This window comes from Humulus lupulus, chromosome 2 (assembly GCF_963169125.1).
Source record: "Humulus lupulus chromosome 2, drHumLupu1.1, whole genome shotgun sequence".
Lineage (NCBI taxonomy): Eukaryota > Viridiplantae > Streptophyta > Magnoliopsida > Rosales > Cannabaceae > Humulus > Humulus lupulus.
In genome coordinates this window covers 255,695,446-255,766,003 of record NC_084794.1, presented here as the reverse complement: position 1 = coordinate 255,766,003, position 70,558 = coordinate 255,695,446, and the positions used below count along the sequence as shown (strand labels likewise).

Genomic DNA, 70,558 nt, shown 5'->3' with positions numbered 1-70,558 from the left:
TTGCTTAATTTGATTAGTAATTATTAGAATATCATTTGGTAAAAATAGATCACTTTATTTTTACAACCAATTAAAAAACATAGGATGTTTTGAGAAAACACATTTTCTAAAATAGTGAGTGGGAGAGGGAGTTATGACAATAAGTCTCATGGTCTCCATTATTAGTTGGCACCGAGGTAGCATGGAGAGGGCCTCGTGGCACCATTGCTTGTGTCCCCCTAAGGAAGGCTTCCGACTGTGTTATTCTCAAGGAAAACTTCTTTTTCAAGAATAGGATTTAATGATGTATTTCAAGTTTGACTGACCCTAAGACACACTCTTAAGTTAAGTCATTGATCTAAAATAATGGGTTACACTCACAAGGTACATTAGGCTTTCGAGCGGACTAGTGTATTCTTGACCAAACAAGCGATTGTTTATAAGTCAAAAGAGAAATATTGATTTAAGTTTTCACTTATAAATTTGAGAACTTTTCTCAAAATTAATTTTGAATTAGTTTGACCTACCCTAAGGCTGGTCCATTAATGTTCAAATTAATTAATCATGGAATTAGTAATTATTTTGTATGTGTTCTTTAATTGTTGCATTCATGCATCACGTTTACTATTCCGAAAATTGCTGATATTTATTATATGCATAAATTCATTTAGTTTATTTATTTATTCCCAGCAAATATGTCTATTGGTGAATTACACACCGATGCCTTTCTCAAAACCTTGGGTTTTGAACCTAAAAACATGCAACACTGGTTTCGGGGCATGTTGACCATTTTTTCTTATAAAAAGATGATGTCAACTGTCTGTAGCAAACCTCCAACAGAACCACCTTTGGCTACTAGATATGAAGTAGAAGAAAAATATGCAAATTGGATGAAATCCGATCGGTTGGCATGTTATTGCATGCTTTCAACCATGCCTGACGAAACAAAGGAAAAATATATACACTTAACCTCAGCACATGAGATATGGCGAGCAATGACAAAGGATGTCTTTGCTGAGTGTCATCGTTTGTATCAAACGAAAAAGGTAAATAAGATTTACATATATTTTTTCAATTTTGAATAGTAGATTCAAATACTATGAATAGCATATTCAAAATTTTGGATAGTAAATTAAAAAATATATGTCACTAATCTATTTTTCTTTTGTTTTTCCTTTTGCAGAATCAGAACCCTAAAAAGGAGGAAGAGACTGATGAGGATTTTGATAGCGAGTAAAGCTGGAGGAGTTGGAGAGTAGTTTTATTTAGAAATTATATTGTTAGTTGAACAATTTAAATTTTTTATTTTGTTTTAGAAATTCTAGATTTCTTTGAACAAAGAAAACTACATTCTAGAAATTTAGTTTATTATTAGTAAGTTTGATTATTAATGATTGGAAACTTATTTATATTTTTTGCATAACATTTATTTCTTTTATTAATAAAGTAGTTATTATTTAAAGAAATTATTTACATGTTATGCAAATGCTTTGGGATAAACAAAATTTACATACTTATAATGAATGCCAAATTTTTTACATAATTCTGAATTATTTAAAACAGCTAATCCTAGATCTATTAAACGACAAAAGACTGATTCTGATAGTGAAATATATCTGTGGTACTTGAGATTGGGCCATATTGGTCTAGACAGAATTAATAGGCTTGTAAAGGATGGTCCTTTAAGAGAACTATCTATTGGATCTCTTCCTGTTTGTGAATCATGTCTAGAAGGCAAGATGACCAAGAGACCTTTCTCTACTAAAGGTTCAAGAGCCAGAGAACCACTTCAACTAGTACATACGGATGTTTGCGGTCCACTTAATGTACAATGTAGCATACTGAAATTTTACTTAGCTAGATAGTAGTAGTAGGAGTAGCTGTAGAATTTTAGTTTTCGTGGATATTGGTCAAAGCTGGGATTTAGTTGGAAACTCGTAGAAATAGTTATGAATTTTATAAGTTTAACCTATGGTTTAGAAATATTAATTTTATCATAAGGTTTGATTAATGAATATAGTCATAAGAATATTATTATTATAACCTAAGGTTTAGATAGAATTATTAAGAACGTGACACTTGTCACAAGCATGTTTATTAAGGATTTAAGTATTTTTGATGAATAGTTTAATTAAAAGAAAGATCTAGAAGCTCTAGAACCTTCAATTATCTGTTAGGATCACGTTTTACTCAGTCAAAGTAGTTTTTAATCAATTTCAAATTATCCTAAAATGTGCAAAAATGTGTTTGAAATATCAGCGTATGCTAATATATCGTAGCTACAGGGGCCGATATATCGCCTATGATTGGTACGGAAATCACGTCGACTTCGCACGAACGAAACCACAGACCCTCGGTATCATGGTAGGGGCGATATATCTCCTACCCTAGGCAATATATCAGCTCTAGTGGCTAGTTTTTGAATTTCGTAGAAATCTGAACTAGAAACAACCCTCAACAACCTTGACTCGTTCCTGAATGTTTTTGACCGAGTTCTGGGCATCTGTTGAATAGATAATTCAAATTTATTCATTGAAATGGGCAGTTTCACTCCTTGAACTCTTTAAATAGGACCCTTCACTCAGCCATTCTATTCATCTTCAAGCACAGTTCAGAGCCTCCAAGCTGCTAAGTTCATTCTAGAGAGAAACACTAGGGTTTTGGGGTTAAAGATTTCAAATCTAAAGGTTTTATAAACACTTGGGAAGTAAGTTTTTGTGTGATTTTTGGTGTTCGAGGTATAGATCAAGGTTCTAAGCTATCCAAGGTATCCATTGTCTTCAGGTTTAGTTCACTATAGTTTCTATTATTCTTTCATTTTCTTTAAGTCCTAACTTGTGATAGTGACTTTTGGTTAGGTGTTCCAATTTCTTTGAAACATAAAGTTTTTGGTAAGTTCTTATCTCGATGGTTTAGATCTTCTTTTCAACTTCATTTCTTTAGAAATTTATGGTTTTCTTATGTTTGGTTTTAGGAGTTCCCAATCCCCCTCTTGTCTCCAATATTCTGATTTTTGGTAAGGAAAATTAGGTAGTTTAGTATTATGACTTAGTTTATGTAGTTTATGATATAGTTTATGTTTGTATGACCTAACATTTCAGGTACAATAAAGGGGTAAGTGTGTCTGGACCTAAGGTGTCCAATGATGTATGACGGACTATGTCCAGTAGGCTCGGTTGCCAAAACTTTATGATAGACCTAAGTGATGTCCGGGGCTTAATTGCCACCCCTGTAGAAACACTTATCTTTTTATTATATCTTATTTGTTATTATAGTTATGATTATGATATATGACCTATAGTCATGATTTATGACCTATGACCTATAGTTATGATTATGACTTATGACCTATGACCAATGACATATGATTTATGATCTATGACGTATGATTTAAGATTTATGACTTAGATTATGATTTAGAGTTATGACTTAAGCTATGATATGACCTAGAGGTTTGTGTTTGTATGACTCTTGTGAATTTATGTTATGTTTCATTATATGACTAACTCTTGTTTGTATTTTCCTTACTGGGCTTAGAAGCTCCCTCATTATGATGTTGTTATTTCAGGAAATTAAGGATAGAAAGGCCGATGGCGAGGGGGACCTAAGAGCTTCGTGATGTACTAGTGGGGACCATATAGTCGAGGAAGATTAAGCAGGCCTATTTTTATTAAAGAATGATTCTTTTAAATTTTTATTTAAATGTTGCTCATATTTTTATTTAAAAGACAATTATTTTATTTTTGTAAAACCATGGATCCATGTATTTATTTATTTCAAGTTTTTATTCAATAAAAGAGAAATATTTATGAATTATGATCCAACGCTGTGTTATCGGTAATCTATGAGAAATTAGGGCGTTACATACAAGCAAGTGGAGGTTATGAATACTTCGTCACTTTTATTGACGATTATTCAAGATATGGTTACCTATACTTAATGCAAAGAAAATCTGAAACTTTTGGAAAATTCAAAGAATTTCAAGTAGAGGCTGAAAAGCAATTAGGTAAATCACTAAAAGCTCTTCGATCTGATCGAGGAGGATAGTACTTGGATTTTAAATTTGAGGACCATCTGCGTGAGCATGGTATTCAATCCCAACTCACAACACCTGGAACACCACAACAAAATGGTGTTTTAGAAAGACGAAACAGAACGTTATTAGATATGGTTAGATCAATGATGAGTTTTTCATCATTACCACTGTCATTCTGGGGCTATGCGATTCAATGTGCTCTATACATATTGAATGTTGTTCCATCTAAGTCTATCCAAAAGACACCCATGGAATTATGGAATGGTTGTAAACCTAGTTTACACCACTTTCGAATTTGGGGGTGTCCTATACACGTGCTTAAAGGAAAGACCGGGAAGTTGGAATCACGCTCTGAAGTGTGCATGTTTGTGGGATATTCCAAAGAGACTAGAGGTGGAATTTTCTATAGTCCAAAAGAAAATAAAACATTTGTATTGACAAATGCAACTTTTTTTGAACATGACTATGTTAATAGCCACAAACCTTGCAGTAAGGTTGTACTGGAGGAGATGGTCTCGAATGAAGTTGCAAAGTCACCAGCAACAGTCAATGAAAAATGACAAGAGGAAACTGCTAGTTCTAGTCAGAATAGTAGAGAGCCTCGTCGTAGTGGGAGGGTTAGTAAGCAACCCACACACTATGAACACGAAGTTCAAATGCTTATGTCTGACACAAACAAAGACGATCCATTGACATTTAAAGATGCAATGAATGATTCTGACAAGGACAAATGGCAAGAAGCCATGAACTAAGAAATGGAATCAATGTATTCCAATTCTGTCTGGGTTCTTGAAGATCCACCTGAGAATATCAAACTCATTGGTTGCAAGTGGATATTCAAGACGAAAAGAGTAGCGGATGGGAAAGTAGAGACTTTCAAAGCAAGGCTTGTAGCCAAAGGTTACACACAAAAAGAAGGGGTTGACTATGAAGAAACATTTTCTCCTGTAGTCATGCTAAAATCCATTCTTATACTCTTGTCCATTGCTGCGTGGATGGATTATGAGATTTGACAAATGGATGTTAAAACAACTTTTCTGAATGGCTACCTTGACGAAAATATTTACATGTCTCAACCAGAAGGGTTCGAATTGAAAGGTCAAGAGCAAAAAGTTTGCAAGCTTCTTAGGTCCATCTATGGACTCAAACAAGCTTCTAGATCTTGGAATCTTAGATTTGATGACACAATTAAAACGTTTGGTTTTGAACAAAACGATGACGAACCTTGTGTCTATAAACAAATTAAAGATGGTGTAGTAGTATTCCTCGTTCTTTATGTTGATGATATATTACTGATTGGAAATGACATAACATCATCATCAAAGGTAAAGAACTGGTTAGCTGAACAATTCCAAATGAAGGATTTGGGAGAAGCCAAGTATATTCTAGGCATTAAGATTCTTAGAGATAAATAGAACAAAACTCTGGCATTGTCTCAAGCAACTTATATTGATAAGGTGCTAGAATGCTTTAATATGCAAAACTCCAAAAAGGGTGATATGCCAACCCGTTCTGGAGTATTCATTTCCAAGGAGCAGTGTCCTAAAACACCTCAAGAAGAGGAAGACATGAGAGGGTATCCCTATTCCTCAGCGGTAGGCAGTCTAATGTACTCCATGTTGTGTACAAGACCTAACATTTGTTATGCAGTAGGGATAGTCAGTCGTTATCAATCCAATCCTGGATTGAGTCATTGGACTGCAGTGAAGAATATTCTCAAGTATCTTAGAAATACTAGAGATTATATGTTTGTATATTCAGGTGGAGACCTGAACTCCACAGGTTACACTGATTCTGATTTTCAATCAGACAGAGATAGTCGGAAATCGACTTCTAGATCAATGTTTACTCTTGGAGGAGGAGCAGTAGTCTGGAGAAGTATTAAACGAACCAGCATTGCAGACTCCAGTATGGAAGCCGAGTATATAGCAGCTTGTGAAGCAGCTAAGGAGGATGTGTGGCTCAAAAAGTTCTATTATGATCTAGAAGTAGTGCCAGATGTGGATAAGCCTCTAGTCCTATACTGTGATTATAGTGGGGCAGTAGCTAGCTCAAAGGAACCACGGAGTCACAAGAGGGGAAAGCACATCGAGAGGAAGTATCACTTGCTAAGAGAGATAGTTCATCGAGGAGATGTTGCAATTATGAAGATAGCTTCAGAGCATAATCTTCCAGATCCTTTCACAAAGACTTTATCCATAAAATCTTTTAAGGAGCATGTAAGAAACATGGGAATGAGAGAGATGCCTCATTTGCTTTAGGGCAAGTGGGAGATTGTTGAGAATTGTGCTCTGAAAGCATATGTAGTGGACATTGTTTTATGAAATAAATAAATAAATTGAATTTTTTATGCATATATTGTATGGACTATATTATTATGTGATACTATTATGTAAATATCAGAAAAATTCCTAAGTTCATATATGTGATCTCAAACACGTATTGGTACGGGAGGATTGTGTTTGAGATAAATGAACTTGAATAGTTCGCAATAAAATAAAGTTATGGAATCTTTAGATTAATTACTACAAGCACGGTCCACTAGTATTATGAATACATGTGATCTAAATCCGACTCACTAGAGTAGTATGACACTTTAGTGGATGTACTTTATATATTAGAGAATATATAGAACTGGACCAGATATGTTTATTAATACTTAGTTAAATACCGTTTCAAAGTATTAATTAAATATATCAACTGATGATCATATACAAATAGATCTTAATCCTGAAGTTACTATGAACTCCTGTTTATGTTATATGAGTTCTTGTATTCACTCGTTAGGGTCTGTCAGAATGATCAAGCTAGAAACTTTTGTTTTGGGAACTCATTAATGTAAATGGCTAGGGACATAGTATACAGTTATGGAATCTATGCCTTCTCGCAAGAGATTGAATAATGGTTCTCTTAAGGGTTGACTTTTGGGACTGAAAGGTTATTGAGCTCAAATTCATAATTCAGTTATGAATTAACCTTCACTAGTAAAGTCAATGGCACTTAAAGAAACAAGAGATAATCAAAAGGGTAAAACGGTAATTTTATTCCCGATTAATTATGAACCATTATTAGAGGGTTAATTTGTATGCAATGATTATATCAATGGACGCTTTATCATTATAAAGTACTCAGTAAATGAGATGTCTATAATTATAAGAGTGCAGTCTCATATTTATAGTGGAATAATCATGAGATTAATTAATTAAGATTATTTAATTAAATAGTTTAATTAATAATCTCAAATTTATTGGAGCTTGGAATTATAGGTCCATAGGTCTCCACAACAACTCTATCAACACTATTCAAGGTAAGAATTGATAGAAAGGGAAAAATAGTTGTAAGACATATTTAAGAAGAAATTTGTTCTTCGGGCCAAATATGCAATTATATGATAATAGTGATTAATTAATTAATTACAAATTAGTTGTGATTAATAAAATTAATTAATATTTAATTATAATATAATTTTTGAAATTATATTAAATAATTAAATTAATTTCGAAATTTAATTAAATAATTAATTAATTATAATTTTTGAAATTATAATAAATTAAATATTTATTTTCGAAATTATATTGGATTTAATTAATTGGTAGAATTAATTAAATATCTTTATTTGAGTAGGAGATAATAATCTGACAAGTTCAAATTGGATTTGAATTTAAAAGATTGATATTTATTCAAATAATTAATTATATTTGATAATTAGTTAAAAATATATTTAATTTAAATTTGAATTAGTTATCAGGTTGTTAGATTTTTATATGACAAAGTAGTTTGAATAAATAATTAAATAAAAATAGAAAAATCAAATATTCCTAGAAATTAGGGTGATACACGACCGGACTGTGTGTGGGGTACTGCATATTTCAGGGACATATTTTTTAATTTTATTTATTTAATTAATGGATAATTCAAAAAATAGTTTTTGGATATTTTCATTAATAAGATAATTAATTAATTAAAGGATAAATTGTAAGTTGGTTACAGATTTATTTTTTAAAATTAAATATTTTCTATTTAAGTAAGACTTATCAGAAAATAGAAGACAAGTCATTATTCGCTCTGTGAAAAATAGAACGATACTTTTCTCTCCTTGAAAAGATAAAGAACCAATTCTCAGATCTATTATCTTGATTTCATGTGTTGAGTACATCAAGTAGAGTCACAAATAAACTATCATTTATTCTCTAAGTGCCCACACACTTCTTGAGGTATAGAGAAAGATGTGGAAGATCTTGGTGTGAGTACTTGGGAGCAGCTTGGATAGAAAGATCGTTCTTATTACGAAAGATAGCAAGGACACTTGATAGGCTTCAAGAGGTATGATTTCTATTCCTATCTTGTGTATGATTAATGTATGTATATTAATGGATTCACATATTTAAAGGTAGTTTAAATATGTTACAAAATTTTTGTTGTACATTGGGCCAACCCACCACCATTTCGCTGCGTATTAGGAAACTCGTTCTTAACAAATTCCACCTATTTGGTAGAACTGTTGAGTCATCATTTTGTAATGCTTCTCCAAATCTCTCTTATCCATTGAACAACATTTTAGTTTGAAGAATTCAGCACGTAGTCTTTCAGTGACTTGAGCGTCATGTCCGTAGAATTCAATATACAGATAGGTCAGGGCATTGGTGACAGATGGAAGTTGTGAAAACGTCATCTGTCTATAATCGCCCAGATTTGTCCACCAGTCTTGTAGGGTGCCTGTAAAACGAGAGACAAAGTTGAGGAGAACCGTTCCTTTCTGTGCTTCTGTTCTTTGTGATTCTAGGCTGAGCCAAGCCTGAAACTCTTGGAACATTTTGCACCATTTTGATGGAGGGAGGTCATCTAAAGTAAAAGTTTGAAAGTTTGAACTTTTACTCTTTCATTTTTGGGGAACATGTGGTGTTGCTTATTCACTTCCACTTTCGTCTTCACTTGTGATAATTGGTTCGGTCTGTGAGTTGATTCAGTAGGTTGAACCATCAAATATGGAAATGCTCCATTTTCATCGCTGGATAAGTTTTCACTGGATAGGCTTTCGGGATCACTAGGTATAGTATCATTAGAAGTTGAACTCATTTCTTCAGACCAGTCATCTGAAGAATTTTCTGAACTAGCCGAAGAGCTTTGATCGTCTGAGTCCGTTTTTTTTTCTGCGATGTGGAGAGTGCTTGTATGTCGAATCATTTGTGACTGAGGATTTGTGGCTGGATGAACCATAAGTTGCTTAAGTTCGTTTGTCGGTTGGCTTGGTGATTCTTTCTTCTATCCCTTTTTTGTCTTATGTTGTTGGTTTTCATCAAGCATGTGTCTTAGTCTTAAAACAGAGTCCTCTTGCACAGATCCAGTAATAGGAAAAGGCTGGGAGGTTTTTGGTATTGTAGCAAACTGCCAAGGGACCGACGTCGTAGTTATCCCGAACGAGGACGAAGTTCCCAAATAGCTAGTTGAAAGTGCCTTTGTCGGTTCTTGCTAGCCGAACTGGTTCTTGAGGGATTCATACTAAGTTTTAAGGCTCTTCATTTTGGCTTCTTTCGCTAGGAATACTGACATTGGGACTGAGTTTGCTTTAATGATGGCTAGAAGCTCTTCATGTGTCTGTTGGATTTTTGTAGTAAGTTTATCGATGACAGTAGTCTGAGATTGTTTTATTGCTGTCTCTATTCTGGTATTTTGTAACTCAACTTGCTTTAAGACCTTGTTTTGGGCAATCATATTTTCTAATTGCCAGTGGAGAACTTCTTCGGCCGGAGAAACTTTTTTGAGAGACCCATCTGCGTTTTTGGTTGTGGGGTTTTGAACCTTTGGTTGGTGAGAAACCATACCTTGGTCATCTTATTTATCAAATTTCTTGAGAAGAGGAAAATCTGACTCATAATCAGTAGTAGTCATCATACATACTTGTGGAGTTTGTTGGAATTGATTTTGAGCAGGAAAAGCTTCTCCATGATGTCGCATCCATTTTGCTGCTTTTTTGTAGCATGGAAAAATATTCTATTGAGGAGCCGAAAGCGGAGGCTCTTGGGAGTCTGTTGTAGGAAGCTCAATGTCCCATCCAGTTGGTTTTGGAGGAGAGTCAGGTAAGTCTTTGGGAGCAGAATATTTGACTATATAGTCAAACTTTCGAGAGGGTTGGCCTAACAATTTTATTCATTTTTCCCTTTATCTAGTTGTTGCTTAAGTCGTTTTCCTGAGCTAGGACGTCGCTTTGGATTTGGGAGGTCTTCTTCTATTTTTAGGCATCTTTTGCAGTCGCAAACATCCCAATACTTATGTCCATCTGAAGATTCGAAAGCATAAATAGAGCTGCCTTGAGAATCAAAGGATTAGATTTCCACATCAATTGGTGTGACATAAGTCATCATGTACTGGATGGTAAAGCAACTGGGAGTCTTTGTAACGTCCCAAAATTACCTAATAAGGCTTAGGGCCTTGATTAGGGGGTCGGGATGGCAATATGTGAGAATATGTGTTTAATTGCTATGTTAATTTTAATTGTGTGAATTATGTGATAATATGATTAAATGCGTTTATTTAAGGATATTAAATATGCATGTGGGCCCGCTTCTTATTAGAAGTGCGACTTTGGTAATTTGGCCCGTTGCAGGCATAAATGTGTATTTATGTGCATATATGTGATATATGTGAGAGACCACATTATTACATGGGTTTATTTGGGTTACTCGGCACGAGGCGATCCTAGGGAGAAAGTTAGCGGAAAAGTCACAATAGGACCCAATACCTGACTTGGAGCGAGTCATGGGGTATTTTGGGTAATAGACATTTATTTGGGTTATTGGGTTATGGAAATAAATAATTGGAGATATATTTGAAGTTAGAGAGTTTATGAGGGAATATTGGGGAAATTTACCATTTTTCCCTCGGGGACGTTTTTGGTACCCCGAGTGTTGGGATTAACTTAAGTCACTTAAGTTAGATAAAACAAAACAAAATAAATACTTAGAAACTTTGCCTTGACCGACTCTTTCTCTCTCCTTTTTCTCTCAAGGCTTCCAAGCTAAAACCATAGAAGAATCAAGGGATTTTTTACTAGAAATCACAAAATTGGAGCTCTAGACTTGGAGATTAGCTTAGTGATAGTGTAACGCCCTACTTCCTTAGAGTCGTTACTAAGTGAGTTTAAAAACGTGCTTTCAACTCGCTAATCGAGGTTTTAAGTCAAACAGTGTAATTAAGCCATAAACAAAGGAAAGACTTGAGAAATAGTAATTTCCATAGAAAATTATAAAAAGTTTTACACTTGGGATCCCAAAATATAGTTTAGAAATATTTTCAACATATAAACTGAACCAAGTCGGCTAGACGACAAAATCTAGGTTTATTTACAAGCATCTCCCAAAATCCTCTGGCTGTGGCAGCCAGGCTGGCCAAACATGTACACGCCGCCTCATGCCTGCTGTACTCATGGTTGGTTGATCTTCTCTTTACCTTTACCTGCACCACGGAGCATCTGTGAGCCGAAGCCCAGAAAGAAAACCCGCAAACAGATAACATATGCAACACATATATCAAGCATATAAAGAGCCCACCAATGGCTAAACACATACGGCCTAGCCGTCCCAGGCGTTTACCAAGCCCTACGTTCGCGGACCACGCCGTGAGGATATCCTAGGTATCCTTCTAGGGACTCGCCCTGGCAACTCGCACTCCACGTGCTCAACGCTGCTCCCGGCCCCTTGCCGTTCTCGGCCTTGCACTCAACGTGCCCAATGCCGTTCCCGGCCCTTCGCCGTTCTCGGTCTACACCGTTCCCGGCTCAAGCCGACCATTCACATCATAATATACATAGCATAACAAACAAGTATAGAATTCTAGCATAATCAGATAAAGGGCTACGCCCCGCAGTTCTAACATATTGGGCTCGGCCCTGCATATCAATTCTATTCAAACACATTGGGCTCAGCCCTGCACACAAGCTCTATGGGAACAAGGGTTCTCTTACCTGAGTTCCGAGCTTTCTGAGCACCGATGCCCTGAGCACAGTCCTCTAGCATGAGCCTCACCGAAACCCTAGTCACAACACATTAACAATGTCCATTCATCAAATTCTAATCCAATAAATAACTTAGAGCCATAACCCTAACCTCCGGGTCCTTGAATTCTATCAATCCGGGTGATAAAATCCATCCCGAGCCTTACCCCTTGAATTCCCAAGCCCAAAATACCCTTAAAACTCAAACTGGCACAAAGGGTCGCGGCCCCACCCACAAGAGCCGCGGCTAGCCTCGAAATAGAGGCTAGCACCTCACTGACCCCCACACGGGCCGCGGCGAGCATAAGCTTCTCGGCCTCCCATGGCCGCGCGCGCACACGAGCTGCGACGCACCCCTCCTAGGGCTGCGGCTCTCACCTCCGAACCCAGAATTCCTCATCAGTTTTCTAGCTTTTCTTCAAGCCAATCCTCACCAAAACCAGATTAACAATCCTAGATAATTAACACCACCATTCCAGCTCAATAACAGCACTAAAACCCCATTGATTCCTACTCCAAAACTCAGCTAAGGCACCCAAAAGTAGACCAAACTTGACCAACATGCAATCCTCAAAACCAGCAGAAATTCAAGACCAAATCTTAATAATTAGAACTTACCTCTTACTGAATTAAGCTTCTGAACCAGTTCTCCCTATGCCTCAATCTTCAAACTTCAAGTTCCCTTAGATTTCCCCAGCTGAAAACCTTTAGCTTTAAGTTGATTTCCCTTAGGTTTCCCTTGACTTTTCCTTAGAGAGTGAAAGAGAGAGAGGGAAGTAAGAACTATCTTCAGTTGGGAGGAAATATGAGTCGGTTTCTAAAGTTTCTAAACTATTCTCCTATTTTGTTTTACTTGACTTAAGTCTAAAGGGTTACCTCAAGGCTCGGGGTACCAAAAAGTCCCCGAGGCAAAATGGTAAATTTCCCCAGTATTCCCGCCTAGACATTCTATCCTCAAATATATCTCCAAATATTTATTTTCATGTCCCGATAATCCCATAACACACCTAGTACCCAAATTACCCCTCGACTCACCCCGAGTCCGAATCTCAACCCCGTTGTGACTCTCTGGTTAAGCGCTCCCCAGGACTGTCTCGGATCGTGCTGCACAGACATATCACATATATAACGTTTATCACATTCATGCCCCTAATATCCAGACGGGGCCCACATGCACATTTAACTCACTAAACATGCACCACTATCATATATTCACATTAATTCACCCATTAACATATTAAAGCATATTAAATCATTTATTGCCCTCCAGGCACACTAATCAAGGCCCTACGCCCGATTAGCGAATTCGAGTCGTTACAGATAGCTTGTGGATTCAATAAAGAATTGAGGTAAGCTTTGAATTACAATTTTGGGTCATTAAATTCTGTGTTTTCTTGGTTGGTTTTTAGTATTCTTAAACACTTTAAGGTTATGAATTGAATTATAGTTTTGATGAGGTTTTGTGCTAGTTTTCTGTTGTGTTTTATTGTTGTGAACATATTAGGGTGATTGGGATAATTAAATTATGTTTTGGGGTGAAATTTGGTATGGTTAGGATTGATTATGACTGCTGGAAATGGAGGATTTTCTGGGTTCGTGGGGCTAAGTCACGACATTGTTCTTGATAAGTCGCGACTCAGCCTCAGCCATGCACCATGGGAGGCCTCTGCCTGGGGGGCACCGCGACTTGAGAGGCCAAGTCGCGGCCCGTGCCTCTGGATAGAGAGGGGGAAAGAGGTTAGCCAGGGGGCGCGCTGCAACCCACAGGGGCGCCGCAACACACACATAAAGCATATCAAACACCCATATTATGCATAAATTATCAAATTTCTTTATCACTAAATGCGTTCATACCTATTATGCCCTCCATGCAACCAAACAGGTATAGCATATAAGTTCAATTTAAACATATAATAACCCGCAATCCATATATCATCATTATCCATGTATTCATCCACATGCAAGAGCAATGCTAATCAGCATGCCTTAATATCATCACACAGCAGTCAAGGGCCAGGCCCTATCAGTATCTCATGCTCCCTATTAATCATGCCAATTAATATACTCATATTTTATTCAATCACTCAAGCATACAATTTCATGTATTCCACTACAAACCCTTGAGTCGAGCTTGTCTTTAGCGGCAAGTGTACATGTCCAGCTAATCTTCAGGAGCCCATAAACCCAGACGGCTCTGATACCAAGTTGTAACGCCCTAGATAACCAAGACCGTTACACTGTGTGTTTAAAATAGTGCAAGACTTGCTAACCAAGTCATTTAAACAAAGTGTGTATTCAATGTCATCAACAGATTAGGAATAAAAGATTTTGGTCACAAACAGGCTATTTTCATTAAAAATGACAGTTTAACACATGGAAACTCAAAACAGGGTTTAAACGTCTTAGTTACCACAAATTCCAAGAGTTACAAATAATTCAAGCCACTCTAATGGCAAAATATACATTTTAGGTTTCCGTCCCTATACAATTCATCGACCGTGGCGGCCGAGCAGCTGACAATGTACACCTCGCCCCCAGAGCTCTCCAACTCATGGTTAACTCAGCCTACCCTTGCCTTTACCTGCACCACGTAGCACCCGTGAGCCGAGGCCCAGCAAGAAAGCATGATAACATAGCAAGATCAACATCATTTATCAAATATCCCACAATGCACAACCAGGAATTCAACATTTCATAGCATTTATCAAATCAGTGATAACACACAATAGATTAACAGTTTATCATCTAGACAGCCAACAAATCATGTTCATAACACAATATTCATGATCATAATCAACAGTTTATCACATCCATCAAATATTATTCAGGGTCAGCGCCCTTAGTCGCACCCTCTATTTAACACACTGTCTTCAGCTCTCTTGGGCCGCCCCCAGTGTAATATTCACTGACTCCGGCCAGCGTAACTGAGCTCAGTGATAAATAAGCTGCCTCAACTACCAGTGGCCGAGCCGCGCCCTGTGCGCAAATATTGATTCCGGCACTCTTAGGCCGGTTATCGCATGTCCCATGGCATAATAATACCACCTCATGACATGATATACAAATGCAGGGAGCTCTTAGTCCCATCGTGTCCACATGGTTAATCACATTCACATAACAATGCATACAAACATAGGGAACACTTAGTCCCAACCTAGCCACATAATCAGGTGCAGCTTTCTTACCTTTCAATTCGCTAGCTTTGATCACTTGACTCCTTGAGCACGACCCCTCTCGAGCCCTAGCGCTCACCTAAACACAATCATAGGTCAAAGTCATCACCAAACCTCAAGTCCAAAACCTAGCCTCGGGACCAATCCCGAGCCCCCGGGAAGTCCTAGTTCCACCAAACAAGGTGGTGGAACCAAACCCCAAACCCTTGGTCAAAAACCCTTGCAAATAACCCTAAAATCCCTTTCTGGAAACAGGGCAGCGCTACAGCGCTCTTAGGAGGGCGCTACAGCGCTACAAGCAGAACCAAATTCCCCCAGAAAGCTTGGCTTAGCGCTGTAGCGTTAGTCACAAACAGGCAACACCCTAGTTTTCCTTCCTGCGATTTTCTCGAACCAAACTTAACCAAAACTTCTCCAAACCTTCACCAAACTCAAAAACAAGCTTATTAACACACTCCACTCATCCCAAATACTCAAAACCCAAGCACATGCATCCCTAATCTCAAAATTCACCATAGCCACTTCTAGACTTCAAAACTCAGCAGAAATCAATCAAAACATCAAAGTTAAAAGCTTAGAACTTGTACCTCTGATGGAAATTTGACCTCAAGTTGCCTCTAGACTTCCTTAGCCTGCTCCTCCTCAACTCTTGGCTCCAACTTCCCTAGAATTCCCCATCAACTCAGCTTAGATACCTTAGTTAAAAACCAAAACCAGAACTGAAGAAACTTCAAGGTCTTACCTCAAGTAGATGGCCTATCCTTGCTAAACCCTTGCCAAATCTTCAAGCTTAGCTCATAAACCTAATGGCTTAATTGACCTAGCTCTCCTCTGAATTTTGCTCCAAGAAGAATGAAGAGAAATGGTGAGAAAAACCACAAACTGACTCTAGGAAAACTACTTTGTTTTCCCCTCCTTTCTTTTCCTTTCTTTTTCCTTCTCTTCAGACTTCTGTTACATTATACCACCTCCACTAACATAAAGCCTCAATAGTATCTATCTTTAAAAAGCCAAATTACCAAAATACCCTCCCAACAGAGTATATAACCCCATGCATGCTTTTATCATCATATAATAATATGACCCACATAATCATGCATATAATCATATAATGGCACAATAAATCAATTATGGCCCTCCCAGCCTCCTAATCAAGGTCCTAAACCTTATTAGGAAATTTGGGTCATTACAGCCTGGGAGCCGCGGCGCTGGGGAAGAAGGGTCGCAGCGCTTGGTGCAGGTGCCTGAGGCTGGCGCCTCTGTCATGGCTGGGGGCCGCGGCTCAATGAGGTGGGGTCGCAGCGCTTGAGGGTTTTGTGACCAAAGTAGTGTTTTGATCATGGGAACTCAAACCTTAGGTCTTGGGATCGTTACTACCACCCAGTTTAGTAGGATTCGATGTCTCAGAGGCTAGTTCTTGGTTCGGGAACCTTTTATTATTAATTTTATTGATGGGAGTTTATATTGGTTATGGCTAGGTAACCGCTAAGGAATCAAAAGGTCGATCTTTCTCAAGGGTCGTTCTTTTACTATTTCTCGCTCTAACCAGAGGTAAGAAAACTACACCCCATATGTGACATGCATGGTTATTATTGAGGCATGTTGAGTGTTTAAATGTGGACATGGATTGCATATCAAATGCTTAGCAAATCTTGCTTACTTGTGAATGGCACTGACTTACTAGTCAGAATCCGCAATGGTGTCAGAACTAGTTGTGAAGTTATGACTTACTAGTCAAGTTCGACGGTAGTTTTGAGCGCTGGTCGTATGTTTCTGACCTATGAGTCAGGAGCGGCATAAGCGTCATGAACGCAGAGCCGATGAAAGATTAGATCTAATCAACATCTGCATTGAATGACTCATCATGAGCATTAATGCCGGACCGACCCCAAATTCGATGAAAACTAAAAGCGCTTGCCTAGTTCTATGACTAGTTACTCAGAGTTAGGGCCAGAAGGCCCAGGTGACCATATTGTCACATGGCTAAGGGTACGGAACCCACAGTAGTGACTCCATGGTCACTTCCTTGGTTTACATTGGTGACTCGCTCATCAGTCACATATCTTGTTTAAGCTAGTGACTTGATCACTTATTTGTAAAGGGTGCGGAATCCCATGTTAGTGACTTATACATCTGTCACTCATCAGTTTAGGACTTTAATTCCTGGATGATTATCATGATCATCACTTGATATTATATATGTGCAGTATTGAGTTTTCTTGCTGGGCTTTGGCTCATGGGTGCTATGTGGTGCAAGTAAAGGGAAAGAAAAGCTCACCCAGCCTTGAGTGGAGAGCTTAGGTGGGGATGTTTACATATGCGGCTGCTTGACCACCACGGCCAAGGAGTTCTCGGAGGAACTAGAGGGTTTACCCTACTTTTGCCGCATAGGTTGGCAGGTTGTAAATTTTAAACTGTAATGACCATTTTGGATTGTAAATAACTTGTAAACTCTTTTATGGGCCCATGAACAGTTTTATGTTTTAAATAAAATATATCCTTTCCTTTTGATTGGTATTACACCTTAACCTATTAATAACACCTAGATCCACGTTTATAAACAAAGAACTCGATTAGCGAGTTAAGCACGGTTCAAAGATCACAGTAACAGTCTTGGAGTAACCAGGGCGTTACAACTTGGTATCAGAGCATGCCAAGGTTTAGGGTTCCTGTAGACTGGCTGGGCATGTACACTCGTCACTGAAGTCAAGCTCGACTCATGGTTTGGTAACTATTTATGTGGTTATATATCAAACTGCTTAAATATAGTATAAATGCTTTACCTGTTTACAAAAGACACCATGATAAGGTTGTGCCTTGAATACTGCATCATCAGCAAGAACGTGGTTATTAGTACTGATATTGCCAGAGCATGCTTATTAGTATTGTTCATTGTGAACTATTATTTGATACATGTTAGATGCTAAATGCTATAATTATGTATCCATCTGTATATCTGTGTGACTGTGGAATATGATAATTATCTTGTTCTTGGACCGTAAGGCGGCAATAGGTTTAGTTATCATTGCCTGACTGGCCGTATTGACTATTGCAGCACAGTATAAGTTGATAAGAATGATTCCAGGACAGACAGATTCATCAGCTGGCCAGGGAGATCAAGGCCAGAATAATAATCAGGGTCAGGAGAATGACCAGGGTCAGATTCCACAGCCAGCTCTTGAGAACTAGCAGCAGTTATTTAATGATCTGCAGGCTACAGTTTTGAGGCAAGGAGAAGAACTACGCCTCCTGAGACAACAACAAGTTCTTGCAGTAGCCAATGTATCTGTGGCACCTCTTGTATCAGTGTCAGCAGCTGCTAGAGGTTGTTGACAAATGGGAGCCTCTCTATGAAAGGTTCAGAAAGCAGCAACCTCCAGTCTTTGAAGGCAGTGCAGATCCTGCTAAAGCAGCACAATGGATGAGCATGATTACCACCATCCTGGATTTCATGAGGGTGACTGGTAATGAGAGGGTGGCCTGTGCCACGTATATGTTTCGGGAGGATGCCCGAATTTGGTGGGAGGTTATATCCCAGACCAGAAACATCAATGCCCTGAGTTGGGAAGAGTTTTAGACTCTGTTCAACGATAAGTATTATAACGATGCCATCAGGGCGGTGAAAGCTGAGGAGTTTATCAAGTTACTTCAGAAGAGTTTATCAGTGACTAAGTATGCCCTGAAGTTTGATGGTTTGGCAAAGTTTTCCATGGAGCTGGTGCCCACTGATGGGACCAGGAGGGAGAGGTTTCTCTAGGGGCTACAGCCTAGATTAGCTCGGGATGTTTGCACTACCACTGTGGCAGGGGTTACTACCTATGCACAGGTAGTCAAGAAGGCACTCACATCTGAGAGTGCAGAGAACAAGATCTGGCAAGATAATGCAGCCAAAAGGGAGTTTAGGAGAACAGGTTCTCCATTTTTGGGTTCTGGTAGGGGTGGAGGCAGGAGTGATCAGAAGAGGAAGGTTCCTGACACCTTCCCAGCTCCAGGTTCTGACAGGCAACCTCGTGGTATTTCAATGGGTCGTTAGAGTGGTAGTGAGGCCTGGAAGACTTATCCCGAATGCCCTAGGTGCAAGAGGCGTCATTTGGGAGAGTATAGGGCAAGGACCTGCTTTTTGTGTGGAGTAGTGGGCCATCTCAAGAAAGATTGCCCTAAGGCAAGAAAAGAAGAACCTAGGAAAGCGGACAGCTCGGCCTCAGCTCGAGTGTTCGCATTGACACAAGCAGAAGCTGAGGCTTCTCCCTCAGTAGTTACAGGCCAGCTTCTTAGTGCTCGAACCCCTTATAATGTTTTGATTGACTCTGGTGCTACACATTCTTTTGTTGCTAGTAGAATTATTGATAGACTTTGTAGACCCTATGATTTTTATGCTGTGGGATTTGGAACTTTGTTACCCACTGGGGAGTTAGTAGTATCCAGGAGATGGGTCAGATCTTTGCCAGTGACAGTGGAGGGTAGAGAGTTGTCAGTGGATTTGATAGAGTTAGTCATGACTGACTTCGACATGATTCTGGGTATTGATTAGTTGGTGAATTATGGGGCAACCATTGATTGCAGAAGGAAGATGGTCACCTTTGTGCCTGAAGGTGAGGATCCTTTTGTGTTTGTTGGTACTGTGCATGGACCTCGCATACCTATGATTTCTGTATTGAGGGCTAGAGATCTATTGCAAGGAGGTTGCATTGGATTCTTAGCCAGTGTGGTTGACTCCACTCAGGTCATGCCAGTGAGACCAGAAGAGACTAGATTAGTTTGTGAATTCTTGGATGTGTTTCCAGAAGATTTTTCAGGGTTGCCACCACATAGAGAGATTGAGTTTGTGATAGAACTGACACCAGGGATGGAACCAGTGTCTAGAGCACTTTACAGAATGGCCCCAACTAAGTTGAAAGAATTGAAAGTACAGTTGCAAGAGTTGTTGGATTTGAGTTTTATCAGACCTAGTTTCTCACCTTGGGGAGCGCCAGTTCTGTTTGTGAAGAAGAAAGATGGTTATCTGAGGATGTGCATTGATTACACAGAACTGATAAGTTAACAATCAAGAACAAATATCCTTTGCCAATGATAGATGATCTGTTTGATTAGTTGCAAGGTAAAAATGTATTCTCAAAGATCGACCTTCGTTCTGGTTATCATCAGTTGAGGGTCAAGGAGGGAGATATACCGAAGACTGCTTTTTGCACCAGATATGGGCATTATGAGTTCTTAGTCATGTCTTTTGGATTGACTAATGCCCCAGCTGCTTTTATAGATCTGATGAACAGAGTGTTCAAGGATTATCTGGACCAGTTTGTGATCATCTTCATCGATGATATCCTGGTTTATTCTCAGTCAGAGTCAGAGCATGAACAGCATTTGAGATTGGCTCTACAGAGACTGAGGGAGCACAGACTGTTTGCGAAGTTCAAGAAATGTGAGTTCTGGTTATCTCAGGTGTCTTTTCTTGGGCATATTGTTAGTAAGGAGGGGATTAAGGTAGATCCAGTAAAGATCGAGTCAGTTAGAGATTGGCCAAGGCCAAAGAATGCTTATGAAGTTAGAAGTTTCCTTGGATTGGCAGGTTATTACAGGTGTTTTGTGGAAGAGTTCTCAAAGATTTCTACTTCGTTGACTGAGCTGACACGCAAGAATCAGAAATTTGTGTGGGCAGACAAGTGTGAGAACAGCTTCCAGGAACTGAAACAGAGATTGATTACAGCTCCAGTTCTGAGTCTTCCAACAGATCAGGAGAAGTTTGTGATTTACTACGATGCTTCACATCAAGGTTTAGGGTGTGTTCTGATGTAGTCATGGAAAGTAATTGCTTATGCCTCACGTCAGTTGAAGGAGTATGAGTGGAGATATCCCACTCATGATTTAGAGTTGGCGACAGTGATCTTTGCTTTAAAGGTATGGAGGCATTACCTTTATGGAGAAAAGTGTGAGATCTATATAGACCACAAGAGCCTGAAATACTTCTTCACGCATAAAGATTTGAATATGAGACAAAGGCGTTGGCTGGAGTTAGTAAAAGATTATGACTGTGAGATTTTGTATCATCCAGGAAAAGCCAACATGGTAGCTGATGCTTTAAGCCGGAAAGGTCCGGGACAGATTTATGGTGTGAGGCTGATAGCCAGAGAGTTAGCAGATGATATGACCAGAGCTGGTATAGAGTTGCTGGTGGGCCAGTTGGTCAATATTACGCTGCAGTCTACATTGTTGGAGAGAATCAATGAGGGTCAATTGGGTGATCCATAGCTGATCAAGATCAGAGAGGATGTTTTGGCTGGAGCATCCAAAGATTATAAAGTGTCTGAGATGGGCTTGCTGAGATACAAGGGTCGGATATCTGTTCCGTTAGACACTACTATGAGGCGAGAGATTTTGGATGAATCTCATACTACACCTTACTCTTTGCATCCAGGCACTACGAAGATGTATCAGGATGTGAGATCGTTGTATTGGTGGCCGGGGATGAAGATGGATGTAGTAGAGTATGTGGCTAAGTGCTTGACATGTCAACAGGTCAAGGCTGAGCATCAGAGGCCGGCAGGGTTATTCAGCCTTTGGATATCCCAGAGTGGAAATGGGAGGACATCACGATGGATTTCGTGGTGGGATTACCCAGGACTGTTGGTCAGCATGATTCTATTCGGGTTATAGTGGATCGCTATACCATGTCAGCTCACTTCTTTCCAGTGAGAACTACATATACAGTTGACCAGTATGCAGATCTCTATGTAAGAGAGATCGTGCGCCTTCATGGAGCACCGAGGTCGATCGTGTCAGATCGGGACCCCACTTTTACTTCCAAGTTCTGGGGGAGTTTACAGAAGGCCATGGGAACGCAATTGAAGTTCAGTACTTGTAGTGGACAAAATATGCCTACTTGATTAAAAAAAAAAGAAGAAGTCCAACAAGCAGTCAGATTAGCATCTTGGCCCAATAAGCCAGCCTGACTAGCCAATAAAGCCCAAACCCATGTGAATAGGTTCGCATATATAATGAACCATCCAAAATGCCCAAAATCATACCTGGACCCGGACCCGAATTCAGATACGCCCAGTTAGCCAAGGACCTTGAAACAGTCAAAGATCGCACCACATTTGCCAAGAATTTCGGAAAGAAACCACTTGGAGCGAGTCAGACGAATTAGGAAGACGGAGGAATAACGGTAGAGAGAAAGAATAATAAATAAGACCCTCAGGGGTTGAAGAGGGGACATCTGAGAACCATTTTACTCTACTTTGTTTTCTTACTGTAACGAAGTACTACTCTTTCTAGGCGATCCAATCAAACAAGTTGAATCAGTCAGCCTGGTTTGACTTAACCGGACTTAACCCGATCATTGAATTCCGACGTCGTCTCTGTCATCACTTTGACCATCCTACTACTCATCCATCCATCAATATATCATTATTTTCATTATAATTTTATTATTTTCAATTAGCTCTCATTACAACCCGACTAACTTGAGCGTCGGAGTCCTTTTGGCTGACACCCCACCGGTGCTCCCAATTGAACTCTCGTCTCTCTCTCTTTCTTTTTGACAGGTTGCTGGTGCCCATCTAATCAATTGTAGGAAATCACCTCTACAATTTGGCGCCCACCGTGGGGCCCTAACAATCAGACGATCGACAAAGAGATCAAGAATTTCACTTGAGAGCCATGTCAGACGTGACTAAGACACCCGATCTATCTGCTCAACTCGCTGCTCTTACTGCCCAGATGAATGAAGAACGCGAGAAAATGAGGAGGCTCAAAGCTGAGATTGCTAACCTGCTCGTACGAATGGAGGTCATGTCCTCTTAAGCCACCGAGGCTCAGCCATCCCGCTTCCGAGGCCCATTCATCCCTATGCAACCTCTGGGAGACCTCACTCCTATCTCTAACAGTGATGGACCGAATCAGACAGTTCCATCACCCTCGGTAAGGAATTATCAAACTCCACCCACCATGTCTAACATTCAAAATTATGTTGTCAATACAGGCGAACAGGTAACCATGACTGAACATGGACATTCATCTGCGCCCGGATCACAGCAGATTCTAGGAGTCAGCCGGTGCAGCTGGACAACAACAGATTCCAGGAGCCAGTCAGCCAGCCACTTGACCCGGACAACAGCAGGTCCCAAGTGGTAGTCAGCCTACCATTGGAGCCAGCCAGAAACCTACTTGGAACCTGCTGTTGTCCGGGTCCAGTGGCTGGCTGACTGGCTCCTGGAATCTGTTGATGTCCAGCTGCACCGGCTGACTCCTGGAATCTGCTGTGATCCGGGCGCAGATGAATGTCCATGTTCAGTCATGGTTACCTGTTCGCCTGTATTGACAACAGAATTTTGAATGTTAGACATGGTGGGTGGAGTTTGATAGTTCCTTACCGAGGGTGATGGAACTGTCTGATTCGGTCCATCACTGTTAGAGATAGGAGTGAGGTCTCCCAGAGGTTGCATAGGGCTGACTGGGCCTCAGAAGTGGGATGGCTGAGCCTCGATGGCTTGAGAGGATATGGCTTCCATTCGTACGAGCAGGTCAGCATTCTCAGCTTCGAGCCTCCTCATTTTTTCGCGTTCTTCATTCATCTGGGCAGTAAGAGCAACGAGTTGAGTAGACAGATCGGGTGTCTCAGTCACATCTGACATGGCTCTCAAGTGAATTTCTTGATCTCTTTGTCGATCGTCTGATTGCTAGGGCCCCACGGTGGGCGCCAAATTGTAGAGGTGATTTCTTACAATTGATTAGATGGGCACCAGCAACCTGTAAAAAACAAAGAGAGAGAGAGAGAGACGAGAGTTCAATTGGGAGCACCGGTGGGGTGTCAGCCAAAGGGACTCCGACGCTCAAGTTAGTCAGGTTGTAATGAGAGCTAATTGAAAATAATAAAATTATAATGAAAATAACGATATATTTATGGATGGATGAGTAGTAGGATGGTCAAAGTGACGATAGAGACGACGGCAGAATTCAATTATCGGGTTAAGTCCGGTTGAGTCAAACCAGGCTGACTGATTCAACTTGCTTGATTGGATCGCCTAGAAAGAGTAGTACTTCGTTGCAGTAAGAAAATAAAGTAGAGTAAAATTGTTATCAGATGTCCCCTCCTCAACCCCTGAGGGTCTTATTTATTATTCTTTCTCTCTACCGTTATTCCTCCATCTTCCTAATTCGTCTGACTCGCTCCAAGTGGTTTCTTTCCGAAATTCTTGGCAAATGTGGTGCGAGCTTTGACTGTTTCAAGGTCCTTGGCTGATTGGGCATATCCGAATTCGGGTCCGGGTCCAAGTATGGTTTTGGGCATTTTGGACAGTTCATTGTATATGCTAACCTATTCACATGGGTTTGGGCTTTATTGGCTAGTCAGGCTGGCTTATTGGGCCAAGATGCTAATCTGACTGCTTGTTGAACTTTTTTTTTTTAATCAAATAGACAGATTTTATCCACTACATTATATATATATATATGATATAAAAGAAATATAAAAGGGAAATAAGTCAACATTATTAATAAAACACTATAAATATAAGAAATATAAAGATAAAAAAAATAGCACAAGCGTAGTTAAAAAAAATGGCAATGGTGCGTATATATATGTGTAATATATATACATATATATTTAATATATAATAAAAGCAAAATAAGAAAAAAATGTGGCTAACCTTTTTAATTAATATATTTTTCGAAATTATTATATTTTATTATTTAATTAGCATTTTCAAAATTATATATTGGGTAAGTAAGTAGATTGTGTCTCTTTTTGTTAAGAATAAATTCTTTATTAAATGCATTTTGTATATAGTCAAGTTTCCTTATTTATTTATGACAATCTTGTCTATAATAAGTATGTATATTATAGAATTATTCTCTACATATTTTGATTGATTCTAGTCTATTTAAAAAGAGGAAAAGAGGAAACTGACTGAGTCTTGATGCCCAATAAAGGAAACTTTGAAATGAACATGGCTGAGTTTTAAGACCGGATTCGTCCATTTCCTGATGCTATAGAATGTTTGTCTGTCACATCTGGAAAATCCCGCAGTTAATAAAATGAGAAGTTATTTTGAGTAGCTTCCCGATTTGGTCTGATTTGGGCCATAAACGAGATTGGCTGACTTAGAGGTTTCTAAACTCTATAAATACCAGAAATAAGCAGCAACAATTCTCTTCTCTTCACCACTCTAACGTTTTATATTTTGAAGAGTTCTTTTATATGAAAAGAGTAGTCTTTGTTCAACTATCTATTTGCTCGTTTGTTTGTTTTGCTTTGTGTTGTTTATTATTAAACATGTCATAAAGTTTATGAACGTGATACATAATCTTCAAAAGAAGATTTCCATAAGACTCACTTCAGGAGGAAGCGGGTACTCATCAAGTTCAAAAGGGATTTCATGTTCTTGGTGTTTATTAAAATCAAATTATCAAAGTGGAGTACTTCAAGGTTGCGACAATAATTTGGAGGAGTCTAAACTTGTATAAGTCGATTGATTATTGTGTTCTTGAGACTTTACTAATTGATTTTATCTCTGGGCGTGACCCCATGAAATAGGTTTTTCGAACCACGTAAAAACTTTTTTGTGTCACGTTACTTTTAGTTTATTTACTTTCTGTTCGTATATTTTGATTCATCAACAATCTGTTTTGATACATCAGAATATCTGTCTGATCAAATAATTATTTAACTATACCGCATTAATTAAATTGTTTGTTAAGTTCAATTGGTAATCATAAAAAATGAAATTTCAAAATATATTATATATAATTACATGGGACATAATTATAATAAAATTAAAATATTATAATTATTTATTTTATAAAAATAGACGTTATTTAAAAGATGACTAAAAAGAATTTGATAGGGAATCTCCTTAGCAGTTGTGAGATGTAATTTTCTCAATCTTTTATGGGCCGAATGAAGCCCAATCAGACAATCTCTGTTTCTGTATTGTTCTCAAAGAAATTGGGAACAGAAGCACTTCTCGTCAGAAACTTTCAATCAACCGACTCAGCGAGTTCGAGTCACAGCCATGGCGTCAACGGTTCTGAAGCGAAGCTGTTACTCGGGAATGAGATCAATGGTGGGAGCTCTCTCAACAGGAGGTAGGTCCTACGCATCGGTTGCAGTTGGGACTGACATAGTCTCGGCAGCACCAGATGTTTCCCTCCAGAAAGCTCGCAGCTGGGACGAAGGTGTCTCCACCAAGTTCTCCACTACTCCTCTCAAAGATATCTTTAAGGTCTTTTCTTTTCTGGGTCCTTTTTTAGTTACTGTTTCATTTTTTTCTTTGTGAATTTTAATTTGTTTAATTTATATTACTCAAATTCTGATTTTTTTTGGGGTGCTTTGTTATTTGATTTAGGACAAGAAAGTCGTCATCTTTGGGCTCCCTGTAAGTTACTCTCACCACTCCTATTACTATTAGTGTGTCGATAGTTTCTTATTCCATAAATTTAGTCAATCTTTTTGGGTTTTTATGTAGTGCTATATTTGGATACCTAATTTGGTGATACTTTGTTGGTATTTTAATGCATTCTTCTTACTTTAGGAATATGATAAATCACCCCCACATGGGCATTTTCCATTTGATTACAGTGTTGCATACATTTACTTAATAGATTTATAGCACAAGTTTGAGAAGATCTCATTTAATGTTTATGGTTCAATTGCATTTACCAGACTTAGCATTTACCACATTCCAGGGTGCATATACTGGAGTTTGTTCTCAGCAACATGTGCCCAGTTACAAGAACAACATTGACAAGTTTAAGGCAAAAGGAATTGATTCTGTGATTTGTGTAGCTGTGAATGACCCGTTTGTTTTGAACGGCTGGGCAGAGAAACTTGAAGCCAAAGATGCTGTAAGTCATTTATGAAGTTAAATCCCATGCGACACAGATTTATCTACAATGCTTCTATGCTAAATTTATCATTCTTGTGATCCAATTTATGCACTTAAATAGCATTATATAGTCGACTAGTCGAGTATCTTAGCAGCTCAATTATCTGCCTTTGTAGATTGAGTTTTATGGGGATTTTGATGGAAAATTCCACAAGGCCTTGGAATTAGATAAAGATCTCTCTGTTGCTTTGCTTGGACCTCGCTCTCAAAGGTACATATTATCTATAGTTCCATTTGGCTTTCTTTGCTCAAAGCAAAAACGATTAAAATCTTTTAGTGGGATGTTTTTAGCAGTGTCTATAGACAGATAGACTTGATAGTTATTCGTTTCTTATTTTTGATGTAGATGGTCGGCATATGTGGTTGATGGGAAGGTTAAGTCTCTTAATGTAGAGGAAGCACCATCTGACTTCAAGGTTTCTGGTGGGGATGTTATTTTGGGACAAATCTAGACCTGCTCACCTTTTTACTTTTGTGTTTTTGAGGATTTCATGTATAAACAAATATATCAGAAGCAGGTTCAGGAGCTTCCTCTTTTGGTTTTCTTCAAAAAATAAAAATAAAATGGGCTCACTAACCTTCTGAATTAAGTTGAAAAGTTACTTTGTATCATGCCAATGTTATAAAATTCGTTCTTTTTATCAGAACAAACTTTGCCTCTTCAGGACAGAATATAGCTATTCTTGTATTAATTTAATCACTTTAGTAATGTAATTTTAAAAGCAATATATTTTGATGAACTTGAATGCACATGGAACTAATATTGGATTTTTTTTTATTTTTTAAATAATGATTCTAATAATACTTGTGTACTAAGAGCCAATTATGATACTAAATCTAAATCTAGCCTCCTTTTTTGCCTATTCTCTCTCTGCTTACCCACCACTAGAGGTAGATATCATCTTATCTGGTAGAATTCTTTGTTCTGTTCTTAGTGTTCTCAAAGTAAAGTCAGGATTTAGTTTTCGTAGATCTCTAATCTACAGAAATTTTTTCTCTGTTTTATGTAGTTTTTTTTTTTTTAAGATTTGTGATTTTTAAACCCAGATTAATTATTTTCATCACATGGCTTCCGTAAGAAAATAGAGTTTTGAATTGTAATTGATGTTGTATTAGTTTCTTATTTTTTTTAATCAATATTATTGGAAACCTGTTTGGATATTTTTTTTTCTTTTTGAAAGGATATTTGGAATCTGTTTTGGATATGTATATAATACCAGCGCTCTCATTTATGTTTTTGTATAAGAAAATTCCATTGATCACACTCATGCCCATTGAATATTGGAAGGGGGGATTCATTGATTCACGAGACAAAGTGAAAGAAACTAAGTCAATTAACTTATAAATATATACTTATCTGGTATCACAATACCGAAGAACATTTAAGCACATAACTTAAAGTTCAATGTTCAAAACAATGGAAGCAAACAATCTCAAAAGAATTCACAGATAAAATCATTCATGCATATAGAGAAAACACCACCTCTATAATCTAATTTAAAGCATGTACAGGCGCATGCAATGCAGGACGCATAACCAACCAGGGGATTGATCTCTCAACATTACATCACTTGCATCGTAAATGCCTTCTTCTGAGACCTTTCACTTAACGAGCCACAATGTCCAAACTTCACAGCACCATTGATTTCATTGCTCACTCCTCTGGTGAAACAAGTAAAGTGTTAGAACTAAGTTTTCTTGGGTTTTGTTTGTATGGCTCAGTTTTGAAAGCAAACATTTAATTCCACAATGGGGTAGTAGTAAAATTTTCAAACCTGTGTTCGAAAAACCTCAACTCTGCCTGGGATAGCAATAGAAGGGTGTGAGGCTGCGTCTGAGCTCATTTCATCTGCCACCTTACTATTATTTTTACTAAGAGATTGAACAATAATATTCTCTAGCACGCCTTTACCCTTTGTAGAGGTGTTTGAAGCAACTCCATCACGACTAACATCGGCTCTTTTTGGGGTAAGATCGAAGCGCTCAATCATTCGTGCAACACCAGCAATACCTGCGCTCATCTCACGCTGAACTCCTTTGCTAAGCTCTTTAACAGAGTTATTGCGAGCAAGTAGCTTCTCCTTCAAGCCTCTGGTGCTTTTTGATAGTGATTCCTTGTACCTATCAACACACATTAACGTTAATGTTAGTGTAGGAGAAGGTACGAAAGGACTAGACAAAAGGTATACATTTGCTAATGTTTTTCTTTACCTGGCTGAAGCAGCAGACCACTTAGATTTAAGCAAGTCGGATAAAGTAGATGTTTCAGATGGGGGGCTTGGTCTCTGTGGATGAACAGATGGTGGCTGACTGTATAGAACTCTGGATAATCAGCCAAAAAAGTAATAAATATAACAGAAAAAATTAATGTTATAATCATGTGGAGTTATTCAGAATTGCATAAGAAAGAAATGAGAAAAAACGATTTAGTCTAACCTCCCCACTGATAAGAGAAATGAGTAATGGGTACATAGTATACCACAATAAATATACTATTGGAAACTAAAAAGCCAAGTTCTATGAACGTACCTGGTTTTGAATGGTGTGCCACCATTTATATCAGTGCTGGGGACCACACGAGAGGATTGAGCATTAAGAGCCGGCAGGGTTACAGAAGGCGGTGAATCAGAATCAGACGAGACATAACTTAAATTTTGGCGTTCGTCTGAAGATGTTGTGTATGTATGGTCTTCACTGTTTGCAGGGGAACCACAAAAGAGGACTTGGGAAGGATCCAGTCCAGAATGTCTATGAATCTCTCTTCCCAGACGAGCTCTATTCGCAGCAGCAGTTAGATGCTGCATGATATGCTCATCGAAAACAAATTCATTAGAGATCTCCTGAAAAAACAATAAAAAAGACATTGTAGAGCAGAAGCAAACGGGTAAAAATTGAAGGCATCAAACATATTGTTGAAGCTAAAATAAACTCTCACACTATCAGAATCGCCGTCTTCATCCTCATCATCGATCACTTGGAAATTAGACATCCTCCTTGACCTTAAAGGCCTTTCCTTTCCTACTGCAACTAGAAGCTCTTGGCTACACACAATTTATAAATGACTACCAAAAAAAATAAGACAGAAAATAATCAGAGATGAACACAAGGTAGTAATACTAATATACCTGATAGAATCCTTCAAGGAAAGTAACTGCCAGCATATTGGGCACTCTTTGCTCCTTTGTGACCTAAAAGAACAGATATTTCAGTAAGAAACAACCAATCACAAGTTCCACCATAAATAAATTCTAAGTAAATGAACAATTTTGACTTACCATTCAAGAATGCAGTGGAGATGATATTCATGTTTGCAGTTAGTAATCTGAAAAAATAATAAGGAAAAGTACATGAAAACCCATTAAAGCCATCAATTCAAGATTAATAAACCCAAACATAAAGTGAATAGAGTCCGTCAAGGGGTGTAATTTCATGATAATTACACGAATTTTCATATAAACATAACACCAAAACAGGCAAAACAAACGAAGGTCGGCCAAGAACATAATTCCACTCACGGCAAGTCCCCGATCAAACCACATTACCCAGATTATTAATTCACCAGATAATAACTAAACGCAAATAACAGCATCACAAATTACAAAACTAGAACCAATCAAAGAGATTTTTTTTAAAATGAAAAAGAAAGAGCATAATTGAGTCAATAACGAGTCAACAAAGCTACATTTTCAAGTGGAACTAAAATCAAGAAGATGATCGTAAACATACAGTAGCAGGATCGTGGGAGTTGAAAGGCTCCAGGCAGATACTACAAAAGTCTTCTTCTTCAAAGTTGTCATCCAAAGGAGGCGGTACAGATGATGAAGATGATGCGATGATCGGCATTGAATTCTCAGAAAAAACCGAAGAAGAAAAAGAAGAAGAAGAAGAAGAAGCGAAGGCTGCCATTGATGAGTTGAGTTGAGTTGAGTTGAGAAAGAGTAATGCAATGTAGATTTGGGGGTGGGTTTGGGAGAGAAAGAAGATAGAGAGAGAGAGAGAGAAGAAAAGAACCCTAGAAAAGTGTAGAGAGGGAAAGAGTGTTTAAGGAAATTGGAAAATGGAATGTAATGAAAGTGTAATGGTCAAAGAAAGGTATTCTTCTCAAAAAGCCAGAAAAGTGCACCCAAACCCAAATATCATCCGATTCACCCGCTTTGATGGAATCAATCTTTCTCTTCTCTCTCTCTCTTTTTTTCCTTAAAAAAAATATAATTTTTTCCTTAATTATTATTTATTTTTCATTATTCTCCTCCCATTTTACTTAATTTTATGGATAATACCAAATAACCTCTTATTTATTTTCGTATATATTATAAAAATATTTTGTAAACATACTTTTTCATTTTTTTAGTTTTTTTTTAAGACAAACATTTTCCTAGTTTTTTTAATATCTAAATCTTACTCTTTTTTTTGCCAACAAAATCTAATTTTTTTAGGGTGGATTTGAGTAGGAATATCCTAAAATTTTATCCAACTAAAACAAATTTATCTAAATCATTAGCAGATAATATCTAAATTTAGATTGTAGATCTAAACTTTCACAATTTGTTTTAATTTTACAATTATTTTTTTCCCGCATTGGCTTATTTGGTGCCAATTGAAAAATTACAATAAAGGAAACCCTTTTAGAGAAATATGGTAAAATGTAAGGATTAAAGAAAGTAATTATAATAAAAATATTACTGTTATTATTATTAAATTTCGGTGAAATAAAAATCTTTTATTAGATTGCCCGTCCCCTCTTCACGCACCACACAAACTCAATTCTGTGAATCTAGATGGACGATATTTTCTCCCACCTAATTAATAAAATAAATACATACATACATAAAAAAAATACAGTACATACTTACGACTATACACGATCTATATCTGAAATCTTGTCCGTCCATTACGATCATTGCGACTTATTCTCCGCCATTTGATCTCATCTTCGCTAATTCCGGTCCGTCTTTTTCGGCTTACTCTCGTCCGTGTAGTTTTTTCTTACACATCAAACACGACAATGTTTGTTTTTAAGTCGTTTACCATTTAAACGACACGTCGTTTTAATAAGATTGAAACGACAACAATTGTTTTCCCGTTTTAGCTAAAACTCCTCCTTCGTCGTCGGCCTCACTCCCTCTTCGTGTGTAGTTCGTCAATGGCGACTCTCTCAGTCTCTGCTACTCACCCTCTTTCTCTTTCACGACCAGTTTTCCTCTCTCGAAAATTCAAAGTAAATGCTTACGGTTTCCCTTTCTTATCACGAAGCCCTAGCTCTAGGCTTGTCTTCTCTGCAAATCGAGCTCTCCGCTCCGTTCCGGGGCTTCTTAACTCAACATCCATGCCCGAAGAAGTTGGTTCGGATGAGACCGTAACTCTCCGAGACCTTTGCAGAAACCATGTCCCCGGCCATGTATTACGCAGGTGAGTTTTTTTTTTTTTTTTTATTACAAAAAGCCATTTTTCTCTTGCTGGTAATGTCATGAGGTTCTTTTCGATTTTGAATGTGTATTAATTTTCGCAGAGTTGATGAAGTTGGGTATGTTATACCAACTGATGTACAAAGACAAGCTTTGCCGACTCTGTTCTCTGGTTTCGATTGTGTGCTTCACGCTCAGGTCAAATTTCAATTTTATTCGAATTTCTCAATGTGAATCTACACCCATTGTTGCTTAACACCATTGAAATTTATCAAATTTTCGTTACAGTGCTCCAAAAAAGGTCTGCGGTTTGGGCTATGAATTATATTTGAGAAGCAACTTGTGCATTGGGTTTTAAGACTAAACTAAAAATAATGTTAGGTTCCATTGTAGAGTGTATAAGTGTGAAATTATTGCTGTAAGCCTGTAACTTAGAAGATTAATTTTGGTCCTTGTTCTTTGTCCTGTAGACAGGTTCCGGGAAGACACTGACATATCTTTTGTTGATATTTTCCGTTATAAACACTCAAAGATCAGCTGTTCAAGCACTCATTGTGGTGCCCACCAGGGAACTTGGTATGCAAGTAAGAATACCATTCTGGAGTTTTTCTGTAATTGGGCCAAAAACTGGAGTATTTGAATGCGATTTTAAAATATTCTTTTTCAAAATATTCTTTAAAAGGAGGGGAAAAAAATGCAATTTTAATTCTTGGCTGCAGTATTTGAATACGTATAACGGGTAGGAAGTAGCTATGTATAGTTTAGAATGATTATGATTGTTCATTTTTTTTCACTGAATTAGGTCACTAAAGTTGCTCGGACTCTGGCTGCAAAGCCTATGGAAAGTGATATGGAGCTGAAATCCTGCACTGTCATGGCTCTTTTAGAAGGTGGATCATTGAAAAGACACAAGACTTGGCTAAAGGTGCTGTTCTTGTTACCTTGTAATGCATTGTAGTTTGTACCTCTATGTCATGGAAGGCGACAGCAATTAGATATCCACTTTCTTAAATTTCACCGGATTATCATTTTATATCTTTTTTTAATCAGTTCTATTTAATTATCCAGGAAAAAAAAAATTGTTGCAACTTTTATGGGAAAGTTATGGCATTTATGAATAATGTATGTTTTCTGGACTGACATGTTTATATAGGACGGAGAACAGGATGACTAATTCATGTTTAATCAACTTTGATATTTTTTAGTCATTAAATGGCCTATGATGGTGTCACTAATCATTAAATGTCTGAACCTAATTCTAGTTGTAATTTGTACTGATCTTTAACAAACACTTGCTCATTAATGATCTGACATTTCTTGGTATTCCATATATCAGGCAGAGCCTCCTACAATTGTGGTGGCAACCATAGGGAGTTTATGCCAGATGTTGGAAAAGCGTATTCTTACTCTTGAGTCAATGCAAGTTCTGGTAATTGACGAGGTAAACTAGATTCATACTGATGTTTATTATTTGTTCGGGTATTTATTTAAGTTGAACTATCTTGTATCTAAGATTTTGAAATGTCAGTTCCATTTAGCAGAATCATGTTGCAAAATGTGTAATCTAATGTCTGCTACTGCCATCATAACGTTTAAGTTGTTATCTATAGGATTTAGTGGTTTAGTGAAAGGGTCATATCTTCTAGAAAAGTATTTTATGTCCTTAATAGGAAATTATATTCTTGAACTATATTGGGTTTTGTTCCTGTCAACCAAAGCAGTTTAAAATGTTTACAAGGTGTAGTTCACTCGTAATCTTTCTTTTAATTGATAAGAATCTGATAATAATAATAATTGAAAAAAAAGGAAAATAGGGGAAGCTTCTTTTAAAGTACATGTTTTCATATAATACTTTTATTTCTTTCTTTGTTCAGGTTGATTTCATGTTCAACTCTTCAAAAGAAGTTAGTTCTCTTAAAAAACTTTTGACATCATATTCTTCAATCAATAACCGCCAGACCATTTTTGCCAGTGCGTCTATCCCACAGCACAGACGATTTGTACATGACTGTATACAACAGAAATGGACCAAGGTTTCCTAGCCTAAATTTTGCATTTTCATTGGGAGTTTACATATTACTTGTTCTTGCTCTCTATTCTCATTTTTATGTATATTTACCTTTCAGAGCAATGTAGTTCATATCCATGTCAATCCAGTTGAGCCCATGCCATCGTGTTTACATCATAGATTTGTGGTAAGATTTGTTTGCACAATGAAACCTCTTATTTTTTTATTAATTTTCCACTTCCAAATCTGTACAATAGTTTGTTTGACAAGATATTTTTGTGTTTTGATTTCTCTTGAGATGAGATTTACTCGAAGATCTTTCTATTGTGCTTGTTGGCTTACAGATATGTCACAAGAACATGAGACTTCAAACCCTGCTATCCTTATTACAGACAGATGCACCAGATTCTGGAATTATTTTTGTTGGAGAACAGGTCTTTATCTATTTTGAAAAAAGTTTGAGTTCTTGCTTTTCGCTCCAAATAAAGCAAACTGATTGTGTTCTTGATATCTTGAAATGAATACAGTCCGAAAAGTCAAAGAAGGCAGGAAATGTTCCCCCAACTACTCTGTTAGTGGATTTTTTGATGGCTTCCTATAATGGTGATTCGGATGTCCTCCTTCTGGAAGAAGACATGAATTTTAATTTGAGAGCAACTTCTTTGTCAGTAAGTTCCAGTCATGTTCTCTGCATACCTTATCCATTTAGAAGTTTCTGTTCTGATAAAGTTCTCTTGTCTAATGTAGGAATTGAGACAAGGGGGTGGTTATCTCCTTGTATCAACAGATTTAGCTGCCAGAGGGGTTGATCTGCCGGAAACTACTCACATATACAATTTTGATCTGCCAAGAACTGTCACCGACTATCTTCATCGTGCAGGACGAACAGGAAGGAAGCCATTTTCAGATGAGAAATGTTTTGTCACTAACATTTTAACATCGGAAGAGAGGTTTGTATTGCAAAGATACAAAAATGAATTAATGTTTAACTGTGAAGAGCTAGTTATATAGAGTTTCTTGCAAAGTTGACTTATTCTGGCATTCTCATGATATGGAAAAGTTCAACTCTTCAAAATGAAGAGTTAAGTGTAAACTCTTCGCTAGGAGTGTTCATAAAATTTGGCAACCTGACTAAACCAACCGTTAATAACCCAAAAATACCACAACAAAAAAGCATCTCAAACAGCCCAAGTAGTTTTCAAACTAACCATTTAATATTGTTGGGTGGGTTGCTAGTCGGGTTGTATACAAATGACTTCTTATTTGGGTGGGTGGCAGATTTGTACATATCAACCCCAGTTGTGGGTTGGGAGGGTTGCACTTGTCCAACCATCCTGATAAATATCCTTCTTCACAATGAAGAGTGTATAGTAATCTTGCCCATGATTTGCTGCCATGATAACCTGTCCAACCCGTCAATTTTTTATGGGATCAAATTAGAAATATCCTAGAGTTTTTTTGCCCCTAAAGATTGCAACTACGTACTCTCGCAATAATTAAGTTTTGAACTCGTGCTCGCGAAGAGTGAAATTGAGGGGTTTTTTATTTAAAATAAAATATGGCATTCCTCCTAGAGTGGTTGATTATTTTGAAATAGAAATGCATTTCTATTTTCACTTAAAGTGGCTTGGAAGTTACACATTTTTGCAGTATTTTACAAAACAATAAGCATGTTGCACTTCCAATCCACATTGTAAAGAACTTAGGGATGCCTTGATTTACAGAACATAGTAGCTCCTATTTCTTATTTCTCTCATTTCCAATCCTAATATTGCCCAAAAAGAAAGGAAAAAAAGGGTATAGGATGGAAGAATTGTATTAAAATTTAGATCACTGATCCATCTTTGATTACTGAATTTTTCAGTATGACTGTTACACCTGAACGGATGTAAAACCCTTCTGATGATCTATCAGCTTCTTGGACCCTCTGCAAGTAGGAAAACCATTCAATAACTTGGAATATTTCACTATATAATGACACTTCTACTCATTGCTATGAAGGTATTACCTCTGAGTTAGCAATGATCACATTCTTTCCAATTCTTGCATTTTTGTCAATGATGCATTCTCTGCAAAATGGACAAAGCATAAGGTTTATAAACATGAAATCCTAGTCCAGTGTAACTTAACTAACAAAAATCTATTCGAGTGTTAATAAAGAGAAGACGACTTCTTTTTACTTTATTTTTGTGTTTTCTCCTATTCCAATAGGAGCCCCTCCCTCAGCAAACAATGAAGCCACCTCAGCTTCTGTTTCATAAAAATCAGCTCCAAGCATCACCGTATCCTGCATGATTTATTTATTTTTTCATTATTTTTTTTCAATCTCCAATATCAATTATATTATATGATTTGTTATAAAAACAAACCTTTAAGTGAACATTAGAATTGATCCGGGATCTGATACCAACAACACTATGCTCTATGACACTATTAGTTAAGAAACTTCCATGAGATATGATTGAATCAACAATCTGTATAAACAACCAGAAAGAATGTTAAAACTTGAATGAATTGAAAGCCAAAAATGGTTAGATGGTTTACGACAACTTTTTGTGTGCCTTGTTCATCTGATTTGACTTGGCTCATAAAAGCTAAATCATAAAGCTTCAACAGAGAATTCTAACCTTGCACCTGTCAATTTTTGATGGTGGCAAGTTTCTTCTTGAAGTGTACATTGGCTTTGTTGCATTATAGAAACTAAACCTTGGTGGCTGAAAGAAATAATAGAAAAGAAAAAACATAATATCACATCACACAAACCATGAAAATTATTGTTTGCCTAGAACAATAAGAACTTTTATGAGTAATTTGCTTCTGTTGATAAGGCTGCAAATAATTTTCATTTCCAATAAAATCATATATATTAGGCTTTGGCTTTTGGTAGGTACTTACATGCTCGGTGAGAGCAAGGTTTGCCTCAAAGAAGGATCTGATTGTTCCTATATCTTCCCAATAATCATTGAACAAATAAGCCTGCATAGAAAATTTTATTATGGAACATTATAACTTAGTGAACAAAGTGTAATGCATTTAACGTGAGTATAAATTGTCAACCATTTTGTTTACCCATTTTAATTTGTTTTAGAAAAATACACATATATGGGATAAATAAATAGAAAATTTGCATGAGCTGAAAAGAAAAAAGGTTTAACAGACCTTAATGAAGAATTCTTTGGCTGAGGCAGGGATTATCTCTGATCCAAAATCATTTGCAGTTGGAAAACGCCATCTGTTTCAAACAGTATGTTGTGATTAGTTTTCTCCTGGTAAAATTTGACATGATCTACTAAATAATGACAAATTCTTCAGCTTTGTCACAGAAGAACTTCAGGTTGTCAGTACCTAAGAAGGTTCAGAAGTATCTCCTTCTTGAACACATATACTCCCATGGAGGCAATATATGGCTTCTTTTCAGCCTCTTCCTTTGAAAGTCCCAAAACTGTTGTATCTACTTGCTAAAGAATTTACTGAATTTAGCATAAGCAGTTAAGTACTTAAATTCATACACAAATTTAAATTATAGCGGCATCATAACTCGAGTATTACCATTCTTTTCAGCTCTACTCCTTTAGGCTTTTCACTAAATGAGAGGACTCTTCCTTTATTGTCTATCTTCATCAGGCCAAAATCTGAGGCTCGGCTATATGAAAGATAGGAAAATCACAAAAGGGTGACGAGGAAGAATGATTTTGAAACCAAAAAAAATAGTGCATTGCCATCTACTGCATAGATTTACATATCTAAATATTATGACTCTATGTTTCAACTTAGAATTTATTCAAACTGCCAAGTATCCTATTTATTCATATTCCTATTAGAAATTGTGAGATATTGACTGCTAACTTAATACACGTGTGTATTAGACTTGTTCTCATTGACTGGCTGTTAGATAGAGTTAGTCATATCCTAAGTTTATGTTCGGTATTGACTCTGGTCAAAGAGTCAACGATTATATAAAGGATTCAATACACTTTGTAATGTACTGTAACATTCTATTACTCGTTAATAAATACTTTGAGAGCTGGTTTCCCCGTGGATGTAGGTTGTTTAATACAACTGAACCACGTAACACTGTGTTCTTCTTGTGTGTGAGTAATGAATTGAGTGTACCATTGTTCTTAGCTGCTTAGAGAGTTTATTTTGGTGTTAGTGAGAAATCTGAACTTGTGTACGACAATTGGTATCAGACGCTAGGCTGTTCGAAGTGGAAGATCTTGATTTTAAATTCAAGATTCAGGTGAACAATTGGAGAAGATGGGAAGTGCCAAGTTCGATATGGAGAAATTTACAAATTTGCAGGCAAGAACGATTTTGGCTTATGGTGTGTGAAGATGAGGGCTCTACTGGTTCAACAGGGATTGCAGGATGCTCTGTTGGGGGAAAAGAAACTACCAGCTGCATTGTTTGAAAAAGAGAAGACTGTTATTCTTGAAAAGGCTCATAGTGCTATAATTCTTAGTCTCGGAGACAAGGTGTCGAGGGAAGTTTCAAAGGAAACAACAGCAGCAAGCCTATGGCTCAAATTGGAAAATCTTGAAATGGTAAAATCTTTAGCCAATAGATTGTTCTTGAAGCAAAAAATGTATTCTTTCAGAATGACACCAGGGAAAAATATTGAAGATCATTTGGATGATTTCAATAATATAATTCTTGATTTAGAGAACATAGGTCCAAGATAGAAGATGAGGACCAAGCAATCATAGTTTTGAATTCTCTTCCAACCAAAAGTTATAAACTTTTTGTGGACACCATGATGTATGGTAAAGACTCATTGACATTAGAGGAAGTGCAAAATGCATTAATGTCTAAGGAGATGAAGAGAAGGTCAGAACAGAAAGAAGAAAGCTCAGGTGATGGTTTATTGGTTCGGGGTAAGGCTTTCAAGAAAGAGAACAAGGGTCAGCAAGATTCAAGAAAGGGGAAATTGAATTTAAAATTCAAAAGAAGGTGCTTCATATGTAACAAGACTTCTCACTTGAAGAAAGATTGTCCAATCCTAAAGAATTACAATCAAATGAAACATGGAGATGCAGATGTGGTTTCCGATTGTGCTGATAGTGAAGGTTATGACAGTGCAGGGGTTTTAGCAGTAACAAATGGTTGTTTTGAGTTAGGATGGGTGATAGACTCGGGTTGCTCATTTCATGTATGCCCTAATAAGCAACAATTTTTCAGATTACAAGAAAGTTGATGGTGGCACTATGAAACTTGGTGATAATCAGTCATGTTCTGTGGCTGGAAGTGGAACAATCAAGCTACATTAAGGAGGGAGTGTTACTGAATTGAGGCAAGCAAGGCATGTTCCTGACATAAAAAGGAATCTCATTTTAGTTGCAATGTTTGATCAGAATAGTTGTTCAGTCAAAGTCGAAAATGGCATGCTCAAAGTTATCAAGGGATCTATGATAGTCATGAAATGCTCTATAGTTAATGGGATTTATGTACTACAGGGAAGTACTTTGAAGGATCAGATTAATATAGCGTCAAAGGATACAAAGAATCCAACTATGATCTGGCATAGAAGACTTGGGCACATTGGTCATGGGAGTCTAAAAATTCTCTGCAAAAAGGGAGTATTTGGCAAAGATCAGATACAAGATTTGGGCTTCTGTGAACAGTGTGTGCTTGGGAAATCTACAAGGGTGAAGTTTGGTACTGGAATACATAAAACAAAAGGCATCTTAGACCACATACATTCGGATCTATGGGGACCATCAAGGACAATTTCAAGAGGTGGTGCCAGGTACTTTCTGACTTTTACAGATGATCATTCAAGATATGTATGGGTTTATATATTAAAGAATAAAAATGATGTTTTTGAAAAGTTTAAAGAGTTTAAAGCAATGCTTGAAAATTAGATTGGTAGGCAAATTAAAAAGTTTAGAACTAACAATGGATTGGAGTTTTGTGCTGATGCATTTTACAAATCTTGCAGGCAAGCTGGTATTGGAAGACATATAACTGTTCCTCGGACTCCTCAGCAGAATGGACTTGCTGACAGAATGAATAGAACAATTTTGGAAATGGTCAGATGTATGTTGAGTCTTGAAAGGTTACCAAAGAATATTTGGGCAAAGGTTGTAGTCACGACTTGATATTTAATCAATAGGCGCCCTTAAGTTGGACTAGACAAGCTACTAAGTATGATCACATATTTGGGTGTGTTGCTTGTGCACACATAAGACAAGACAAATTAGAGCCAAGAGCTAGGAAATGTATTTTCCTTGGGTATCCCGAAGGTGTGAAAGGATACAAAATGTGGAGCATAGAACTCGAAAATTATCAAAGGTACTTTGTTAGTCGTGATGTGATCTTTGAAGAGGATAAGTTGTGCAAAGATGATGTTCAGACACGAGACAAAGACATGATAAAAGCAGCAAATATTAATTCACAAGTTGAGGTGGAGATTACTGAACTGAAAAGTCAAGTGGAACAAGCTAAATCTGAAGCAAGTCTTGAAGATGAAGAACAAGATTTATCAAATAGTGATGCAGATTAGGATTTTGACACTCAAGATTATCAATTGGTCAAAGACCGTAAGAGAAGAGCCATTAAAGCACCTCACAGATTTGGTTATGCAAATGTAGTTCACTACGCACTGAATGTTGCTACATTGAATGATGATGAACCAAACACTTATGAAGAGGCCATGATGTCAAGTGATAAGCTTGAGTGGGAGAATGCTATGAAGGAAGAGATAGATTCTCTCAACAAGAATGAAACCTGGATTCTAGATGAAAAGCCGGCTGGAAAGAAAGTGGTTGGAAGTAGATGGATATATAAGTTCAAAGAAAGTGGTTGGAAGTAGATGGATATATAAGTTCAAAGAAGGAATTCCTGGAGTTGAAAAGGCTTGGTACAAAAGCAAGATTAGTGGCTAGAGGCTTTACTCAAAGAGAGGGAATTGATTATAATGAGATATTTTCACCAGTGGTAAAGCATACATCTATCAGAATGTTACCGAGTTTAGTAGCTGTGGAAGATTTAGAGCTGGAACAACAAGATGTCAAGACAACTTTTCTCCATGGGGATTTAGAAAAAAAAAAAAATTAATGAAACAACCAAAAGGTTTTGAAGTAAAGGGGAAAGAGGATCATGTGTGTCTATTAAAAAGGTCATTGTATGGATTGAAATAGTTACCACTGCAATAGTACAAACGTTTTGACGATTTTGTCACCAAAACTTGTTTCAAGAGAAGCTCATATGATAGCTGCGTGTATGTCGAAATGCCAAGGCTCTAGTTTATCTACTTTTATATGTAGATGATATGCTCATTGCAAGCAAGCATATTGGTGACATAGATAAAGTAAAGAAGCTGTTAAATAGAGAGTTTGACTTGAAAGACCAAGGTTCGGCTAAGAAAATTCTGGGGATTGAAATCATTAGAGACAGAAGGAATAGAAGACTAGAGCTATCTCAGAGTGGATATATCTCCAAAATCTTGAAAAATTCGGATTTGCAGATGTCAAGCCAGTGGTTACACCGATTAGTCAAGAATTCAAACTCTCCAACGCTGAATCTCCTCTTACTGAAGAAGAAAGCAGGCATATGGAGAAAATACTTTGTACAAATATAGTCGGGAGTGTAATGTATATTATGGTTTGTAGCCGACCTGATTTGTGCCATGGGGTAAGTGCAGTGACCAGATTTATGGGAAAACCAAGCATGGAACATTGGAGAGCTGTCAAAAACATTATGAGGCATCTAAAAGGTACCATAAATATTTGATTGGTATGTGGTTCAAACTCAGATAAATCACTGGTTGTTGGATATGTGGACAGGTTATGTTTTTCAATTATGTGGTTGCCCTATAAGCTGGAAAGCTAATCTTCAATCTATTGTGACCTTATCTACAACAGAAGCAGAGTATATAGCTTGTACAGAGGCAGTTTAAGTTCTATGGCTCAAGGGAATCACTAAAGAACTAAGGGGTGGAACAAAGAGTTGTTGGGGTCTTCAGTGACAGCCAAAGTGCTCTGCACCTTCGTAAGAATCAAGTATTCCATGAAAGGACCAAACATGTTGATGTGACACTACATTTTATCAGAGATATTATCTCAGAAGGAAAAGTTAAACTTAACAAAATCTCCACACAAGACAATCCAGCTGACATACCAAGCCACTGCCAACAGTATAGTTTAGACACTGTCTAAATTTGCTACAGATCACCTGAAGAATGAGCATAGTGATCGTGGATTCCAGCCTCTTAGTTTGAAGTTTTTTGTATTGTACATGTCAAGGTGGAGAAATTGGTGAGATATTGACTGCTAACTTAATACATGTGTATATTAGACTTCTTTGCATTGGCTGGCTGTTAGATAGAGTTAGTCATATTCTAAGTCCTAATACTGTTATGTTCGGTATTGACTCTGGTCAAAGAGTCAACTATTATATAAAGGACTCAATACACTTTGTAATGTACTGTAACATTCTATTACTCATTAATAAAGACTTTGAGAGTTGGTTTCCCCGTGGATGTAGGTTGTTCAATACAACTGAACCACGTAACACTGTTCTTGTGTGCGTGAGTAATGAATTGAGTGTACCATTGTTTTTAGCTGCTTAGAGAGTTTGTTTTGGTTTAGTGAGAGATCTGAACTTGTGTACAACAGAAACCAGAAGTGATCAACCATGATTTAGAAACCTGAATGAAATGCAAACTTAACGGGGATAACAAAACCTTACCTATCATCCATTGGAAGACAAGAAAGAGTAATATCTGCTCCACTCTGCCTATGATTCTGCAAAACAAGAAAAATACTTTCCTTCAGTTTCGGCCATCAAATAATTTATCATTCGGGGAAACAAACTAGATATTTGGCTTACTTGAACAAAGTCCATGTAGTCCATTCTGTATAGATGATCTCCTGATAGAATTAGAACATCCTCAATATCCTTACTTCTAGCATCCTAAAGCAAACAGAGTTGAGTATATTAGCAAATTCAGAAGGCTTGTGAGTTAGTAAAGTACTAAAAGTTCTGAGCTTGAATACCTCAAACAGCCAATGGAACTGCCTTACTGCATCCGCAGTACCTTGGAACCACTTTTTCCCTGCCTCTCCTGGAGTTTGAGTTGCTGCTAGAGCCTGGCCATATAACAAAGATATATAGTGAGTGAAGCTTTCGAAAATAGACATTTTTTTTTCTTCATAACATTTGAAAAACTAAAGCTTCTTTCTCTCTCTCTTTCTTTCTTCTGTTTTGTTTACTTCATTTTCTGGTTTGAGAATATGGATGTTGGTATGTGATCTAAACACGAATTGTTACTGTATACCTCAACATAGCCATCTCCAAAGCTTCCATTGCCAAAGTTGTAAGCTCGGGTGAGATGCCTGTTGAGTGAAGCTGAGTTGAACTGAGTAAGGATATAAACTTTGTTGATTCCACTGTTAATGCAGTTGCTCATTGGGACATCAATCAGTCTGTATGATCCTCCAATGGGAACCTGCAATATTAATGATAATAGTAATGAAATGTCAATACCTTGGCAAATAGTGAAACCACAATTGAAGCCAAACCACTCAAAGAAAAACAACACAAACTTACCGCGGGCTTGGCGCGACGTTTTGTGAGGGGGAAAAGCCGAGTACCGGCTCCTCCTCCTAGTATGACTGCCACAACTGTTCGAGGGTCTCTTTTTTCCATATCTAAGTCCCTTAACTGCATGCATTAATATCCCATATATCACAATGTACATAATTTGGACCTAAATCTGAGACTAAAGGGTCTTTGTATATATTGGTATATATACATATACACGTATCTGGTGGAACTTAGGTAGCACTAATTATGCTCAACATCAAATGTTTGTTTGTGTTGAGATTTGCTTAGGCTTATTAACTTACTCTTTAATCCAAGACAATCCATTTTAGCCATTGTTTATAGCTAGGTACTCTTCTAGTCTTCTTTATTGTTCAGCCTACATGCTGTGATTTGAGTAAGATTAATTCATGGGCTTGAGTCCATTGATAGTTCAATAATCTCAAGCCCAAACACTGATGTGGTACTGTTTCTCCCAAATGTCATCTATTCAATCATTGGCCCAAATCACAATTGTCATTGTACTATTATTAACCATTTGACAAAACCCTGAATTTGAAATATTGGTTGGGGGATGATATTCGAGACATTTTAAGCCCTACATTACATAATATTATAACACCCTTTTCTAAACTTTAGATTGATAGAGCTTTAAGCCCTTTAAATCAATGCCATATCACACCAAACTCTACTTTGTTCCACCATAACACAAACAATTCATCAAGTTTTCCTGTTTAGTATATTTTGATACGTAATAGATGAGCTAACCTTGGCCTGGCTTGGTACATCAGCAGTGAGAGACATGCACACACGTTGCCTAACATTCTTATTAGTAACAACTCTAACAATAGACTGCTGAAGCTGAGTCTGCTTCAACTTGTTTCCCATTACTTCTCCATTGCAAAACTTGACAAGCTTCCAATTCCTCCCAGCCAATCCCGACACGCCATGTAGCTGGCCGGCAGCCGAGAGGGAAATCCGGCAATCAGCTGAGACTACCATATTTATTTTATTATTGTTATCGTTTCTTGGGGGAAAATCTCCCAAGGAGAAAATGGTAATATAACAAAAAGATAATATTGAAGAAACTTTGTTATAATGTATATAGTTTTAAGGCCATGAGTGTATAGAAGAGAAGAGCATAGTTGCTATGAAAAAATGCATGTCATTGGAGGATTTTTGCCACGTTATCCAAAACCAATTGTAACCAATTGTATCCACCAATTTCCGTTTATGGGTTTTGTCTTGTTCTTGCATATAAACATTGATACACATGTTTATACATTTACAAATTAGTCCTCAAGTTTGATTAAATTTACCAATGGAGGAATATTCTACTACTCGTTCTTAGCTGCTTTGAGATTTTTGGTGATGAAGGAAACACTGTCCAGTAGATTATATATTGTATTATATTGGCCTTTTGTTCTAGCTATATGCATTATTGCATTTCACTATCAAGAAATATTTGGTACAAAATCAGAAAGTGAAAATTAACAATTTGTCTGAATGTTCAATGGGTCAAGTTAGAAGTAATATGAGTGCATGTTGGACTCATTTTCGGTTTTTCATGTTCGGATTTGGGCTAATAATTTTGGGAAAAGAAAAATTAAGAAAAAGATTGATAAGCTACATATAATATTAATATTTTTTTGGATATTTGTAAACTATTAAAATTAAATTTTGGGTATTGATTGTAGTTATATAATGATAATTTCATATGTTAATGGGATTTTATCAAGAGCTTTTTTCATTAATACATATATACAGAAGTTTTAATGCAAAAATACAGTATAAAAAAAAAATCAATTCATTAATATATACCTTTAAGATTTTTTTCAAAAATACGATTTGACTATAGTACATGTCTGAAGCAAGTATTACAAACAATGTATATTTTGGTTTAATTTGAAAGTGAAGAAAGCATAGTCAAATATGGGTATATGTAATATGTTTTGTTATTGTCACATGCCAGAAGTACCACTAACGTATAGGTAAAATTATGTGGGTATCAATATGTGGAAATTATGTGGGTATATGTTTAATACGTGGAGTAGCTGCATTTCTAAAAAAACCAAGTATATATTATGTATTGATACGTTTCATCTTCCCATTTTCATAATTATATATGTCACTTGAAACAAAGTCGAAGATCAACAATTCTATTAATATAATACTGAGGAAAATTTCATAATTGTGAAAATTTTAAATGTGTCAAGTTGAAAAATTAGAAATATCCATGTGAAGTTATGATGATGTTTTAATTAAATTGATTATTCATTCTTTTTTTAAGTCTTTGTTTTGAAGAAATAAAATAAAGGAGGTTGCAACCTTTAATTCTTCTCACCTTCAATGTTTTTTTTCCTCTAATTTTGAGTTGTGGTGATTGGTGCATATTTCTTAATGAACTTGTTAATTGAAATTTTTAATACTACAAAAATGAAACTTTATGTTGCTATGCAACTATATAAATGAAACTTTTTATGGTTGCTTAAGGAGTTTCAATGGTTGCTTAAGAAGTTTCAAATGTTGCTTTATGAGTTGTTAATCAAGTTTCTTTAAGGATTGTGTAAGGAGTTTTAAGGGTTGTTTAATATGTTGTTTTATGAGTTGCTTAGGATATTTAAGGTTGTTTAACATGTTGCTTAATAGGTTGTTATATAAAATTGTTTCAGAATTTTCAAGGGTTGCTTAAAATGTTACTTTATAGATTGCTTATGAAGATTATGGGTTGTTAACGATTGCTTAACATGTTGTTTTATGATGATTATGGATTGCTTAAGGAGTTTCTAAGGTTGCTTCACAGGTTGCTATCTAGGGTTGCTTAAAGAGTTTCAAGGGTTGCTTAAATAGTTGTTTTATGAGATGTTTATCAAGTTGCTTTAAGAATTGCGTAAGGAGCTCAAATAGTTGCTTAACATGTTGTTTCATAGGTTGTGTAACATGCTATTTTATATTATACTTAATAGGTTGTTATGTAGAATTGTCTCAGATTTTTCAAAGGTTGCTTTATAGATTGTTTGTGAGAATTATGAGTTGCTTAGAAGTTTAAAGAGTTGCTTAACATGTTGTTTAATAAAGATTATGGATTGTTTAAGGAGTTTCGAGGGTTGCTTAATAAGTTGTTATCTAGGGTGGTCTAAGGAGTTTCAATAATTGCTTAACAAGTTGTTTATCAAGTTGCTTTAAAGATTGCATAAGGGATTTCAAGAGTTGCTTAACAGGTTAATTTATGGGTTGCTTAATATGATGCTTTATATATTGCTTAATAGATTATCATATATAATTGCTTCAAAAATTTTAAGGGTTGTTTAAGAGGCTACTTTATAGAATGTTTATGAGAATTATGGGTTGCTTAGGAGTTTTAATGATCACAGAACAAGTTAAAAGAAACATATACTATTTCATTAGGTTTATGAGGTAGTTGCAGCTCAGGTTGCATATAATAGGTTGTTGTGGTTGCATAAGAGGTTGTCGATGTTCCATTGTTGAGGTTGCATCTCAGGTTGCTTAGTTTGATCCAAATGACTTCTTTTTTCATCATTGTTTATCAAACTGACAAATCAACCAACATCTAAAAAAGCAACCAAAGCAACGATATAAACAACTTTATTAAACATATGAATTCAATATGACATTTAATGAGATTACTAGGGCTTAGGTTGCATATGAGGTTACTAAGATTAATCGAATTTATGTTTGTGTTAACATTTAATTGTTGCAACCTCATATGCTACCATGTTGCTTTGATCTTATATTGATTTTTTTTATAAAAAAAATCATCTAACTAATTAGAAAATTTTCTTATTCATCATAATTATTGTCATAATAAGTTTTTATTTCAAAATTAATATTGTTATAATAACATTAGTTCTACAAGTATTTTACTCTCATCATATATATAGAACTTTTTATAAAATATGGAATTGATTCAATTATCTCTTGGAAATGAAACACACATAAATTTTTTTATCAATAAATAACAATATATATCTCTTCTATATAAAAAAAAATATGTAGATAACGGAAATTCTTGGTTTTAACGGTTTTTTATTTTTTTTCTCGTTAACTTTAACAGAATATTCTTATATTTAACAGTAGATTGTAAACATGACTTAAACTTAAATAAATAAATAATTAAACAAATTAAAATAAGATATTTTACAATGATAATTGTTTAAAAATAATAAAACCATACATTTTATAACTTAAATAAAATTTAATTAAACTTAATATCATATTAAACATATAATATATAATTTTTTGTTGTCACTGACAAATTGAAAAGCTATAACAAACATAAACTTAAGCAAAAATAAATAAATAAATCAAAATAAGATATTTTATGATAATTTAAATAATTAAATCATATTTATTTAAAAATAATAAAGACATACATATCGTTTTTTTATCTTATAAATTTTTGTGATAGTTTATTTTTTATCAAGTAATTGTAGCTATTTTTCTTCATAAAATTCATCAAAGAACATTGCAAGATATATTAGAAACTAAAAATAGTTGATACATATATACTACTATCTACACTATTACTTTTTCTATTCTTATTTTATTTATATTATTAATTTCTTTTTAAATATTATTATATTTTATATATATATGCCATGTAGCCATGTAAATATATATATATGTCAATGTTGTGTTTAGATGTCATATATGTAGAGATTATTGATATAAATATTTATATATAATATAGAACTATAATTCTTTCTATTATATATATGATATTTAAAACACTGAACTACTTTTTATTAAAATTATAGACAATGTTTACAACTTTAAAACTAAGCAAACGTGCATTGTACGTCACTTCTACCTAATATATATATATAGATGAGTACAATGAAAATGATGATAAGGAATTAATAAAGATATGATGTGACTAAAAGAGAAGCAAACCATGAATGCCAGTAGACAACAACATTTAAATAACAAAGGTGTTGTTTGGTAATACTTAAAAAAATAGTTTTTTATTTAATTAATTAAAAATTTGACAATTAAATATAAAATGTGTTTGGTAACTCTATTTTTATTTATTATTTTTTTAAAATTTTAATTAAAATTTATTAAATTTTGAAAATAGATATTTAAAAAGAAATTAAAGGGTGGCGGACTTCGCCTGGCTTCCCTAGCATACCTATCTCGTCCCTTCCGAGAATCTCCCCCAAATCTTGGACCTCCGAAAATGGTTTGGACTTCCCCCTGTATCTCTGGGGCTCGCCCTTGCGTCTGGGGTGTCGCAGGCTCGTCCTCCGGCTTCGGCCTTTCTCTCCTGACATATCGGCCGAGGTGCCCCATGCGGATGAGCTCCTCAATTTCTTCCTTTAAATGGATGCACTCTGCTGTGGTATGACCGATATCCTTGTGGTACTGGCAGTATCTACTGGGATCCCTTTTGGACCGGTCCTTTCTCATTGGTGGGGGCTTTTTGAAGGGAACTCGATCTTCGTTGGTGAGGTAGATATGCTCCCTGGAATCCTTTAGGTTCGTATAGAAAGTGTAAGTTGTCTCCATATGACCGCTCCCCCGCTTGGTCTTTCTCTGTTGATCATCCCTCGACCCTTCATACGCCCTTTTCTTCTTTGCTCCATTCAACCCTTCATTAGCTGGGGGCTTTACGTTGGACTCCTCCTTTCCTGCCTTTAAGTTCGCATGGCCATCTTCCACACGAATGTACTTCTGCGCCCTCTCGTAGAAGTCATCTAGGTCGGTGACTTCCCTCTTCAGCATATTATCCCACAATTTGCTTCTCGGGCACACTCCGGCTGTAATGGCCATTTTTAACTCCCGGTGGGTCAGGCTCCCCACTTTAGCGGCCTCCATGTTGAACCTGTGAATGTAGCTCTTCAGACTCTCCTTTTATCCTTGTTTCACATTGGCAAGGCTGGTGCCTGGCATCGTGTAGTCCCGCACGGCGTGGTGCTGTTGGAGGAATTCATCAGAAAATTGTTGCGGGTCCTTTCAACGTGACAGCAAAGCAGTGGCATCTGGCTCCGCTACTAATTCCCCTCAGCTTCATCAGATCGTTAAACGCGTCCAGATGGTACTTTGGATCTGTGCTTCCTTCATAGGGGGTCATATTGGGTTCCTTAAAATTGGCAGGGAGCCGGATGGCTTGGATCTCCCTCACGAAGGGTGACTCATGGTCGAACTCTTCCTCAAAAGCTTGACCTCGAGAGGCGGTGACGATCTTGCTTCGCAGGCTCCTCATTTCTGTGTCCAGGTCCTGCCTCCTCTTGCTTAGGGAGTCCCTTAAAGCGGACGGGTTAAGATCCTCCTTTCCTTTGCCCTCTCGAGGTGCCATAGGGGGCGTGGTCCTTTTACCCGCCCTCTTCTTGTTGAGCTCCTCCCGCAAATCTGAGGGTGCTCTCTTTGAGGTGACCTCGTCATCGTTGCGAGGGGCAGCATTGGTCTTCGGCTCTGGCCTCTGGGCCTGCTTCGGTGGTTTAGGATGTTCTCGTTGCTTCGTTCGGGGGGTGTTACTAGTAGAGTGTCGATGTAATGCCCCAAATTTCCTAATAAGGTTTAGGACCTTGATTAGGAGGCCAGGAGGGCCATAATTGATTTATCATGACATTAAATGATCATATGCATGTTAATGTGAATTATATTATTATATGATGATAAATGCATGCATATGGGTGTGTTTATAGTGATAAGGGCATATTTGTGATTGGGTGCATATCGTAATTTGTGAATGAGATTTTATTATTATGGAGATATATTCGAGCTATTCGACATGAGACGGTCATATATAATGGATTAGCGGTTTTGTCATAACGGGGTCAATTTCGGGGTAATAGAAATGTTTATTTGGTGATGGATTGGGAGTATTTGAGATCATGATGGAATTCTGGAAGTTTTGACTATAGTATCCCCGGGGGTGTTTTCGGGACCCCGAGCACTAGGTTTTATTTGAGGTTACTTAAGCTTGAAGTAGCTTGTCAGATAAGAACATACGTTAGGAAACCTCTCGTTCTCTCTCTTGACGGTCCGTTTTACCGTTTGAGCGTTTTTGAAGATATCTTGAGTTCTAGGAATCGGAATCAAGCGAGGGTCGAGGCATAGCGATCCTAGGAAAGAATAGAAGCTTCTTAACCGAAGGATTTGACGGAAAACAACCCAATCAAAGGTACTTGAAGTTTAAGTTTTGAGTTATTCTGAGTTTCTAAGCTTTGAATTGATTTTGTGAATCGTTGAGTTTTCAGTTCGTTTGAACCTTGGGTTTTGAGGTATTGGGAAGCTTGGGAACTTTGTTTTGATGATTGGGGAATGTTTAGGTGTGTTTTTTTGGGGACTTTGAAGTGTTGAAAACACGTTGGAGAATGGTTCTGGGTTGGGCGCCGTGGCCCTAGCTCGAGTTAGCAGGTGGCCTTTCTGTTTCGCTGGGCGCCGCGGCCCTTGTGTGGGGCGCCGCGGCGCTTGCCTCTGGAAATTCTAGGGGCCGCGGCCCAAGGTGCTAGGGCCGTAGCCCTTGCCCTGTTTTCACCCCGTTTGCTCGTTTTGACCCCGGGAACTTAGCTATGGGCCTCGGGAGTGTCCCTACTACTTGGATTAGTTTGGATTGATCTCTTGGAGGCTAGATGTTGGTTTGAAAACCTTTGGTTATCATGTTATTGATGGTGTTCCATATCTGATTATGATTAGGTGACCGCTAAGGGCTTAAAGGTTGACCGTTCTCAAGGGTCGTTCTTATATTGGTTCTAGCTCGGATTTGAGGTAAGAAAACTGCACCCTGTGTATATGAGACATGCATGGCTATTATGATGCATGTTGGTTGATTATTGAGTATGACGTGCGTGGTTATTCTTGGTGCATGTCGGTTGATTATTATGTATGACATGCATGGCTATTATGATGCATGTTGGTTGATTATTGAGTATGACATGCATGGCTATCATTGATGCATGTTGGTTGGTTATTAACGTGACATGCATGGCTGTTATTGGTGCATGTTGGATTGTGGGATATATTGCATATGACGTGTGAGAAACATGTGATTAGGGCATGCTTTGTATACTGGGTGTGATATCGTTCAGAGCTTGAGCCTCTGTGGTTGTGCGTGGTCCTAATTGTACTGGAATCTGTTAGTAAGCATGCTAAATACCTTGTTTATGGACATTGGACATGTGATATATGTTTGGTGGCATGGCTTACCTGTGTATGGCGCTGACTTATTAGTCAGAATCGACAATGGTGTCAGATCCGTCGGTGAAGCTGTGACTTATTAGTTGAGTTCACCACGGGCTGAGCACTGGTCGTGTTTTACCGATCCAAGGGTCAGAAATGGCAGTGCGTTGTGAGCGCCGGGCCGATTAAAGATTGGTTCTAATCGAGGTCGGCATTGAATGACTCATATGGGGTATTAGTGCTGGACCGACCGGAAGGTCAATGAGAACTATAAGCGCTTGCCTGGTCTACGACCAGAGGACTATAGCCAAGGTACATGACCCCGGTGACTGTTTGTCACATGGCTAAAGGACGTTGTCCATAGTTTCGACTCTAGAGTTGTGAGGAAGGTTATGTTGGTGACTAATCACCTTGCACCTGTCCTAATCAAACTTAAGAAAGAATCACTTATCGGTTAAGCCCTGGTGACCCTATCGTCACATGGCTAGAGGGAGCGATGCTCATTATTGTGACTTTTGGCTACTGTCACCTATTCGCTTGGACTGATAGTCCCGCATGGTTATTATGATCACTGTTGATATTATATCATGCTCTATTGTGTTTTCTTGCTGGGCTTTGGCTCACGGGTGCTACGTGGTGCAGGTAAAGGCAAGAGGAAACTGGACCATCCTTGAGTTGGAGAGCTTAGGTGGTAACGTGTACATATGCAGCTGCTCGTCCGCCACGACCGAGGTTTAAAGTGGAACTAGGGATTGAACCCTGTTTTGCCGCTTAGAACGGCCTGTTGTAAATATTTTCTGTAATAGACTCTGAAATTATATTTTCGGGATCCCAATATATATATTAAACGTTCTAGTGAAACGTTACATCCTAACCAAAGTTTTTAATCCCTAAACCGCTAATCATAGTTAGTTCACGATTTTGACCAAATGACTCGATTAGCGAGTTTAGCACTGTTTACAAGGCACACCATAACGGTCCCTGGAGTTTGGGGCGTTACAGTCGAGTCCTCCCATCGTCTACCGGAACGGTGGTCTCTGCCCCCTCTTGACCCTTCTCTTTTCTCTTGGGCAGGGTCACGCTTGACTTACCTTGCAACAAGCCATTCAACACCTCTTGCATATTCTCCAGGGTGGTCTCTAACCTTTGGTTCTTACGGTGCAGCTCACGTATTTCCTCTTCATAGAACCGAGATTTAGAACTCGAGCTCACGGAATGGACCCGGGGATGTTTATCATGTCTGCGCGTCGAGGGGCCCGGGTCCTGCCGGCCGGAGTTCGGTACTTGTGGTGGTTTGGGAGGCGGGAACTCGTTGGCATTCCCGGGTGGTGCGGTGGTTGTCCTTGGAGGATTCTCACCGGGCGGGAAGGCCGGTGATGAGACCTCCCTATCATCCTCGTGAACCTCAGGGTCCCTTGGGGGCTCCATATCCCTGGGTGGGGGAGGATCCTTCATGGAGGCCTTCAGCTGAACTTCGTTAAGATGGACTTCCACCTCTCGCGGCTCCCTGAGTCGCTTTGAACGTCTCGGCATTTCTTCTTGTTGGGAGTAATGGTAGAACAATAGCTTGGTACTTAGCTTCCCACAGACGGCGCCAAACTGTTGACGGTGAGAACTCGTCAACTAAGTTAAGTTAGAAAAATTGCAACGCAGATATTATCAAAAGAAAAGCTTTAAAAATCTAGGTAGGAACTCCAAGAATAATTGCAGAAGAAGAATGGTGAAATCAGTTGACTTACCTTGCAATAATCATCATGTATTGATTATGGTGCACTGCTACAGTAATTTTTCCAACCCCCTTCCATGTGGAATTGGGGTTTCTTTTATAGTGGGCTCTAATGGCCCTGGATACATGATGGTCCTGGGGACCAAGTAGTACACAGGTACACTGTCAGGAGAGTGGTTTCAGGGGTAGTGGTGTTGATATTAGTACATGGCCAGGGACCATGAGGATGTCTCCACTACTTGACTGTACAAATGTCAGAGGAGTAGTGCAGGTGGTAGTGGTGTCGACTCTGACATCTGGCTGGGAGCATGCAGGCCATGTCCTCTCTCCTAATGCTCCAACTACTTGTCCAGCATGAGTGCTAGGATCAAGCGTACGGGGTCTTAAAGGCCGTACCTCGTACAAGATTGTACCAGCATGATCCTTTTGAATCATTCTTGGGTCTTTCCCTCTAAATGTTGAAGTCTTGGTAGACCTTCAGAGGAGACATCCACTTGAGGTGTCAGGTGCGAGGAGGAGCCCTTGGGTTGTTTGTGTGCAGCGCCCGTAGGCGTGTGCGTGATGCCGCCTCGCGAGGCCACCTGGTGCTGGGCCTCATGCGCGCGGCCGAGGCGTGGACGAAACGCCGCCTCGCGAGGCCGCCTGGTACGGGGCCTCATGCGCGCGGCCGAGGCATGGGTGAGGCATCATCTCGCGAGGCCCCTCACTAGCGAAACCATTAGGTGCTACGAGGTGTTCCACTAGCGAGGCCATCATGTGCAGCGAGGCGCTCCACTAGCGAGGCCATCAGGTGTAGCGAGGCGCTCCACTAGCGACCAGGTGTAGCGAGGCGCTCCACTAGCGACCAGGTGCGGCGAGGCGCTTCACCAGCGAGGCGCGAGGCCCCTCACTTGTGAGGCCGTCAGGTGCACGCAAGGTGTGGCCTCGCTAAGTGTGTGGCAGGTGCAAGACAACGGTGGTCCGGGGGCGTCGCGGCTCAATCACATAATTAGGCGCTTATGGGACCTTGGCACTTGTTTTGGGTCTTCTCCAAGCATGAAATGTTGAGCATCCACAACTAGTACTTTTTCTATTCTTATTTTATTTCTATTATTAATTTCTTTTTAAATTATTGTATTTTATATATATGCCATGTAGTCATGTAAATATATATATGTCAATGTTGTGTTTAGATGTCATATATGTAGAGATTATTGATATAAATATTTATATATAATATAGAACTGTAATGTCCTGAATTCTCCGATGATGTTTAATGGCGGGATTAGTAGGCCGGGAGGGCCATACTTGTTTAATTACTCCATTATATGATATTATGCATGTATATGTGAATTATATTATAATATGATGTTAAATGCATGCATGTGGATCCACGTTTTAATTACAGGGGTGTGATGGTAGTTTAGCCCGTTGAGGGTATAATTGTATGATTGTATGCATGTCAATGATATGTGCTGAGACCACATTATAATGTGGGTTGGTTCGAGCTATTCGGCATGAGACAATCTTGGATTATTGATTAGCGGTTTAGTCACAACAGGTTTAAGACCGGGGCCTGGGTTGAGTCTCGGGGTGATTTTAATGATTAGAGCGTTACCGGGTATTAAAGGGTAACGGGATGTGAATCATTGGTGTTTGAGATTATTGAGAATAGCGGGAATTGGAGAGCGTTAATTATGATTAACGAGATAGGAGGAAAGTACCAAATATGCCCTTGGGAGCCTTTAGAAACTATTATTTGACCTAGGGGTAAAATGGACATTTCACCCCTAGGATAGATATATCCTTTGATAGCTGAAAGAAGGAAGTAAAAATAGAGCATGTTTAAGAATTCTCCCGTACCTTCTTCTCTTCACCTTTCTTTGTGATTTTTGAACCAATCTTGAGGATTCTAGCTTGGGAAGCAAGCCCTGGGAGTTTGGGAGTGTGTTCCACCATTGAGGAGCATCATAAGCTGAGCTTTGGGTAAGTTTCTAACCATGGAATTCTCTGGTTTGCCCTGTTTTGGCTTTTTTTTGCAGCTGAGATTTCTCAGGTGAATTCTTGGTTTTGTTGGGAGTTTTGGCTAGGGTTCCTATGCTTGTGATGTTTGGGATGTGTTAGGATGGTTTTTGGGTTCATTTGGCATTAAGAATGGGATTTGGAAGCTTGGGAATCAGGTTGGAATCAAAGGAAATGAAGAAGGTCGGTTTAGGGGAGTTTGGGTCTGGAGGTAGCGCTATAGCGCCCACCCTAGGGCGCTACAGCGCTCCTCAGGAGGCTTTTTGGCATGTTGGTGGTTCTGAGTATAGCGCTGGGGCGCTAGGGGTTGAGCGCTGTAGCGCTACCCTGCTCCTTCCAAGTCTCGTTTTGAGTGTTTTTAAGGGTTTTTGACTTGGGGTTTCAATCCTTAAGGCCCGGGATCAAATCTACTCACCGTGTGGGCATGTTTCGAGGTCCCGAGAGTGGTGCTTAGGTTAAGACCCTATCTATGTTGATTCTCATTAATGGAGGTTATAATTGGTTGTGATTAGGTAACCGCTAAGGAACTAAAGATCGATCGTTCTCAGGGGTCGTCCTTACTGTACTTCTCGCTCGAACCTGAGGTAAGAAAACTGTACCCTGTGTATATGTGACATGCGAGTTTGGTATTGAGGCATGTTGATTGATAAATGTGGACATGGATTGCATATTAAATACTAGTGAATGTTAATTACCTGTATATGGCACTGACTAGTCAGGGACACTGACCTAAGAGTCAGGAATGACATAGCGTCAAGAACATCGAGCCAAATGAAGATTAGATCTAATCGATATCAGTGTTGAATGGCTCTAAGGCATTAACACCGGACCGACTCTAAGGTCGATGAGTTTAAAAGCGCTTGGCTAGTCTAAGACTAGGTATTCAGAGCCAGGGCATGAGACCCCGGTGACTGCTTGTCACATGGCTAGGGAACGCTGTTCCAGGGTTATGACTCTAAGGTCATGAGGAGGGTTATGTTGGTGATCATTCACCATACACCTATCCTGTTCAAACTTATGAAAGATTCACTTACTAGTTAAGCCCTGGTGATCTTATCATCACATGGCTAAAGGGTGCTGTACCCACATTTGCGACTGTCACCTATTTGTTTGGACTGTTGGTCCTGAATGACTATTACGGTCATTGTTGATATTATATCATGTTTTATTATGTTTTTCTTGCTGGGCCTTGGCTCATGGGTGCTATGTGGTGTAGGTAAAGGAAAAGAAAAGCTCACCCAACTGTGAGTGGAGAGCTTAGGAGGTGATGTGTACATATGCGGCCGCTTGACCACCACGGCCAAGGCGTTCTCAGAGGAACTAGGAGGTTTACCTTATTTTTGCCGCTTAGGTCAGGGGAGTTGTAAATTTGAAACAGTAATGACTATTTGTACTGGGAACAACTTGTAAATGTTTTGATTAGCTCTGCAGAGCAGTTTGTAATGAAAAATACCATTTCCTTTTTATTAGTTTTCCACCTTAACTTGTTAATTGTACTTAGAGCACATTTTTAACCAAAGGACTCGGGTAGCGGGTCAAATTTCCGGTTCACCGTAACTGTTCTGGGGTAACTAGGGCGTTACAAGAACTATAATTCATTCTATTATATATATGATATTGAAAACACTGAACTAATTTTTATTAAAATTATAAACAATGTTTACAACTTTAAAACTAAGCAAACGTGCATTGTACGTTACTTCTACCTAATATATATATATATATATTTATATGAGTACAATGAAAATGATGATAAGGAATTAATGAAGATATGATATGAGAAGCAAACCATGAATGCCAGTAGACAACAACATTTAAATAACAAATGTGTTGTTTGGTAACACTTAAAAAAATAGTTTTTTATTTAATTAATTAAAAATTTGACAATTAAATATAAAATGTGTTTGGTAATTCTATTTTTATTTATTATTTTTTAAAAATTTTAATTAAAATTTATTAAATTTTGAAAATAGAATTTTTTTACTTTCAAAATTTTTTTAAACCGTTTTCAACTTTCCATTTTTTTTCTTCTCCTATTTAAATCAACACCCGAAACAAAAAATAAAAATAAAAATTATCAAACACATTTATTATTTTTTGTTTTTAAAAACAAAAAATAAAAATAGTTACCAAATATATTTTTATTTTTTTAAAATAGAGAAACAAAAATAAAATAATATTTCCATTTTTGTGTTTAAAAAATTCAAAAACAAAAATTTTACCAAACATAACCAAAAATGTATTAGTTTTAAGTGAGACCGTACTTTTGAAAATTTTATATTTGTTATAATTGAAAAAATGGAATATAAATATAAAAGAGTAAAACTTGTACCGTAAAATTAAAATTTTATAGCAAAAAGTTAGTATACCCTGGAATTTCTCTTTTATCAACTACGATTTAATAGCTCAAATAACACAATTGAAATAATTTCGGACACTATAAGAGATTTTTAACATAAAATTATGATGAGTTACAGTACAAAAACTTCTTTGAGAAGTCGAGACCTGTCCTACCAAATTTAACTCTAGAATAAAAATAACTTTATATTATTGTAAAAAAAAAAACTAATCTGTTTTTTGTAATATTTAAAAAAAAAAAAAGAAGGCAGAAATCCTTTTACTTAAAATGTATTTATATATTTATTTTTCATAAAATAATTTAACAAAACTTAAAATTTAAAATAAATTCAACCAAAATAAAAGAAATAAAAAATTATATTTATCATATTTTATACATTAATATATTTATAATATGTTATAGACAATATATAAAATTGATTAATAAAGCTAAAACAAATTATATGGAATCCAAAACTAAAATAAATATAATTTTATTTGATTTATTTATTTTAGATTCTATATTTTATTGATCAAATATATAAATTATATATATATATAAAAGATATTAGTGTATTTTAAGTGAAAGTATTTTTATCTTTGCAAAAAAACAAATTGACTAAAAACATGTCGAGGAGGTCATTTTTTACTATTTAAATAATATAGAATTTTTTTAGGTTTTTTTAAAATAAAAATTAACTTTAGGGTTAAAATTTAGTAGTAAACTTAATTAGAGAAAGTCAAAATGGTAATTTCTCTTTGTATGGATTGAAGATAATATTATATATATTTATCTACTCTTTTAAAATAAATAATTTTTTTTTTTGAAAAAGTAATCTATGTAATGTTGACATGTTATCCTTATGAGTAATTTGGTGGAGCAAAATTTTATAAAAGGTTAAAATGGAACCAAGTCTAATACTGGCTAAAATTATTCAAGGAGCAAATACAAATCTCACATAAGGTTAAAATTAGGAGTGTTTATTGATATTTGGGCAGGTTTTATGGATTTTTGACAAAACTAAACTTATAAATGGGTTGGTATTTTTTAACCCGTGACCTACCCTATTAAAAAAAATTGAAGTTCAATTCGACCATTGGTTTGAGTGGCCCAAACCGTCGAAACTTTTTTTTTCAAATTTTTTTCTAAAAAAAATAATATTTCACTAATTTCTTTTATTATTTTCATTATTTTTGTTTGTATTTGTAACTAAAATAATTGTTACTTTAAAATATATGGTTTTTTTTATAAAAAAAATAATTTGAATTTAGTTTTATACATATAATTAATAATTAAAAAAATATAAAATTAAAAAAAAGTGACAAGTCATTAATTGGACAGGTCAAGTTACATTGGTGCGGGTAGTCAAAAATTTCAACCCGTCCAATATAATAATTGAGCGGTTTGAAATGAATGTCGGGTTTTTCGGATTACATTTTTTGTCGATTTTTTTGAGTTAGTTTGGACATGTTATTCGGACGGGGCGGGTTGTAAAATTTTTTGTACAACCCTAGTTAAAATGTGCATTTTTGCTCAATAAAGTCCAAGCAACACAAAATGAGTTTGCAGTAATTTTAGGAGAGCATGTATATAGTAGTAATAGTAGTACTGTACATAGAAAATTTACATCTTTCATTTTTCTTAAAGTACATTATGAAAGAAAGTCACTCACGTTATTATATGAGCCAGGAAAATAGGGAGCCAAAACATTATTCCTTCTTTTATAAAGTGTAATAATATTATTGTATTACAACCTTTTGTCAATACTCACCAACCGCTATAAAACAAGTATAATGAATGAGTACAATAAATATTAACCTTTAATTTTGCGCGTGGAAAAAATAAAAGCTAATAATCATCAATTATTTTCATCAAATTTCATTGCCAATTTGCAATGCTTAATTATCTTTGTAAGTCTCTCTCTCTCTCTCTCTCTATCTCTCTCTAGCCACAAATAAAATAAAATAAAATAAAAAAGTCTCTCTAGCCAATTCAATGCTTACATATAACAACAACTCAGCTAATCAATCAGATTTGATAAAAACAAATGTCCGAAGCGTTATTGTTGTTACCATGCTCGTAATTAAACCCTAACCAAACTAAGAAGCAAACACTTTGGTTAATTGAGAAATTAATAAAATAAATAAATAAATTGGAGTGAGTATAATGCAAGATAAAAGATTAGGAGTACTTAATTGTAGTACTCTTTGATAACTTTTGTTTTCTAAATTCCAATTGTTCATATTTTTTATAAACAAAAAAGGATTAACGATGTTCTCGTGTCCCACTTTATCATTAAGGAATCCACATGTATTACTGATAGAATAAAATGAGAACTTGACCTGTAATTTCTCGATTGTTATCTAAAGAATCCACTAGTACCAGGGGACTATTAATCTCAAAAAGAAATGTTTACGTGAGAGATAATAATGAAATTTAATTTTTAGATGAAGACCTAAAAAATTATAATAATAAAACTATCTCTTACTGGTTTCAATTGTTTATATTAAAGGAAGAGTATGCATAAGCATATGGATAAACAAATTTATTAATGTAATTTAGCTTATTCGAATGGGCTTATTTGTTTGATTTGAATTGGTGGGCCGAATTGTGTACAAAGATTAAAGTTCTAGTAGGTTGTAGGCGAACTCCATTGACCTACCAATAATGAAGAAAGAAGGAAAAAAAAGGAAAATTTGAATTGTGATTATTATTATTATGTATAGTCGTTTTTTTGAAGATTAATACAAAAATGATTTGTTTTCAACACATTAGAAACAAAATCTATCTTGTACAATTAATAACATGACTTTTCTTTGTATATGTTACGTACGTGATTAGCTAAAAGAAAATAATAAGAACATTCTCCATAATTTAGATTGATTAAATCAGATAATCAACTTTTTGTTATTATAATTTTCAAAATTCTCCCTTCCAATTATGAACGTTTACCCATGAACGTGCTAAGTTTTTTTTTTTATCAAAGAAAATATCAAAAAATGTTGAAAATCTAAGCTTGAAATTTATTATTATTATTATATCTCATTTTTTTCATGTTCATCAGCCACGTATTGGATTTTATTTTCTTCTTCATGAAATCTTATTGAAAATCTAGCTAGCTTCCATTTTTGGCTTGACCTGGTCCCCTTCGTTATCTATATAGATATATTTATATCCTTTTCTTTCATTTCTCATAATACAAAATAAATGAACAGTCTATTTAGTCTTTGTTTAATAATCAAAACACAACCATCATTCTTTTCATATGTTTCTAGAATTTGCTAATAGTTTTTTTATTTTTTTCAAGTGCTTTTGAGCAACCTATTTGTATGTTACCAAAAGATATATTAAAACTTGTCATAAAGTAAAATTTAATGATTAACTAAAAAATGAAGGGCAAATTAATTAAAGATAGTTAATTATTTTAACTATGAACGAATTAATAAGAGAAATTGTCATAGTAACTAATTCAATCTCTAAATTTTATAAATACATTTTACTAAGATATTTAGTCACTTGATTGATTGATCTGGTTAGATATTTTGTTTATTAATATATAAATATCTTTACAAAAATATCCCGAAAATGTGTTTTGGCATATAGTAATATATAGGGAAGGGAAGGGAAGGGAATAATATCAACTTAATCACTAACAAAAATTATTTCTCTACCCTAAAAAAAAATATAATTTCTCATTCACATATACTTGTCATATTAATTATTAAAGATAAACACAAATCTTAAAATTAAAAAAAATTATTAAAAATGTTTCCGTGAGGTAAAGGATAACGAAGATTATCCGGCGCTTAAATTGTCAAAAATAGCGAAATTTAAATAACTAACCCTTCGAATAATGGTCAAATTCTCTTCAATCCATCCCAAACATATAAATTCGACCATGCATGCATGCATTATTCTTCTTTGAGTTATCTCAACTTCATTAACTTATTATTATCATCTTTAAGTTTTTCTCTCTTTTTTTTTAAATATTATTATTATTTCCATATATATTAACGTGTGGAAGATAACAGAAGAAGAAAAAAAAGACGTACAAAAAATGTACGACAAAATTTGACAACATATTAATCACAATACAATTACAACTAGTCAGCAGTCTTATTATTTAGAAAATTCAAAGTTCTATTCTTGCAAGTACTTTTTATTTTTAAAATATGCCCCATAATCTATAAATTGCAAATTTATTCATCTAGATTAATTTATGACAAAAATACAACTTACATCTCAAAAACACTCTCTTTCTATTTCTCTCTGTCCTCCGACCAAAAGCTTCGTAGATCGGCCAACTCTGGCCAAATCGACAATTGCATGAAGTTTTTGGCTGAAGAAGAGAGAGTTCTTGTGAGAGGCATATACAAACAACTTATGTTTGTTAGAGGGAAAAAAAAGATAATAATAAAAATTTTGGAAAGAAAAATGAAAAGAAATAAAAATAAATAAATGTATATTTGGTTTGAGATAAAAGAGTGGAAAAAAAATGAGGTGGGTTCAACTAAGTGGAAATTTTTTTATTTTAGAAAAAGAAAAAGACTATTCAATTTCTAATGTATTCTTATTTTTTAAATTTTATATGAACAATTTAAAAAGTATAAAAGTAATTATAAATAATATAATTTTCTTTCATTTCTCTATCAAACAATTAGAGTATAAACCATCCTTTTTGTCCATCTTAAAAAAAAAAATTCCTACTAATTTTTTCTTTTCTCCCTAATTTTTTTCCATTCTACCAAACATAGCATAGAAACAAAGAGTGTGTTTTTAAATGTGAGTGGTGTCCCAAATCAGTTTTGATGCATAGGTTTCTAATTTTTAGATTACTAGGTATATCTTGCAAATAAATAGTTGTTTGAAGAATTTGTGGTTAACTTATCATTTTCTTTGTATTTAAGATAATCAACGTAAAAGTCAAACCAGAAAACAGACAGCGTATTTTGACCGACGTGGCCTTTCAAAAAACGTCGTCGTTTCGGCTTGATTAGCTAACCTGTCTTCTTCACACTTTCATGCTATTTAAGCTTCGACAACACAGCTTCTGTTTAAAGCAAACCCAAAAGAAGAACAAAACAATAGCAAACAATAGTTCGTCTCTTACCCCAAAAATCCTAACTTTGAAAGAAAAAATCTTTACTTTTTCTGTTCTGAGATCTCATTCTTTCATCAATGGGGTCTTTCACTCGTTCTCTTCTCCTCCCACTTTTCATTTCTTCTATTCTCTTGCTGAGCCACTCGGTTAAGTGCGACGACCATGGTAAGTTCATTTTTCTTTTAATGGGTTTATCGAGAACGGAATTTGCATTTGATTTTTTATTGTTGTGTATCGTGCTTGTTTAAAATTGCTTTCATTTTGATGTGAATGAATATAGTATGGTGCTTGAACTATCACATTTTGGGTCAAGAAATATATATATATAAATACATTTATGTTTGTGTGTATGGGTTTCTTTACTGTAAGTTTGATGTTATAGCTGGAATCATATTGGGATTAGATCTAATAAGTAGGAAATATTGATCTGGGTTTGGCTTATTTGATATGGGGAAGAAACAGAGATATTATCTTTAGATATGTATAGTACTAGCATAGATCTGTTTATTTGCAAATGCAAGCAATAAGGTTTTACTTTGCTTAAATCAAGTTCATTTTGAAATTTACAAATTAATTTTAGAAGAATTTGTTGCTTGAAAAGTAGACTAAATGAGCATTTTTTTAACTGTAGTTAGGCTATGTTCACTTTCTTAGTTTTTGGGCTCTAACTAGATCTGTATTTGGTGTTATGTCAATTTTTCTAACTTAGTTTTCCAAATGATGATGGTTTGTGATATTTTTGTAATTCCTGGTGAAATTTAGAACTTTGCCGCCTCAAAATTGGATTTGGATTAAGTGGAAAGAGTAGAATATTAATTATGTGATAATAGGGACTGTGGGGTCATTCTCATGTTGAACCATTGTTATCCTATGATGTCCATGTATTTATTCCCTTCTTAACAATAAAACATACAAAGATGAACCATCTCTTAACTAAACAAGTTAATCTTTATAAATTTCTCGTCTTGACCTGCCTGGTAATACTCTAGCTTTTCCTACCTCTTGATTTGCTATCCTAGTTAATCTTTATAAAGTTTTAAGATTGGAAGACCGAGTACCAGATGAAAGCTAGTTTCCTCAGCTAGTATGGAAAACATGTTCATGGTATATCTATTTTGGGTGGGGTTGGGGTGGAGATTGTAAAAGGGATTGTCCATTTTTCTGGTTAGGGAACCTGGAATTTGGGGAAAAAAAAGAAAGTAAAGGTCCATTGGTCTAACATAACTGTGAAATATTTTGAAGTTTATAGAAATTCCCATTGAAATCAAAATTATTTAATTATAACGGTTAGGTCTACTGCATGGTTCAACTATTTACCGTTGCCAAGGCTTTCTTTCTAAGTTGCTTTGGTGTACATGTTTCATTGATTTGTGTATAGAAAAATATATATTAGTAGATCTAACAAAGCATTAAATATTTTTGTTGCACAAAGGAAGTTGTTTCAGATCAAATTCATTTTCTGCAGATGGTACCACAAGGATAAGTGTATTTTATCCTAAAGTTTACTGACAGAATTCGAATAAGGTTATAAGCTTTCTAGATTATCTTTGAAGTTTTCATTTTGACACTGAGATATCTCCACTGTTTTCCAGGAGACAAGGAAGATCATCTTCTTCAAAGCATCAATGAATATCGTGCTTCCTTAAACTTGACAGCTTTAGTGAAGAATGACAATGCAGAGTGTCTTGCCGATGAACTTTCTGAACAGTTCCAGAATCGACCCTGCACAAACTCAACAGGTGCCAACACCGTGCCAGGAACCGAACCCCAGTTCGCTAACTATCCAAATATCTTGAACAAATGCCGCTTGAACGTCTCCAACACAAGGGATGGGGCTGTACTGCCTGCCTGTGTTCCAAACTTGGATTCGAGTCTCGTCCTCACCAACTTCACACGTTCCCAGTACTCGGATTATCTTAACGACACCAAGTTTACTGGCATTGGAATCGGTTCTGAAGACAACTGGATCATTGTTGTTCTGACGACAAACACAGCTGAGGGAAGCTTCGCACCTGCCCAGACTTCACTCGATACAGGCAATTCAGTCAACATAGCCAACTTTGTTCCCAAGATTTATCACTTTGTGTTTTTGTTTATTGCTTCCATCTTACTGTTATAAACTGAGAGCACATCCATACACCCTTTGATTTGTTTGCGTAAACACCATTTTCCTTTTTTTTCTCTGGATAAAGGCGAACAAAACACCATGATTGAATAATCTATTTTTATTGCACGCTGTTATTAAATTGATTCCTGTATGAACATATATTATATGTGTTTGAATTTGATTTCTCTTATATATATCAAAATGTGTTAGCAATATAGTCAAATGGAGTACACCTCCACTGTTTTCGTGCAGATAACGATGAGGAAGATCTTATTCTTAGAGGCATTAACACTCACCGGGCTTCACTAAACTTAACACAGCTGGTAGAGAATGACAGAGCTGAGTGCTTTGCTGGGGAATTCGCAGACCGGTTCCAGGATCAACCCTGCACAAACACCACAGGATCCATCCTCGCACCAGTCACTGAGCCTCAGTTCCGCCTCTCTAGTTACCCAATGCTTTTAGCCAAATGCAACTTGATCGTTTCCAACACAACCGACGGCGTTGTATTGCCTGTTTGCGTTCCTAGATCAGTCCCGAGCCTCGCCCTCTCTGACCTCAAGCGTTCCCAATACGGGACTTATCTCAATGACACCACGTTCACCGTGGCTGGAATTGGCTCGGAAGACAACTGGTTTGTTGTTGTTCTAACCTCAAACACTGTGGTAGGAAACCCTGCTGTACCTTCTGGCCAAACACCCGGTGCCACTACTCCCAGCCCACTCAACAGAGGCAGTGCAGTCAACACCATTGATTCAACCAGTTTTGCAGCTCCCAAGATTAGCTTCACTTACTACTCCCTAATCTTCCTCGTTGCTTCCGCTCTATTCCTATAAACACAACCACATATACACATATACAACGTATATAGCTACACCTACACTACGTTACGCATATATAGTTGTGTATAATATATAGAAGTACACACCCCCTTTTTGTTTGCGTTTTTCATCATTTTTAGATAAATTATTAAGAGAATAAAAGGCCATGCCGTTAGACAAGCTCGTTGCAACTTCACCATTGAAGTTGATCATCTTGATGCGACCATGGCGATATCTATATACACAAGGGTCTTGTGATTAGTAATTTTTTGTATTTGTTTTACGTTATGCAATAATGAGTTGAGGGTCGTTTTCCCTTAGATGTTGTTAGTGTATGTAAAATAAAAGAAAGAAATATAGTGTTGTATTGCATGTGCTATAGAAAATTATTTATATTGTGAATAAAAAGCTTTATATTTATTTCTTTATATTTGAGAATAAGAATCATTGTAGTTGTTAACTTTTGATTCTTGTTGGATCCACCATTTGCACAATATATTCTAATATATTTAAACACTTTTTCATAATATTTTAATTTATACCGACACTCAAAAGCATTTCCATTCAAATTAAATATCTTCAAATAGCATTCTATTAATAACGATTAAATAAATAATAAAGGGTTGAAATGGTGGCGGAACTACAAACAAGAAAGTGTTTTGTTTGGTAGTATTGTTTCTTGTTTGTCAAGGTATACATTAGCTGCGTAAAATATTATTCATGCAAATATACATTAATAAAATACAAAAAATGAAAGTTAAAAGAGGATTCTTACACCATTTTCAATAGAGTGCTAAATTAGTAATGCATTGTTAAAATATAACTCACTTTATAAAGAACTTGTTCTAATAGTGTGCTAAAAGTTGTACTAAATTTGACACGTGCTAAAAGTTGTACTAAATTTGGCACAAAATATAACATGGTCAAAATTTGATCCACAATAAATATCACATTTATTAATTATTTCTTTGTCATTCATTAATACAAATTAATAATTTTTAATATATCTTTTAATAAAAAAATTAATTGTTTTTTTGTATATTTTTAATAAACACTAATAGCTATATTAATTTCTTTTAGCTAGTTTGTACTTCGTCTATTGTCTATTGAAATACAAATACAAAAAATAGACCAAATATATCATTCATACATATTAAATTTTGTAAAAATTATACACCATCCACGAGATGGTCTAAGAATCTTGTACGAGAATCTCTTCGTCGAATATATCACAACAATGTTGATGTTGTTAAGGACATTATCAATCTTGAATTCAATGGAGAAAATGTTTCCCTTTTTTAAATCCATGTCCTTTATTTATACTAGTTTAAAATTAGGGTTCATAAATACTCAATTTTTACGATTTTTTTACATTTTCACTGTAAAAATATTTCAAAATAGGATTTTAATGTTTTTAAAAATACGATTTTAATGTTTCAAAATTACAAAAATACGATTTATACTAAACATCAACCCACAAAACGTTAAACAAATAACAAGAAAGCAACACGACAACAACATCACAATAACACAGTGTTAAAAATGCAATTAGACATCAATTCATTGCACTAATTCAAAATAAACTAAAAAACAACAACAAACCAACATCAAAACAATTTTTCCTTGCATTTTTTAATATGTCAAAAATAAATTAAAAACATATCTTAAAACAACTAAATATATATCCAAAATAAATTAAAAAAAACAATTGAAAACAACTAAACATTAACCTACTATATACTAACACGTCAAAAAACAATAATTGGACAACAACTAAAAGTCAACCCATAGCATACTAACATGTTTTTTTTTTAAAAAAAATCAAAATATATCTGAAAACAAATAAACAATAATTAAACATCAACGCAACAACAGAACAACTATATATAAACTTAAACAATTAAAAAAAATAACATGAAAACATCTATACATAAATCTAAACAACACAAAAAGCAACATAAACTCAATTAGACAGCAGCCCCACAACAACACAGTGTTGAAAAAATATGCAAATCAACTAAACATCAATATTTTTTTTGTAGTAACTAAACATCAACGTGTTGCATCAACAAAAAATAAACTTAAAAACAACAACAAAATAACATTGAAAAACTTCTTACTCCATTATAAAATGTGTAAAAAATAAACTAAAAATATATATGAGAACATATGACTTAAACCCAAAATAAACAAGAAAAATAACAAAAAAAAAGACAACAACAAAAGAATAACATCGAAAAACTTATCACAACATTATAAAATGTGTAAAAAAAAACTAAAAAATTATATTTACCAAAAAAATATAATAAAAGTAAAAAATCAATTAGATATCAACCTAAAATATATCTCACACATCTACACACTACCTACTAAAACGTACAAAAAATAAACTGAAAATATACCAAACTCACAAAAAAAATATACTCAATTATAAATCAACTAGATCTCTAGCAAAAAAAAATATACATAACAAAACATATATACCCAGAGTAAACTACAAAATAATTTAGTTTAGTTTTAATGAAAGTTCGATTATTTTTCTTTTAAATAATATTAAATAAAGTATATTTGATTTCTAAAAAAAAGTGTTTGCATGGTGGAAAAAAGTGGATGGATTTTGAGCCTCCACGTATAAGGAGGGTTTTGAGCCTCCACGTTTCATCATTTTTTTAAGGGGCATGGTGCAAAATGACCCTTACTGTTGTGTGAAAGTAAGTAAATGTCTATGTTTTTAATTTTGTAGTAAAATAGCCTAATCATTTATTTAATATCACATATTACCAAATACACCATTTAACAAATTACTATTTTATTCTAAATATTTTAATATTATGATATATGTATATTAGTTTTTATTTTATTGTTATTTTGATTTTTTTTCGTTTTTTATGAGTTGTTGAATGATATACCATACCACAAAATATATATACTGAGTTAAAAAATAATATACCATCAAAACTTACAAAATTATTACTCAAAAATGTATATACTATACTAACAAAATTATATACTACCATTAAAATGTATATACCATGATACAAAATTATATACTACCACTATGCATAATAAAATAGAAATTAAATATCACAAAAAAAAAATTATATACCATACCACAAAAAATATATACACTAATTGGAAAATAATATACCAACAACCTATAAAAAACTTAAAAAATCAATATAACTTTAAAATAAAAACTAATTAAACAAAATTAATATACATATACAATTATATTAAAGTCATACAGTCCTAAATAAATAAATAAATTATAAAAAATGGCAATTTAGGTAATCAACAATGTAAAATGGTCATTTATCTACAATTTTAAAAATGAGGACATTAGCTTCTGATTGGCTTTATTTTAGATCATTTCGTATAATTTCTCTTTTTTTAAAGGGCATGTTTGATCACATATGCTTTAAATGATTTATATATATATATATATAATAGCTTTTCTATATTTATTCCCACCCTCTTTCATCTAAGCTCCTGACATTTAAGCCTCTTGTCAATTTGGACCTAGTTTACGTGGAAATATGTGGGTAATCTCTGTGCAAATGCCCCATTAATATGTTTAACTCACCTGTCTCAGGAGAATACACTTCTGGTCAAACATGTCTTACACTCATCGTTCAAAGTACTCGTACCCATATTTCTGGCTTTCATTTGAAGAGTTACACCAACTCTTTGGATCACCAGCAGCTGTAATATGATCCTGCAGGATAAGCCATGAAAAACTAGTTAGGCTTCTCGTAATTGAACCAATAGATAGTTACGTTTAACGATAAACAAAAATATGATTAGAAAGAGGGTTAAAAGTCTTCTTCCATATGTTTAAGATTACAGATTGCCAAAAAAATGTGATTAGAAAAACTATGATGCAGGGGAGGCTAGTGTAAACAATAGAAGAAAATATGGAGGAGAGAACTAGAAAAAAAAAAAAGAATAACGAAAAAATAGAAAATAGAATGGAGTTTGTTGAAGCTGACAAAAATGAAAAGAAGAAGAGCAGTAAGAAGCTTTTGGAGAAGATGATGGAGGAGAATGAGAAAACAATGGGTTTGATGACTATAATCTTTAACAGATGAGAGCATGAGGGATGATTATGACTATGTACATCAATGTCAATTGCGGTCATCAAATACGCTTGCTCTTTGCGAATTGCAAAACGGAGGCGTGCATCAATGTTGGGATACTAGCTCACCACTGTCCTCCTCAGTTGCTCCATCTTTTGTCTCAGTTTGACCCGAATCAAGACCTATGCACACCCTAGCAACGTGTTGGTGAAGACCGTATAACTGAA

The 70,558-nt window shown here is 36.1% G+C and overlaps 6 protein-coding genes across 9 annotated transcripts; 4 read left to right on the top strand and 2 right to left on the bottom strand.

Annotated features, from left to right (window-relative positions):
- Positions 1-26,056: 26,056 nt before the first annotated feature.
- On the top strand, positions 26,057-27,711 carry LOC133819242 (peroxiredoxin-2F, mitochondrial). The gene is made up of 5 exons (XM_062252440.1): positions 26,057-26,397; positions 26,521-26,550; positions 26,861-27,019; positions 27,177-27,271; positions 27,407-27,711. The coding sequence occupies exons 1-5, from the start codon at positions 26,188-26,190 to the stop codon at positions 27,510-27,512; spliced, it is 600 nt and encodes a 199-aa protein (XP_062108424.1). The 5' UTR covers positions 26,057-26,187; the 3' UTR covers positions 27,513-27,711.
- A 665-nt stretch (positions 27,712-28,376) lies between these two features.
- On the bottom strand, positions 28,377-31,207 carry LOC133819240 (E3 ubiquitin-protein ligase RHF1A). Of its 2 annotated transcripts, none has more exons than XM_062252439.1 (8): positions 30,787-31,207; positions 30,336-30,382; positions 30,186-30,248; positions 29,996-30,101; positions 29,590-29,858; positions 29,272-29,382; positions 28,836-29,181; positions 28,377-28,722 (listed from the first exon to the last, which is right to left on the bottom strand). In XM_062252439.1, exons 1-8 carry the CDS (start codon positions 30,964-30,966, stop codon positions 28,708-28,710), a joined length of 1,137 nt encoding a protein of 378 aa, XP_062108423.1. In that variant the 5' UTR covers positions 30,967-31,207; the 3' UTR covers positions 28,377-28,707. The 2 variants fall into 2 exon arrangements, with proteins under 2 accessions (XP_062108423.1, XP_062108422.1); XM_062252438.1 differs by having other exon boundaries at positions 29,590-29,900; positions 30,787-31,204.
- Positions 31,208-32,189: 982 nt separating this feature from the next.
- LOC133819238 (DEAD-box ATP-dependent RNA helicase 58, chloroplastic) lies at positions 32,190-35,506 on the top strand. 3 transcript variants are annotated; one of them, XM_062252434.1, is made up of 10 exons: positions 32,190-32,469; positions 32,570-32,663; positions 32,936-33,049; positions 33,268-33,390; positions 33,802-33,906; positions 34,340-34,498; positions 34,592-34,660; positions 34,818-34,907; positions 35,001-35,141; positions 35,221-35,506. In XM_062252434.1, exons 1-10 carry the CDS (start codon positions 32,204-32,206, stop codon positions 35,482-35,484), a joined length of 1,425 nt encoding a protein of 474 aa, XP_062108418.1. In that variant the 5' UTR covers positions 32,190-32,203; the 3' UTR covers positions 35,485-35,506. The 3 variants fall into 3 exon arrangements, with proteins under 3 accessions (XP_062108418.1, XP_062108420.1, XP_062108419.1); XM_062252436.1 differs by having other exon boundaries at positions 32,448-32,469; positions 32,940-33,041; XM_062252435.1 differs by having other exon boundaries at positions 32,449-32,469; positions 32,940-33,049.
- A 487-nt stretch (positions 35,507-35,993) lies between these two features.
- Positions 35,994-45,131, bottom strand: LOC133819237 (glucose-1-phosphate adenylyltransferase large subunit 1, chloroplastic). Its single transcript, XM_062252433.1, has 15 exons — positions 44,785-45,131; positions 44,023-44,136; positions 43,751-43,921; positions 43,470-43,562; positions 43,303-43,386; positions 43,162-43,217; positions 38,023-38,116; positions 37,819-37,931; positions 37,633-37,705; positions 37,369-37,449; positions 37,101-37,187; positions 36,843-36,947; positions 36,654-36,760; positions 36,482-36,542; positions 35,994-36,400 (listed from the first exon to the last, which is right to left on the bottom strand). Exons 1-15 carry the CDS (start codon positions 45,016-45,018, stop codon positions 36,299-36,301), a joined length of 1,575 nt encoding a protein of 524 aa, XP_062108417.1. The 5' UTR covers positions 45,019-45,131; the 3' UTR covers positions 35,994-36,298.
- Positions 38,127-42,979, top strand: LOC133819239 (uncharacterized mitochondrial protein AtMg00300-like). Its single transcript, XM_062252437.1, has 2 exons — positions 38,127-40,219; positions 40,412-42,979. The coding sequence occupies exons 1-2, from the start codon at positions 39,813-39,815 to the stop codon at positions 40,569-40,571; spliced, it is 567 nt and encodes a 188-aa protein (XP_062108421.1). The 5' UTR covers positions 38,127-39,812; the 3' UTR covers positions 40,572-42,979.
- Positions 45,132-63,276: 18,145 nt separating the features above from the next.
- Positions 63,277-66,683, top strand: LOC133819236 (uncharacterized). The gene is made up of 3 exons (XM_062252432.1): positions 63,277-63,492; positions 64,920-65,363; positions 65,687-66,683. The coding sequence occupies exons 1-3, from the start codon at positions 63,405-63,407 to the stop codon at positions 66,268-66,270; spliced, it is 1,116 nt and encodes a 371-aa protein (XP_062108416.1). The 5' UTR covers positions 63,277-63,404; the 3' UTR covers positions 66,271-66,683.
- Positions 66,684-70,558: the final 3,875 nt, after the last annotated feature.

What these genes read in the sequence shown, in the direction of transcription:
- LOC133819237 (XM_062252433.1), bottom strand. Translation starts at nt 45,018, where the DNA reads ATGGTAGTCTCAGCTGATTGCCGGATTTCCCTCTCGGCTGCCGGCCAG. An exon ending in TTGGAGATGGCTATGTTGAG is followed by an intron (nt 43,563 to 43,750) that starts GTATACAGTAAC and finishes TTATATGGCCAG; the next exon opens with GCTCTAGCAGCAACTCAAAC. An exon ending in AGTTCCATTGGCTGTTTGAG is followed by an intron (nt 43,387 to 43,469) that starts GTATTCAAGCTC and finishes TGTTTGCTTTAG; the next exon opens with GATGCTAGAAGTAAGGATAT.
- LOC133819242 (XM_062252440.1), top strand. Translation starts at nt 26,188, where the DNA reads ATGGCGTCAACGGTTCTGAAGCGAAGCTGTTACTCGGGAATGAGATCA. An exon ending in AACTTGAAGCCAAAGATGCT is followed by an intron (nt 27,020 to 27,176) that starts GTAAGTCATTTA and finishes CTGCCTTTGTAG; the next exon opens with ATTGAGTTTTATGGGGATTT. An exon ending in CTTGGACCTCGCTCTCAAAG is followed by an intron (nt 27,272 to 27,406) that starts GTACATATTATC and finishes TTTTTGATGTAG; the next exon opens with ATGGTCGGCATATGTGGTTG.
- LOC133819238 (XM_062252434.1), top strand. Translation starts at nt 32,204, where the DNA reads ATGGCGACTCTCTCAGTCTCTGCTACTCACCCTCTTTCTCTTTCACGA. An exon ending in GACACAAGACTTGGCTAAAG is followed by an intron (nt 33,391 to 33,801) that starts GTGCTGTTCTTG and finishes TCCATATATCAG; the next exon opens with GCAGAGCCTCCTACAATTGT. An exon ending in TACAACAGAAATGGACCAAG is followed by an intron (nt 34,499 to 34,591) that starts GTTTCCTAGCCT and finishes TTTACCTTTCAG; the next exon opens with AGCAATGTAGTTCATATCCA.
- LOC133819239 (XM_062252437.1), top strand. Translation starts at nt 39,813, where the DNA reads ATGTTTGATCAGAATAGTTGTTCAGTCAAAGTCGAAAATGGCATGCTC. An exon ending in ATTTCAAGAGGTGGTGCCAG is followed by an intron (nt 40,220 to 40,411) that starts GTACTTTCTGAC and finishes CAAATCTTGCAG; the next exon opens with GCAAGCTGGTATTGGAAGAC.
- LOC133819240 (XM_062252438.1), bottom strand. Translation starts at nt 30,966, where the DNA reads ATGGCAGCCTTCGCTTCTTCTTCTTCTTCTTCTTTTTCTTCTTCGGTT. An exon ending in TCCTTGAAGGATTCTATCAG is followed by an intron (nt 30,102 to 30,185) that starts GTATATTAGTAT and finishes AATTGTGTGTAG; the next exon opens with CCAAGAGCTTCTAGTTGCAG. An exon ending in AAGACGGCGATTCTGATAGT is followed by an intron (nt 29,901 to 29,995) that starts GTGAGAGTTTAT and finishes TTGTTTTTTCAG; the next exon opens with GAGATCTCTAATGAATTTGT.
- LOC133819236 (XM_062252432.1), top strand. Translation starts at nt 63,405, where the DNA reads ATGGGGTCTTTCACTCGTTCTCTTCTCCTCCCACTTTTCATTTCTTCT. An exon ending in GGTTAAGTGCGACGACCATG is followed by an intron (nt 63,493 to 64,919) that starts GTAAGTTCATTT and finishes ACTGTTTTCCAG; the next exon opens with GAGACAAGGAAGATCATCTT. An exon ending in CCAGACTTCACTCGATACAG is followed by an intron (nt 65,364 to 65,686) that starts GCAATTCAGTCA and finishes GTTTTCGTGCAG; the next exon opens with ATAACGATGAGGAAGATCTT.